Source organism: Liolophura sinensis, chromosome 12, assembly GCF_032854445.1.
Source record: "Liolophura sinensis isolate JHLJ2023 chromosome 12, CUHK_Ljap_v2, whole genome shotgun sequence".
Classification (NCBI taxonomy): Eukaryota; Metazoa; Mollusca; class Polyplacophora; order Chitonida; family Chitonidae; genus Liolophura; species Liolophura sinensis.
Genome location: NC_088306.1, coordinates 1,382,182 through 1,454,270, shown reverse-complemented (window position 1 = coordinate 1,454,270; position 72,089 = coordinate 1,382,182). Strand labels below are relative to the sequence as shown.

The window sequence follows — 72,089 nt, the reverse complement described above, 5'->3', positions numbered from 1 at the left end:
GATCATTTCAGCTGTTTTGCATGCCCTACAGAAATGCCATAAAACGTGACTGTTGTGTAAAACGGCGAATTCCGTGGCCTTGATTTGGCAATCAGTCTGTCTACACACAATGAGATCACCGGCCCGGATAGCACAGTTGGTAGAGCGTCCGCTTCGGGACCGGTAGATCCAGGATCAATCCTTGATCGAGTCACACCTTAGACTTTAAAAGAGGAAGTTGTAACTTCCTCGCTTGGTGTTCAGCATGAAGGGGATAGTGCAACGACTGGTTGACCCGTATCAGTATAATAGCTCGGGCGGGGCGGCTTACTTGCCTTCGGTAAGTCGTCTCAGTGAAGCAGCACTAAACAAAAGAGCGGTGGAAATCCATCCTCCTGCAACAAGGAGGCACATTACACGTACATGCACTCTAAGGATTCCTTCATCGTCATATGACTGAAAAATTGTTGAGTACGGCGTTAAACCCCAAGCACTCACTCACTCACAATGAGATCGACACTTGGATACATTCAGGCAGCGTGATATTGCAGAAACACGGAGCCTTGTATAGATGGTACCAGAATGACTTTACATTCTGGACAGAGTACCCAGAATCTCTGATCCTCTGCTTCATAGGACAGAATGTCTAATTCCGATTAACCCGGGCCTAGAGGCTTTATGTTCGACGTGTTAAATTAGATCTCCACTTTCGGTGTGTTATCAGTTGCCTCCAATGTGCATCTGACATGTCTGAGCTACGTATTTTCATTATACACAATTTATAAACTGGCTTACCTTATGGCTTATTCAACAGCATTATTGCCCTGGAACGTCCATTGTGGTTGACGGCACCAACGTCGGTACATTAATAAAACAGCTGTAACTTGAATCTGATAATTCTAAATAAGTAGATCTAATAATTGTTCTTATTCCTGATAATCTGGTCTTTTTATCTCAGATTAATGAACTGGACGGCGTACTCTGTTCACGGAAATCACAGACTCAATTTGTGTTGTTAAAAACTTTTTTAAGGGGAATGTGGAATTTCACAGATATCGATTTCGGCCTGCATCTCATTTACATACATACCAAAATAAACAAACCATCTAAAACCGCCCCGGCCGTACGTGGGAAGGTCTTCCAGCAAACCTGCGGATGGTCGAGGGTTTTCCCTTCCGCTCTGCCAGGTCCTCCCACCATAGTGCTGGCCGCCGTCGTATAAGTGAAATATTCTTGAGTGCGGCGTAAAACGCCAATCAAATAAATAAATGAATCTAAAACCGTTCAAAATAGCTAATATATGTAATTCGTTACCAATTATGTCACATTTATTAATAGAATGATGTCATTTTCATTTGTTCCGAACCTCTTGTACATTCTCTAATCAATGTCTATCCCCTAAGCATTTTCCAAATTTGCTCTAGGCCATTCACCAATTTGTGGAAAAACAAACATTTGTTCTCTATATCCTCAAACACCCATATACATACAATACGGAACAGATCATCGGGTTACCGTTTATACATTCATCATAATGAACAAAATGCACTTTTATCAATAACGTGATAACGCTATATTGTTTGTCTTCTCGATACCGTCAAGCCTCAAACAGGGCTATTGCTTTAAATGACACGGAACACGATATTTCTATTTCCCACAGAGAAGGAAGTGTCAAGAACCTGTTTGAGATCAAATCGGGCTGTCCTTGGAGAACACGGAAATTCACTTTCTAGTGTACTTATCATGCGTGGGTCTCCAATAGTTGGAAGAATGTGCCTTGGCTAGAAGCCATTGATATTGATTCAGGTGATGTTAGCAAACGAGAATTTAGGCTGGAATGGGGTTTAATGGCAGAAAGGGGTGGATCCGTGTTGGTTGGATTCATCTTGATAAGTATCTGACAGGCCCTATCAGACAAAGTGGCACATAAGGTATATGTGAACTCTTAACTCCACTGGTGAAAGCTTGCGATTTCATGAGCGAAAAGGACCAAAGCTTAGTTCTTCACAAGTTAAAAGTGCATACCACAGGACAGAACATAGCCAAAGTTTTGTGCTTCGTGAGCGAAAAGTGCATATGACAAACTAAAAAAAGAGAGCCAAAGCCTACCCCTTCGCGATCTAAAATTACGCATCACAGAATAGAGCAACCAGAACCGAAGCTTACCGCGTCGCTCTCTAAAAGTACGCATCGCAGAACAGAACAACCAGGACCGAAGCTTACCGCGTCGCGATCTAAAAGTACGCATCACAGAATAAAACAACCAGAACCGAAGCTTACCGCGTCGCGATCTAAAAGTACGCATCACAGAATAGAACAACCAGGACCGAAGCTTACCGCGTCGCGATCTAAAAGTACGCATCACAGAATAGAACAACCAGGACCGAAGCTTACCGCGTCGCGATCTAAAAGTACGCATCACAGAATAGAACAACCAGGACCGAAGCTTACCGCGTCGCGATCTAAAAGTACGCATCACAGAATAGAACAACCAGGACCGAAGCTTACCGCGTCGCGATCTAAAAGTACGCATCACAGAATAGAACAACCAGGACCGAAGCTTACCGCGTCGCCATCTAAAAGAACGCATCACAGAATAGAACAAAGATGACCGAAGCTTACCGCGTCGCGATCTAAAGGTACGCATCACAGAATAGAACAACCAGGACCGAAGCTTACCGCTTCGCGATCTAAAAGTGCATATTGCACAAGGACACAAAGAAGGAAAACAGCTGGGACAGCATTATAATGGAAATCTTTATTGTTGTAGCAAACATTTCAGCAGTAAAGCCATTGATCAACTAAATGATCGATCAGTTGATTAGATTGTGAAACCCCGAAAAAATATGCAACAGGACCCCCTGGATTTGTGATCAGCGTCTCAGCGCGGCGTAATGATCCAGGAGCCTCTCACCAAATGTGAGTTCAAGTCCAACTCATGCTGGCCTCGTCTCCGGTCGTACATGGGAGTGTCAGCCAACAATCAGATTTTAAGGGGACGAAGGATGTACATGAATCTAAACATACAAGTGAAAACAACGTTCAACACAAACCAAAAAAGAACTAAAAGAGTATATTAAGCACGACATTACGACGGACTCATGCAAAGAGAAGCAATCAACAGGTTTCAGTGATGTTGAAGCGTTCTAGTCGAATGGATGAAAACAGTATCCAAATCGTGTGTCATGATAGTTTATATGTTTTCGTAAAAATTTTGAGTTCAAGAATAGATCTATATTTACTCAAAACTGGAAATCAAATCTATACAAAACCAGCTTTGTGTGTTTAATATTTTAGCTTATTTATTTGATTACGTTATTGACTTAACCTCCAAGGGGTGACGAGCAGTGCTGGTAGAAGAGCGAGGTCGTTTCTTTGTCATCAAGGTCCAATGAAAAATGACAGGCGGCGACAGGCGACGTGTTCCTCGTGACCTGTACCTCGTGGTAAAATGTATGTAAGTAGACATGGGGTTTTCCGTTGTGCTTAACTTGTACGTGAAACAGCTATACGACAACCTTAGTCATATATGGTGTCTTCTTGTGGTAATGCGGGTCCATGCCGCCAAAATGCTGCCCCACTGAAGTGTCATGCCCAAGACACCAGACATGACACATCACCCGGTCACATTATACTGATACGCGGCCAACCAGTCCTACTTTTCCTTCTTTAACCTGTCAGTACTGAACGCCACGCGAGGCAGCAACAGGTGCCATTTTTTAATAGTATTTGGTATGAATCGACCAGGGTGTGATCCCAGGTCTTCCAACGTTGAAGCACATGCTTTAAGTCATTGGGCCACCGACGTTGGTTAGAAGTCGCACACCTTACTCACTTGGACAAGCTCTGCAAAGCATTCATTCATCGAACCCTTGCTTCCTTATTCTATCTGTACGACAAGACGGATTTGTCATTTCCGAGAGAAAAGGTTGCTGGGATACGAACTCGTCACTTTCAGCTGTCAGGGTTGCCATGCGGTCTATAATACGTGATAACTCTAATTAAAACCCGCCTATTAAACAGGACTTTAAGAAGAGAAAAAGCCGTGAATCAATCGAGCGGAAGTAGCCTAACGCAACTCTTCCGTTTTTCAGTAATCAATTCAGCCCGACAAAAAAATTCAGTCTTAAGTTTCCGAACAATGTTCTGCTAATGGCAAATGTCTCCGTGGAAAGTGACAACAAAGGAATTTGTGTTGTTTTTGAATATGTGGCTATAGCAAGAAGGCATTGAAAAAAGACTGAAACACAAGTTTTCACATTAAAGGGCAGAAACGTAAAAGTCGCTGCCATTGATTTTTGTCTCAGCCATATAGATACAACACATCTGGAGGTTGAAGTTTTCTCGAAACGATGACAGAATAATTAGATGGGTTTAAGGGGAATAATGTTGTGCATGCTAATTGTGATATTAAGAAAAAACTGTTGATCGCAGGGCTATTGAGATGTTAGTGCTGGCAGTATATCACTACTAAACTGTTGAGCGTAGGGCTATTGAGATGATAGTGCCGACAGTATATCACTACTAAACTGTTGAGCGTAGGGCTATTGAGTTGATAGTGCTGGCAGTATATCACTACTAAACTATTGATCGTAGGGCTATTGAGTTGATAATGCTGTCACTACTGAACTATTGATCGTAGGGCTTTTGAGATGATACTGCCGACAGTATATCACTACTAAACTGTTGAGCGTAGGGCTATTAAGTTGATAGTGCTGGCTGTATATCACTACTAAACTATTGATCGTAGGGCTATTACGTTGATAGTGCTGGCAGTATGTCACTACTAAACTGTTGATCGTAGGGCTATTGTGATGATAGTGCTGGCAGTATGTCACTACTAAACCGTTGACCGTAGGGCTATTGAGATGATAGTGCTGGCTGTATATCACTACTAAACTGTTGACCGTAGGGCTATTGAGATGATAGTGCTGGCAGTATATCACTGCTAAACTGTTGATCGTAGGGCTATTGAGATGATAGTGCTGGCAGTATATCACTACTAAGCTATTGATTGTAGGGCTATTGTGATGATAGTGCTGGCTGTATATCACTACTAAACTGTTGACCGTAGGGCTATTGAGATGATAGTGCTGGCAGTATAACACTACTAAACTATTGATCTTAGGGCTGTTGTGATGATAGTGCTGGTAGTATGTCACTACTAAACTATTGATCGTAGGGCTATTGAGATGATAGTGCTGGCTGTATATCACTACTAAACTGTTGACCGTAGGGCTATTAAGTTGATAGTGCTGGCAGTATATCACTACTAAACTGTTGACCGTAGGGCTATTGAGATGATAGTGCTGGCAGTATATCACTACTAAACTGCTGATCGTAGGGCTATTGAGATGACAGTGCTGGCAGTATGTCACTACTAAACTATTGATCGTAGGGCTATTGAGAGGATAGTGCTGGCTGTATATCACTACTAAACTGTTGACCGTAGTGCTATTGAGATGATAGTGCTGGTAGTATGTCACTACTAAACTGTTGACCGTAGGGCTATTGAGAGGATAGCGCGGGCAGTATATCACTACTAACCTGAAATAAATCAATAAATACACGATTGGTTTAATCCAAACACATTGTTACCCAGAATTCTTTCCCTCTGTTCCTATCGAGCAAACTACTTCCGTCGTGTGTTTTAAACCAATGCTTCAGTCACCATGTATAAGTCTGTTTTTTTTTTTTAATCTTCGTATTAGTACTTGCTGTGTATCACCTATTTTCTCTTAAAGCCGTGGAACAGCGCTCCAGGACCAGAGACAGATTGCCGCCACAAAAAGACCTCTATTTATGGCTCTACAGTTGGTAAAGCAAACATTCCGCTCGAGAGAACTGTTTGCTGAGGGAGATGATAAATTCTATCCCACCAGTGGCTTTGTCGTCTGTCTTCGGTTTTCTTTTCTATGCTAACAAATTTACGAGGAACTCTACCGTGAGAGTTAAATGAGCTGCTGGGTTTATTCTTTCCTTACGCTTGACTGTGTGGCAACGAACAAGCAATATTTCAATAGAATGGTGATAATCGTCAGAAAGCGGTTAAAGGAAGCTTCTCTCTTGGAGAAACTATTATTTGTGAGCTTTAACTTCAGCAGATTGTGAAGAACTGACCCAGATCATTGAAGCTGATTAAATGTGAAATACATCTTAAACAGGAAAGTGAAGCATTCTCAAAATCGTGCTGGTAAAGTGGATTTAGTTCTTGTAAATGTAAAACTATTTAATATTTAGTCAACACCATGTTTCTAGTCTGATTCATAGTTGTTGTAATAAGAAAGAATCCCCAGCGTATATTTTATTTCAAAGTGAAGATGCAGGCTCACCTGGTAAAGGTTAAAAAATCCATTCCCAAACAATTTTGCACTGATCAACAAAAGTTTTGATGACGCAACATGCGATGACTAATAGGAAGCAACTTAAACAGCAAACTGGATAGTTCTTAAACAAGAAAGACGAACCATTTGTCATAAAACTTTACTTTTTCTTTCGCTATGCAGACAAAAACATATCCTCCTAATATAAAGGGTCTAAATTGCCGAAATGTAGTAGGGATATTACTAAGGACGAAAGAAAAGCCATTTTAATTCGTGACCTTTTGACTTGACACTTTGCGGGAATAAACGCCAGAGCAATGACACACGAGCAGTGACAGTAGCAGCAGAGCGCCACATAACTTCCATTTGCAGCTGGTTTATTCTGAGAGGTCAGGTCAGTCGGGTATAATTACAAATAACTACCGTGTGTTACGGGCAGTTATACGGACGTCAGCTGAGCAGAAAATTGCCATCACCAGCCAGATTTATACGTCGTGGCATTCCACTTTACGTCCATTGTTGTTACATTTTACGTTCATGTACGGAACATTTTACGTCCTTGTTTACGTCAATGCCTCATTCTGCGACGGGTCATACCAGTTTATCATTGGTCAGCCGTTGACACGAGCAATTTAGCCAAAACACAACGCAAGGCGAATCTTCTAGTGTAAAAATTAAGATATTTTGCAACGTGGTAAATAGATAATACACTAAGAAAACGATGTTCTGTACTTTTCCCTGGTTTTCTCTGACTTCTCTCAGAAAACTTCATTCTATTAAGCCATAAAACAAACGTTTAAAGTAAAAAAAATTATACATAAGAATCCAAAGTTGTGGCACCATGAATATTTTGACCGCCCTTAACTTACTATATGCAAAGTGGTTAGGCGAGTTATTTTAACAGACCTGGGGTTATTTTATACTTTCTTCTAGCCATACTTTTCTGAGATCCATACATTAAAATGTTGATTAAATTTACAGGATCATTGCTAATTCCCTCGCATAAAGCGTTCTCCACGACGCACCTAAAAAACACCTAAAACCGCAGGTAAGCTGAATTCAACACGCGTTCTCGTTTTCAAGTGTAAATCTGCTGCAATGAGAGGCCTACGTTACCCGAAGAGGCAGCGAGACGCCTTATCTGCGAACTGTTTCTATTAGTCCGTATTAAAATTGATATATATTCCTTTGCAATACCAGACTGACGCTTTATTGCAATATCATAGCGAAATCCCAGCAGTCAAGAGATTACTCCATTGATACTGTTGAGTAAAACACGACTTTTACAAGTTATATTTCTGACTGTAGCTTAAAACTTTACTGTGAAAGTGTTATCGAATTTTGACAAGTCACATGCATGACATAATCTAAAAGAATAGCAGCCAGCATATATTGCCGTGGAGATGATAGCACAAGAAATAAGCCAGTGTGATAGATACGCCTCCCTGACACACTTACATCTCCGTTACGTTGGCTAAGTTAAGCTATAAAATACCTTAGAGAAGCTAATCCCAACAGAGCAGAGCTTAAGTCAGCGTTTTTACCACAAACACATTGCGAATTAATCTATGCATCAAAACAGACGCTCGTATACTAGTCGTTAACCAAGCCAGTTTCCCAAAAGAACTGAGAAAGTATAAAATATGAAATTAAGACGGAATTGGGCAAAGAGAAGCAGTCAACTGTCTTTAATGATATACAAATCCTTAGAAGGCAGGAATTATTCGCCCCCCAGGATTTCCCAGATATAGCCCACATAAGGTTAAGGGCCTTCTGACATTTTGTAAGAATCATTTAAATATGTTTTGACCATATAAGTCTCTTGTCAAACACAACTCTACCCGCCTTCTAGTAAACAAGACTGCTTCGGACTTAGCTGGAGAGAAGCGAAATCCCCGCAGTTTGCTCCATCTGGTAATTTCATTCAAGGCCTGCTGTATATACATGTTTATATTCTTACCTGAACCCAATAGCCTTATCGTCATCAAAGAGGAAGCAATTTATGTTTGGGTTGAGGACCGATGGTAAGTCGTTGATGGCTATATTGAACAGTGTTGGGGATAAAACACTTCCTTGTGGGGTACCATTTTCAACAGAAACCTGTCGTGAAAAGTCGGTACAAATGCGAACCTGCATTGTTCGGTGAGAGAGAAAGTTCTTCACCCAACCAAAAATCCTGCCTCCAATACCCAATCCCTTCATCTTAATTAACAGTCCACACCTCAAAAACTTATCATATGCCTTTTCGATATCGAGAAAGGCTACCAGGTTACATTCTTTACTCGCAAGTGACCTCTTAATGGATGTTTCAAGGGAGACAACATGGTCTGTAGTACTTCTACCTTTCCCAACACCACTCTGAAAGATAGAATTGACTTCGTTCTTATTTAGAAAACCATTCGAGTCTTGGCTTAATAATTGTATCCATGGTCTTACAGCGCGCTGATGTGGGAGCAGCCGGCCTCTATAATGAAGCTAGAGATGGATCTTTACCAGGTTTTGGCACTGGGATGACAACAGCATTTTTCCATGAAACCGGAAAGTTCATATTTGCCCATATGGTGTTAAAAAAACAAAAGTAACACATGTAGACTGCTTTCGGAGAGGTGCTTAACCATAGAGTAACTGATCCCATCTTCCCCTAGGGAGGAGTCCTTTGTGCCACTAAATACCTGCTTAAGCCCCATCAGGGGGAAATCTTCATTAATGGGCATATCGTCAAACATGATGTTATTAAAACCTTGTCTCTCTTCCACCTATTTCTTATGAGCTGGAGACAAATGAGAAGCTGTCAGCTAGCACATTACACTTATCTACATTCGTAACGTGTAAAACACCATTGGTCACAATACTTGGCACACACACAGATTTCTTCTTCCCGTTTATGGCTCTTACCTGCTGCCATACATTCTTTATAGGTGTGTTACGATTTATGCTGGAACAGAACCTAAGCCAGTGCTCCTTTTGTGCCCTTTTTTATAATCCTCTGGGCGTGGACTTTAGTCCTCTTAAACACAATGATATCCTTATACAACCTTGTATGCTGTGCTTTATTTTTAGCTTTTTTCCTTTCCTTGATAGCTTGCGAACATTCCTCTGTCCACCAGGGAACACGTACTTTTCCTGGAATGTTCCCAGAAGTTTTTGGAACAGCCTGACCAGCTGCTGCATTTAAAGCAGTAATAATGCTGTCTGTAAACTTATTCACATCACTGTCATACAAGTCCTGATTGAAGTACAAATCACAAGCTTTGCTATACTTGGCCCAGTCTGTTTTACTTAACCTCCACCTTGGCAATGAGCCAGTGTCGTCGGAGTGAGGATGAAAGCCAAAAGGTACTGATACTGGATAATGGTCACTCCCTCTTGGAGATAATCTATTGACCACTTGCATACAGAGCCTAGTCTTTTGGGTGATAATGTGAGGTCTATTGCTGAAAGTTTCCCTGAATATGCATCTAAACGAGTCCCAGAATCATCATTTAATACCACCAGTTCATAATCTTGGTTAAAATTCTACCATCTGTGTCTATACCCGTGCTGCCCCACACAGCGTGGTGCGCATTGAAGTCACCACAGATACTAACAGTATTCGGATCACAGTAATCCAATAAGATCCTAAAATCATTGCAGTGTAGCTTCTCACGTGGGTTATATAAGTTTACAACATTCACCGACCTGTTACTGTCCCTTGCTATCTGGAAACAGACATTCAATAACCTTGAGTGGGGGTAACTTTACTTCAGTAGATGAAAGGCCATTCTTGATAAACATAGCAAGTCCACCTCTGCTCCCACACAGTCTTCTCTAATGACAGCTTATCCAGGAAAAGTAAAATCATACTCACGCTTCAAAAATGTTTCCTGTAAACAAACTATGTCTGGTTTTGGATCAAGATTGGAAAGGAAAAATTTACATTCCTGACCATGGGCATACAAGGACGGGATGTTTTGTTGCGAGATGTCGAAGGATATTATAGTGAGTATACAACCCAAGATTCCACACAAGTATACATATTGGAACTTATCTATTATTTAATGGGCTTTATTCACCTCTTTAAGTTTTGGGCAACCCCGATATGCTGAGTTGTGGACATTTCCACAATTTACACACTTAGGGATGTTTTTTGTTAGGATAATCTTTGAACTCATGCCTTTCGCTGCATCGAGGGCACCTCAGATTACCACGGCATTCGGAAGCTACATGATTGAAACGTTGGCAACGGAAGCATAGAATAACAGGGGAAATATACTCTTTAACCTGGGATATCTCAAAACCCAAGGCCACCTCATCAGGGATATTAACATCATCAAAATATAGCAGCATACAGGACGTGGGGATTTTCTCCCAGCCTTTCGTCAGGCGTTCAACTTTTACACACTTAAAACTTTTCCTTTCCCCCAGGACTGCACTCTCAGTAACCTCTTCCCCAATACCATATGTTACACCCGGACAAAGCTTTTGCTTGAACCCTATCTGAACCCTGCACGCAACATCTCGCCCCATTATAGAATCTACCTTTAGCAATTTCTTCACTTGACTCTGGCTGTTACACGTGATGAGTAAGTCTCGAGACTGCAGCTTCTTCACAACTTTCACAACACCCACTGCCTGCTGGAGTGCAGTGCCAAACTTAACTGCGCTTAAGCTGACTACAGTGTGGCTACCCATGGCAGACATAACTACGTTACACGATTTCACCTGTCTCTCCTGTGTGCCGCCTGACGCTTTTGCCTTCTTCCCTTGGTCTCTGTCAGTACTGACAGATCGCCCTCTGCTGCGCTTTCCACGAGTCACTGTTGATGTCGCTGAGTCCATGTTGTCCTCTACAAAGTAACAGTATAAAACTATAATACACAAAGAGAATACAAACACACAATCCCATCGATCAAAGCATTAAGATAACTACAACAACACCCGGTTGCTTAATAGTAAACTGAAATACCAAACAAAATAGTTCAACCGGGCCGAAAATTCCCCTAGCAGAAAAGTACAGAAAATTAACGGAGCAATCACAACCTAATAAATGTACCATACAGGTCAGAAATACATTACATTCCTCGAGAAACCCACGAAATTTTCGGAGCAGAGAAAACTCACGTCCAACCTGACTGCTGTACCCAAGGAAATACCTATACACTGTTGGTTTCCCCGAATTTCACATGTATGTTATTAACGAGAAACTCAAGCAACTCGATGAATATGAAAACATCCCATGAATGGTAACCCTTATATGTATGTAGTTGAACTGAAGAAGGCTTTGCTGCCTTTGACGTTAAAGTAGCGGTGACCAGTTTTATTAAACACCGATACAATTAGTGCTGAAATTCCATAATCAAAATCTGTGTGAGGAACTGTAATATAGAGAGTGGAGAAATGTGACCGGTTACCAGATATCAGATTTTGCTCTCTATACTACATGCATAACAGAAAAGGTTTCCAGCATAAATCAGAGCACAAAATGCAGTGTGAAAGTTGGCAAATGGTTAGACGTAAACGGCGAAATCAGACATTATGCCAATTTACGTCATTGGTAGGGTTTTATTCTAACATAAATATTGGCAATTTATACGACCCACATAATTTAAGCAGAATTAGGTTAAGAATACAGTGATGCTAGTTGTAATTGATTACGCGTCACGTGTCCAGAAATACGCAAAATGATACATGTGCATTTACTTTACAATCACACTTATACTGAAAATGAATTATTAACCGTCCTGACGATGTATATCTCAGGGACAAACCGTTATCTTTTGCAACCACAGAGCTGTACATCAATGCCTTATACAGCTGTGCACAGTTTGCGGTTAGTGTGACGCTGACAATGTTTTTCGTCGATCATAACAATGGACCTGACAAACGTGCACCTGCAAGCTCATTATTATGTCAAGTTGTCAACTATATTAGTTATTTAGTTACTTACATTACAGTTGTTGACTGTTGCTTGACGCCATACGTTTATTTTTCTTTGCCGTATTTGTAATGAGAACAGGTATAGGTCAGCCAAACCTATACCCGTGGCTGAGGGCTGTATATTCATCGTGTTGATTTGCATTATAGGTTCACGTTGGATATATAAACAGTTGAAATCAAAGCGTAATGTGAGATACACATTTTCTTATGGACAACTGATATTCCAGCATGGTACATGACTTGAGTACTGATTTCACTCAGTTGCCGAGAACATACATTGCGTCTTTCCAACATGACTGAAAACTGTTGACATCTTCTCTTTGCATGAATCCGTCCTATTTTCGTAGTTTATATACGTCTTAGTTCTTTGGTGGTTGGTGTTAAGCGTCGGTTTGGAAATTGGCCTTGCAATTATTGACCTGGAACGTCCTTGTGGGTTGACTTCTGGTGTACGAATGTTTGTTCCGACGCATCTACTGTAATATATCTTGAGCATTACCAAGATTTGTAAAAACATTTTGTCTTTGACCGCATATGTCTCGGACAGTAATGAAATTAAAGAAGCGCTTTACGCATTATTTTCTTAACCTATGCTCTCTTACACCATTCTTCTACCTATCCCAAAATATTCGCCCCAGTCGACCTTTTATAAACCTTTCTCCAAAATCACGTCGCCACATGGCTATTTTCCGCTTCCATAGAGACAAGGCATACCTCACGTCAGTTCACATCAAGATGAACGTTTCAGAAAGCGATGTTCATTGCTTTCTTTTTTAAACCAAGCGGTGGTAATAACACCATAGTATCAGCAAAACTTTAATTTTGGACAGCTTGAATTAATTCTCATGCGAAAGAAATATCCCATTGCCTTTCGCCTAGATATCCCGACGTGTCTTATAAGCCGTGTTTTAAGAACTGTTTAGTTTTCCACTTCGGGTCAATACAAAAAAAGGCGACGTAGAAAGCCTGACATCTGGAATTGATGATTTCGTCCTTTTTCCCGGAAATGGCAGTATTATTGACTTCAAAAACATGTATCCGACTAAAGAAAGAGAGTGAAATAAATCTTCTTAATCGAGTCCCAAAAACAGAAGGCCTGGAATCTGGTATTTACGCTGCTGATTAACAATACAGTCTGATGATTACTTCAGTGCTCTTTGTTTCGAGTTTAATCTAGGCAATGTCCTGACTACATTTTTTGTATTTTCGTTAAAGAGTAATGTACTACATGCACTAAACACAAGACAGCCGTAAGAAGAAAACACGTTATGGAAGAAAAGAAAACAAATTTAGTATATATAAGAAGAAAAAGTAGCATTGTTTTCCATAAATATTCCATCGATACGAAAACTCGAAAAAGTAATGCCGACATTTGGAAGTAAATAGCCTTCTGTGTAGTCTACCCAAATCTGGCTAAACATTGACTATAGGAGGATGGCTTTCACATCTTGATTTTAACTTAGTCTGGGGAACGCGATAATCTTCTCCTAGACATAGTTGTGAACAAGTTCTGGTGGTATCTATAAAAAATATAATTAAAGACGTACAGCATAAAAAGTAAAAACAGAGCAGCGACGACAGTGTGTTAGCTGGCAAATGGTCACACGCAACCGGTGAAATACAGCCTCTTGTCAGTTTACCTCATTCAGGGTTTTATTCTGACTATTTGTTTTATTCTGGTGCAATATTTGAATACTGATACAATTTTCGAGCTAAGAATATTCCTTGTGGCACTCCGGTATTGTTAAAAAAATTTCTCTTTCCAATAACCAGTACTATTTTCTGACAGTATATACTTTCTTAGTTCTTTGATGGGTTTTTGGGCTCACAGGATTGTATAACAATTTAATATGTTTTTGCATTTACGTGATTTAAATTCGAGCACATTATCAGAATATTTTCTGGAAGTGCATATATTTGCTCACGAGTAGAACTAATATTTTACCAACAAAAATCAATATATATGTACTTGTGTCCTATATATATATATATATATATATATATATATATATATATATATATATATATATATATATAGGACTTGTGTCCTATATATATATATATATATATATATATATATATATATATATATATATATATATATATATATATATATATATATATATATATATATATATATAGGACACAAGTAAAATGTTATCTTGAAGAGACACACACCATGCCTGTTTGAGAATTCTGACGATTTAGCCCTTCGGGAATTGCGCATGGTGGCTTGGTGAACCTTTGACATGACTCCGGTAAAACGGAAAGAATCAACTCAGCTGCTCGTTTAACTCGTCCAGTAGAGTATCTCGTAAATTCGTTAGCTTAAGAGAGAAAATGGAAGACGAATGACGAAGCCATTGGTGAGGGGGAACTCTGGTAAAATTGATCATCTCCATGGGCAAACAGTTCTCTGGAGCGGAATGTTTGCTTTACCAACTGTAGAACCATAAATAGAGGTCTTTTTCTAGAGGCAATTTGTCTCTGCTCCTGGGGCGCAGTTCCAAGGCTTGTATATCGTGCTTCACCCAATCAGTATACTGTGTTCATGTATACAACACTGTTCACAAAACCTTGTTATTTTTGTTTGGGTTAGAACATCTTTCGTTTTATTTTTATCTGAAAAGATATCAAAGATATATATATATATATATATATATATATATATATATATATATATATATATATATATATATATATATATATATATATATATATATATATATATATATATATGCAGAGCAAAAGAAAGAGTTGTAGATGGCTTTTTTTCCAGAAAACTCGCTTGGTATTGGCTAAGAAATGCCCTTTTTCTGCTACGCGTGTAGTCAATAAGATGCACGAGGTTATTATTTTAGGTAGTAGACGGAGATGGTTAGAATGGTTATAGATCACTTGTTTTAAATTAGTATTTAACAATAGTTCATCTAGATTTGGTCAACATCAACGGTGTCTATTCTTTTTTTCAGTACCCAGTATTATTACATATATCCTGCCACAATATTAGCTTATCAATTCATGAAAACTGTACTGTCAAGATCTATTTATTTCCTGTGCAGAGCTTCCTTAAGAAAAGTAATTTTTCAGCGGTTTTTCCGTATTTCAGTCTTCACATCATCCCATGCATATTAAAAAACACACGAATTCATTTGTGCTGGTTTTTAAGCCGGACATTTTTCATTAGCAGAAGACATGTGAATTTTTTCCAGATTGAATTAATTACTAGGCAACGGAAAAATCTCGTTAAGCTACTTCCGCTCGATTAAAGCAAGACTTTTATTGTCTCAAGGTCGTGCTTAAATGGCGTGTATTAGGCATAGATTATCACGTACTTGGGCACATGCTAACCCTGACAGTTGGAATTGGGATTTACGTAACCTAGGAAGATTTCCCCCCGAAATTAAAATAATTCTATCCTGGAGCACGAAATAAAAGGAAAGGGATGAGTTGTAAAAAATGACTGCGTCCAAATTCAGCACAAACACTGATAACATTTATGTTTGTGTTTTATAGAAATAAAAGAAAGCTGTGTTGTTGTGGTATGAGTATGATTTCCAGTAAGGAGTAAAATCGTGAATTTTTACTCCAGTGCGTCTTGTACTCACGACTTAGGTACATGCCCTTGTGAAAATTGTTTACTGCTTTTCAAGGAGCATAGGGTTTTTGATAAACCTTTCAGCGAATGGTGTCATCTTTCTTCACCGTCCTTATACGGCCATGGAGTGTGTTGGTTTAAAAAAATACAACCTATCTTGACCTCGAATTCATGGGTTAGTTATGGGTGGAATGTAGCAATTGTTGACCGAACCAACCATCTCCCACGTACGAACGGTTTTTTTCCGTTACCAAAAAGCTGTGCATTGATGTCTTATCTTCTTTTTACATCTTTACATCACGCCCTGTGGGTCAGTGATAATGGGAAGGCCGGCCATGCTTGTTCCTGTAGTCAGAACTTTGGTTCAAATTAACCCCTTTTGCCTATATGAAACACTGACATTTTTAACTGAAGGTCGTTCCTTTTATCCACATTGTTTATTCCCTAACGGCTACTGTATCTTGAGCATGACCAATGTTAGCAAATTTTTTTTCTCGTCTGACCGTGTACACTTGTCCCAGCTCTACGTGACCTGTAATTATCATTGTTTCTCTCGGCTGAAAAATCACCAGCCAATATAAAAAATTTTCTATAGAAAAAAGGGTAGCTTTTGCCAGGATTGTGTCCCTTCGTGTAGCTTTTCTCAATGTTTCACACAGCGATTTCCTTTTTTCTTGTTTGATTCAGACATGTATTATTAGCACAATTTAAATCCAGGAAAGCGGAGGAAAGTACTTCTCTTGGGTAGGGAGTATTCCACTGAGCTGCGTCCGACTGAAATCCCCAAAAGTCGTTCATGTTTGCAAATCTGGTCTAAAATAGCTGTTTTTAATCAAAGGCTAAGGCAATAGAGGCTGACATCTGGAATTCGTTTCGCAGCAACTAGTGCTTTTTGGAGGGAGTACACGATCGCACTAAGGAAATGAAGGTGCGAAATGAATCCTCTTAATTTAAGCAGAAAAACATTTCAAAGTCTAATATTTGTACTGGAAACAAACGTCAAGTAATTTACACTGATGAAATGTAAGCACTGGTATACCTACATTTTTTAGTATTTTCCTAAAAAAGTGGTGTATTAATAAATAATCTGCAATGTTAACGACAAATAAAACTGGAGATTCCTTTCTCCTAAGTATTTTTTTCTGATTTACTATACGCCCAGAGTAAGCCATAATCCACAAAAAAGCAAAGTCGGAATTAGATAAAGCTGGATTTCTGTCGACCACGTTGAGTGATATCAACGCGTTATACCGAACAGCCAACTGTGGCCCCTTCCCTGGTCTTTTTTAAGCAATGAAAGCAAAATCAAAAGATTAACAAGTCGAATTTCAATCTGCTAACCTTTATTGATACTTTCTGCTTGACACCAAAGGGCTGCTACCTTGGACTAAAACTGACTAATATAATATTTCGACCATATTCAGATACATATACCGTACCTATATGCGAATTATGCAAGCGGAAATAGACATTTTCCGGTTTTTAAACTGTGGCCCAATAGACAATCATTATTCCGAAGGCGTAAGTTAAATGGCCCCAGCTCAATCGGTCCCTGTACGTCCGCTCAGCCAGATCAACAGTCGCTTTGTTCTCACAAATTGCTCAACATTCAGGAAGTGTTCAATTGCCCCGGCGCCGTTCTGTGACAGGATAATTACCTCCCTTCATTGAGTCGTTCGTATCCCGCTAGGATTCGTTCCAATCGCCTGGCTTCCAGTCCCAAATCGCCAGAATCCTTATTTCTTTTCGAACAGGGAGCCAATTGACTGATGTAGTTGCGTAATTTAAGCGTCAAGTCCGACATTCGTATACCACACGTAGACCATGAACGTGTATTCTAAGTCCGTTTTTAAAGGAATGTGGAAGAAATAATTTATCCAAAGTAAATGGTGTAAACCTCATAACATGGAAGAAGGGGGCAGTTGTTAGTTTTCAGTGAAATATGGAAGACAGTCGACATATCGAATTCGTGTCAAATAAATTACAAATTCAACTGGAAGATGATCTCTAAATAACTCTGTTTATTTTTTTTGTCTTATTTCTACACTGCAAGGCTACACGACAAATGTGTTTTTGTCAATCAACTCCTGTGTGAAAGCTTTTATGGGAGTCAGCTAAGTTGGAGATCTTGTCACACAATCCAGCTGACTTTTTGTGTGTGAAGTAAGTTGAAACTACGCCAGGATACTCATATACTCATATAGCACGTGTTTATGTAGAAGAGAAATATTGTTGGAGCATCGTCTGAGATTAATTATCGTCCCTGCGAGCTCCAAAACTACACTCTGTACGGAGCGAAACTCAACAAACAAAAATGGCAAAAATATTGTTTTATTATGTAGTAAAAAATCAGACAAAAGCATTGGCAGACGTTTAAAATACACTGAAAAGTAGTATTTTGTTTATTTATTTGATTGGTGTTTTACATCCTACTCAACAATATATCACTTATACAACGACAGCCAACATTATGGTAGAACCTTCTTACGTATGGCCGGAGAGGAAACAAGCTTGAGTTGGACTTGAACTCACAGGGACTGACGTTCTAACCCCTCAACCTGAACAGTTGTATTGGACCAAAATAAAATATCGCCCAAAGCTGTATTGGTTTTAATATTCAGTTCATCATTCAATAAAACCTCTGAGCACAACATGAACATTTCATCCATTATATAATGTATCGTCTTTACTACAAGAGTTGTCTCCCTTGAAAGGTTGCTAAATGATCGTAAGCCGCCTTTTATGTTTGTTTATATGTTTGTTGCTTAACGCCGACTTCGTCAGCTTTTCTGGGAAAAGGAAACCCGGCAGAGTCAAATCAATCCTCCGCCTCACCAAGCAAGTACGTACCCTCTCAGTTCCTCTGACTTAAAGGAAGAGGTTAACCAAAACAAGTCATGGATACAGTGCATCGGACGTATCAGAGAGAGCTTCGGGTCCTTTAGTGTCTGAATAACTTAATGACTGATATCAGGAAATCGCGGAATATTTTGAAACCATGCTGACGGGTTTCCACTAATACGGACGGGTACTGTTCAGTCCATAAAGAAGCCGCCTGCGGATGGTGGTGTGTTTTCACCCTGGCACAGCCAAGTTTCCTCCCACCATAATCCAGACTGCAATTGTATAAGTGAAATATTCGTGACTACTACCTAAAACACTAAAGAAATCAATAACAAAATCCTCGAAATCGATCACATAAAGAAATCAATAACATCTGTGAAAACTTTTTTTTTGTTGACATATTCACTTTTGTTTTATCTTTTTAACGGGAAAAGTGCATTCAAGTGTTTCAGTTCTGATATTCTAATATTTATTAATTTGATTGGTGTGTTACGCCGCACTCAACAATATTTCACTTCTACAACGGCGGCCAGCATTGTCACGGGAGGAAACCGGGCAGAGTCCACGAACATCCGCAGGTTGTTGGCAGAACTTCCCACGTACTAACGGAGAGGAAGCCAGATTGAGCTGGACCGGACCACACAGCGACCGCATTGGTGAGGGAAATCTGACCGGAACACACAGCGACCGCAATGGTGAGGGACCCCTGGGTCATTGCCTTACATTAGCGAACTAACCACCAGGCCACGGAAGACCCTTTTCAATTCTAAGGTGGATTTTAGGGAACGTATGGCTAAGTACCGATGATTAATCAGTCAACAATGGTGTATACACTAAGAATTATAATAAAAAAAATACACTATGGTTCACGAATCAAGATGCTAAAGCATGTTAAAAATATACCCGTATTTTGACAATGGTGGAGTAAAACAGTACCACCTGGTTACATGTGCCTTCTGTTAGCTAACAATGAAGCCTCACAGCCTCCCCACTTCTCCCCCAGGCACCTTTACAACCCTAGCCGTTCATCCCCACCCCACCTTCTCTCCCACACGTTTCTTTCTTATTCCATGGATTAGCTTTGCTGACATCTCAGAACAACACCTGTTATGCTTGTATAAGGGTTATCAGACAAGATTTGTCAGCGATAACTCAACTAATAAGTAATTTATGTATTGGCGCTCTCGAAATAAAATTCTAATCGGATCAGTTCTTTTAGCGTTCACGTTTGTCACAAGCCTTCGTGAGTGTTTATGGATAATACTTGGCTGTTTGATGTATACGTTCTTTGTAAGGCTTTCAACACAGAAAACAAAAGAATCAGTAAGATAATTCCCAAAAGTAATATGTAAGAGTTAAACTCTACCACACTGGCTTGTCTGATCGCATCATTAATAGGTCGGACGCGTCCGTACCAACATTTGTTTGCTCGAATTGACCAGATCGTTCCTACAGTACATGTTAGTTCTTCCCAGTGATAGTTATTTCCTTATAGACCTGACAATAGCATAACGAATGCCAAGCTGCATGACATCACGCCGGAAACAGGTGTATTCTCGGGTTATGGAATAAACTCGCCCCTGGTTGGTTAAAATTCATATCTTGGCGACGTTTTCGATGGTCACGATTAGTATGATTTTATAAAACATATGCTGCAAATAGGTAACGGCGTAAAACACCAATCAAATAAATAAATAAATCAAATCGGTAAAAGATTGACCGCTCATCCTATTTTGTGGTAGTACGATTCCAGCCAAGACTGAGCATCCAGCTTACAATATTTTGTTTGGTAAAGAAGATTTGGACACAGCCCAAAGTGTGAGAGACAGGTTCCATGAAATGAAGGCGTCTCGATTTGCACCTGTCCCTGTGGATGTGTATATGTCATATTGTATATTGTGCACACTATCTCACGATTGTTGGACATAACCTTCTTACAATTTAAACATTTTTTTAAACATTCGTCAAATCGACGCATCTTCCCGATCATATCTTGGCGACGTCCCACCCCTCAAAGTGTTGAGGGGTGCGATGGTATTTTATTTAGGTCGGTGATTAGCCAGATTAAAGGATTACTGTCAAGAAAATATCTGCTGTGGATTTTAGTCGTGGATAAAAAAAAATCGCCCAGCATGAATGGAGATCGGAACGGAAAGTCTGTCTAGTTAACAGACTTGTGTTGTGTTTATACATGCTCCAGTTTCAAAACCGAAGATCTGGACGTGTGATACAAGCTGCAGAACAGGCTCGATTTTTTACAACAGCTTGTGTTAAATTGATCTCAGCTTGATACCCAACGCCTCGAATCAACCTGCAATGTTTCTCTGACCTTTACCATGGTGTCATCCAGTGTCATTTCCGTAGTTTTACCATTAATGCCGCATAGTTTTAACATCTTCTCACAAGATATTGGTATGAAAATGTGCAAGTCGCACAGTCCATCAATCAGTCTAGCTTGACCCGGGTCTTCTTTCTAACATACCTACATGGTGTAAGATTGATCGATTTACTGATTGCACACGATACCATTTGGAGTATTATGGGATGGAGGTAAGTTGTATAGGTAGGGAAATATAGAGCGTGTGGAAAAAACCACTGCCATCTGACAAGTTACAACGCACGTGCCGGCTTGCAAGCCACATTGATGAGGGACAACTGGTCTTCGTCGAACGTAAGACAGGGCAATCGCTCAACGAGAGCCAGCGACGGCTTTTTGTCACGAAGTTGCCATGAACTGTGAGAGAACGGGAATCTGCAAATTCCCTGTGTAAGGCCTGGGTTATAATAACCCATCGTGTCTGGGTAGAACCTTGCCTTAATTACTGTCACTGTTGTTTAATCGCCACTTCTAAGGGTCAAGACATCTTGACCCAAGGGTTATAAGTGCTATTGTGGGTCATTAGCGAACTGAGCTGATCGTCGGGCCAAGTTTGTCTAGCTAATTCCCCACGGAATGACCACACGTAATTCTAAAACCAGAACAACCTGCCAACCTACGAAGCCTGTCTGCCCAGCATGGCGTAATACCCTAGGAGGCGCCAACGTCTTCACCTCGCTAAGTGCATTACAAGCGTAAACAGTGGGGGTCTTTGAATAAACTCTACGGAGCTGATAACTCAGTGTCCTCCAGACGAAATCCGCAGACGTCCAGATGCTTCAGTCTTTCTTCCCAAGGTCGTTTCCAATTCTGCTTTGCTGACACTAGACAGTAAACACCAGTGCAGCCCACAAGAAACACACAGATCGGAAACGTCCGATTTTAAGTGCTTAGATTTCCCAAAGGGCAGCGATAAATCGATGCGGTAAGTAAACTAGTTACGAATGTTGTTTCTGATCTGACCACTTTGCTGTCTGAACCAGGGATTAAACTTTACCGCGGCCAACCAGCATTCCCAAGTGAGGCTTCAAAAACAATTATAGGTCTACGTCCCTATGAAACCTTAACCCGGATGTATTGTTTGTTCATACCACACGAGAGTTTGAAAGATTCTCTGGCATTCTATACATTCAGTACACAATACTATACAATGGTTATTTAGTCAGGCATTTAATTTCAGACCAATGATGAACATGATAAAAACAAAAGAGATTTTATGTAAGGTGTCCTAGTTTTACAATTACATATATATTGATTCCGTGTTGCAACTCCTTTTCTTTGCTTGTTCGTTCTTGTTGTTTTACCGAGGCATATGACTAGTTTCACAAGGGGATATAGTCTTCCACACGTGCGAGAAACCGACTCCTCAATAGTGAATATGTAATACACAGGAAGGTCAAAGCTTAAATGCTTTGTTTTATTGCATTTCAGTACAATTTGACAGAAACTCAGATTGAGTTGAATCTGCCAAGAAATAATTAATCACAGGTAAAAAGTTGAACGTTCTGATGTGGAGAACAGGCATAAGTAATAAAAAAAGCTAGGTAACCTTCTCAAATTTTTACATCGTTGTATTACAACTGAAGTTTCGAGCTTCCATTCTCATCACGGATACGGTTTCAGCATACATCACTGTTGATTTCGAACTTTCGTTCTCACCAGGTTTCAGCATACATCGATGTTGGTTTCGAACTTCCGTTCTCACCGGGGATACGGTTTCAGCATACATCAATGTTGGTTTCGAACTTTCGTTCTCACCAGGGATACGGTTTCAGCATACATCAATGTTGGTTTCGAACTTTCGTTCTCACTAGTGATACGGTTTCAGCATACATCAATGTTGGTTTCGAACTTTCGTTCTCACCAGGTTTCAGCATACATCAATGTTAGTTTCGAACCTTCGTTCTCACCAGGGGTACGGTTTCAGCATACATCACTGTTGATTTCGAACTTTCGTTCTCACTAGTGATACGGTTTCAGCATACATCAATGTTGGTTTCGAACTTTCGTTCTCACCAGGGATACGGTTTCAGCATAGATCACTGTTGGTTTCGAACTTCCGTTCTCACCAGGGATACGGTTTCAGCATACAACACTGTTTGTTTTAACTTCCGTTCTCACCAGGGATACGACATTCTTGAGTACGGTGTAAAACACCAATCAAATAAATAAATAAATCACCAGGGATACGGTTTCAGCATACATCACTGTTGTTTCTATTTTATCTTGTAACATTGCCTTACAAAACTTTTTCGTCCCTGTTTTTGACTGCAGACATTATATCACATTTAATGCGCAGCATTCTCGATATTTGACTCGAAACAAGGCTCAACGGTATCGGGTCATACAACAAACAGCGCTAAGGCGGTGTTAAACCCTTAAACACTCTTAGAAAGTCCATAATCATCAGGCCGCTGGTTCGAAACCATCGCCTGCAGGCTCGGTTTATTTTGATCTTTTTTGTCTGGCTGTATATACAACATATTCCGGAAGTAACAGTACAGCACCGTACACACCACCGCACATCGCCAGTTTCCAGACATAAAGCCGCAGCCATGCTCTACGGTTTTTTTTTAAACACGCGACAACATTTACCACACAATGCAAAAAGGGGATACCGTGTGTTCAAAAATCCCAGTTTCTTTGTGAAGGCCTCGTGATCGAGACTGAAGGTTATACAAACGCTGGAACTTGATCCAGGATTTGTCTGCGGACTGAAGGGTAACGAGGTCACTGATTGGATAACACTGCCTTAGAAAAGTAAAAAGTTGCTGAAGCACTGTACATTTCTCAGCTGCTATTTTCTACCTAGTTAAAATATATCAGAACTAAAAACTGTTTGCCCACTGTTACTACCCACTAACCTGGAGGTTAAAAAGATGACAAGATGTTATGACTTCAATTTCAGCTATAAGAACTAGAAAATGTCTTTGTGCTTGGTTAATCTTTCATATGCTGTATGGAAAAATGTGAACTGCTCAAGGTGGTATGAGCTGTAACACGCAAACGTTATAGGGGATATATATTTCTGGGGATGTAGTCGGCAAAAATTTACTACAAAAATAGTAAAGAAAATCAGTGTGCTTGCTTGGCCTGAAGTGCGTAGTACACGTGACTTGGCGTTTAGCCAAAACATATCAAATGCCAGCGCCGACAACATGTTGCTGGGGTCACAGTGTAATCGCACTGGTTCTGTAGGATTATGCACAAAGAAAGTCCACCCAGGTGTGGAAATCTAGTTAAGGACAAGCCCCTTAGCTTGTTAAGGCAGTTGATGTATTAAGACGCTGAAGAGCAGGTTCAAATATAACTATACCAGACCATATAACGATTGTTACTGCAAAGTGTTTATTTGACTCGTGTTTCACACCATACTCAATGATTTGTCTTTGTCTATATGTATGTATATACGTATACCTGGTGAGACTTTGGGTAGAAGAAGCAGCGAGCATTTAGCGGGCGATCCTATTTGCCATATTTTCGACGATTGACTTGATATAAATGATACCCAAAGGGTAACACGTGATCCTTTGATCTATTATTGATTATAAGCGTATAATCACCACTCAGCGTCAAGAAAAGCACACAATTCCACTCAGCCCTAGGGGCTGTGTTATTGCGTGTTATATATTCATGGTGCCATTACGTCTGTGCTGGTTTACACGTGGCATAATAGAGTCTGACTTGATTTATAGACTCTTTTTAGCTTAATGTGGCCCGCAGTGGCAATGTACCATTACGAAGGTGTCGGCGAACTTGGCTCCACGAAACGGTCTGTAGAAACATTATTTAGATGAATTTTTTTAAGCTATATAAAAAAAAGATTCATTTCAACCACGGACGTGAAGCTCGTGAATGAGGCAAGTGTATGGGGACCCACTGAGAATACCACATCTTCCAAGATATGACTTTCAGAACGTCCGCCTCAAAGCGAACCAGCGAAAACTGGATTCGAACTCACGACCCCATTAATCATGAATTAATCGTCTTTCGTGACAGTGGGTTTCCCTTGGGCTTTGCCCGGCTTGTTCTCAAAACAAGGCTGGCAACAATCGTATAGGTGAAATATTCTTGAGTACGGCGTAAGACACCAATCAAATCAATAAATAAATAAACTAGACGTCTTTGCCAGCGAGCGTCGTCATGGTTTTGTATTATTCAAATTTCCGCATAGTCACTTTCAGAATTAGTATCTTCTTGAAGATAAGTTATAAGTCTAGCTTCCGGTTTTACGATTCACATGGTTCTTGTGTACTGGAAAACGTCCTTTAGATCTGTTGTGTTTCATTACCTGAATTAGCCATTACTTCCATGGTATTTATACTCATATTCGTTACACTAAGTATTGTTCCTTTAATTGTTTGGAGAGGCTGACAAGAGTTCATTGTAAGTGTGTAGAATTAAACTTTGCCTTCTTTTCTATATATATCGATTATATTTTTTTAGCTAAACATTTGATTTCTTGTTTCTACCTAAATGTATGGTTGGCTACGACAATGCCACGACCATTTCTTGCAAACAAATTGTGTTTTAATGTGGAAAAGTTATAAAATAATGACCGTTTTTTTATATAAGTGAAATATTCTTGAATACGACATTCATCCTTAATCGAGTAAATATATGAAAAGAATTGTGCTCATAAACCCGTTAAACACTTGGCATGTATGTAACCTGTCCTTCATTCTCTGATTTGAGAACGGTAACTCGTAGACACGTGTCGAACTCATCACCTTAAGGCGAACCTTAACATGACCTCAGAACTCCGATGCTGTCTGCTTTCATACCTAGCCTGGGATTGATCCAATTGAAGATATGTTTATTACAAGTGAGTACTCCATCTAAGCTATCAAATATGTAATCTAGTTTCAAATTAGGGGCCATTGTTCAGTCTGTGAAAAGAAAGAATGAGGTCAACAAATGCTATCTTGAATCGCCATGCACGAGGGTCGCGAACTCCAGCAAAATTTACGGCAGTACTTATCGGGCATTCTGCCAAAAAGTTAAACAGTGGCTTTTATACAGGAAACGTTTTCTCCGAAGAAAACTACAGAAGCTGAACAGGAAAAAGAATGTTCCAAATATTCATGTTTGTTGTATTTATTTGTTCAAAAAGCGCAGTATATAAGCTTATATTAAAGGAAATAAAGTTATATGATATAAAAATTCGTAGAGGAAGAGAAACTATTCCAGACACACAAAAAATAATCAAGCACTTGCTTATCCTTGAGAATCGTAAACACCCCGAAAACTGATTAATTTCATTGATTGTTTCCCGTGAGGCATCGCTGGTATAAGTTCACTTCATTCCAGTGAGGTATCGCTGGTATAAGCACACTTCATTCCCATAAGGCATCGCTGGTATAAGCACACTTCATTCCAGTGAGGCATCGCTGGTATAAGCACACTTCATTCCAGTGAGGCATCGCTGGTATAAGCACACTTCATTCCCGTGAGGTATCGCTGGTATAAGCACACTTCATTCCAGTGAGGCATCGCTGGTATAAGCACACTTCATTCCAGTGAGGTATCGCTGGTATAAACACACTTCATTCCCTTGAGGCATCGCTGTTATAAGCACACTTCATTCCCGTGAGGCATCGCTGGTATAAGCTCACTTCATTCCCGTGAGGCATCGCTGGTATAAGCACACTTCATTCCAGTGAGGCATCGCTGGTATAAGCACACTTCATTCCAGTGAGGCATCGCTTGTATAAGCACACTTCATGTCTCATTGCTGTCTTAGGGAAGGAGTCTTTCGAGTTGTTGATACAAAATCTCCTACAGAACAGTTTACGTTGTGCATGACAACTGCGAAATTTTAGCGGCTTCCAAAAATTGCACGTTATGCAGACCAAATTACAAATAAATAGCGCGTTTACACCCACATTTTCTCAGCACGCGCCGGCATGAATAATCACTGACGTAATTATACTGTAGGACTATTGAATCAGTAGTAATGGATAGGTGCATTCAAAAAGACTTATTGAGCTTAAATTCCCAGTTTTGTCCTGTGTATTATACTATTGGGGCATTGTCTGTGCTAAAGCACTGATCTGTTGTTTACCGTCATACTGTTTCCCTCAAGCGATAGCACTCAGTTTTACAGGAGACGAATACCGGAGTGCCCGACGTAAACCAACGACGTAATTATACTGTAGGACTATTGAATTAGTAGTAATGGATAGGTGCATTCAAAAAGACTTATCGAGCTTAAATGCCCAGTTTTGTCCTGTGTATTATACTATTGGAGCATTGTCTGTGCTAAAGCACTGATCTGTTGTTTACCGTCATACTGTTTCCCTCAAGCGATAGCACTCAGTTTCACAGGAGACGAATACCGGAGTGCCCGACGTAAACCAACGACTTTTAGCAAGTTATAGACGAACTTTTCCACACATGACGTACAGATATGCACCCAGTGTTGGTGGAAAACACGTCGTTTTCAACGAACGTTAGACGGTGCTAACGTCCACACGAGCATCGTAGACCGCTGACTGTCACCAAGGCTACACAAGCAGCTGGAGTAAGGGAGAAGATCATAAAATGCACAGGCTATCGGATTGTAATTATATTCTCTCAAGCCCTGTAGGGCGTAACATAGTTTTTAAATAACACGTGGACACGCACATCATCGCCCGGGGCGGACAGTGAGAATTCTGTCCTCTTTTTATAACCGTCTGTATTTTGCTATTTATTAAATTAATATTATTTTTAATGTACTACTATTTTTGTCGAGCGTACTTTTAAATGAAACTTGCTTTCAAGGTTTTAAAACATCGGTACTTATCTTTTGTCATAGTTACTTAAACTCCACCAGAAGGCAAAGACAATATCGTTAAAATGAAGTATATGTGAGATAAAAGGATAGTTAACACTGTCCAGGAGAATAGTTACGTTTATTATTTTTTGTTTTGTTTTTTTCTTTTTGACATTTTTACAAATCAGTAAAATGATTTTAAAACATCTCGTTTTACCTTAGTTTGTTATCAAGTATCGATGATATCAGATTCATATGTTATGGTTAAAACAGCTCGATGGTTTCATAGCTCTATTTGTACGTAATGCATTTTGCATGTGTATTACGTGGCAAAAAAAAAACGTTGTGACGTCACAGATCAGAGTATGGCCCGAAAAGGCAACAAGTCAGAACGTTGTGACGTCACTGGTCACAGAATGGCCCTCAAAACGTTCCAAATGCATGTGGAAAAATTCAGAAAAGCCTGAAATTTGACAGTGTTGCATGGTCTCTCATTTAACATATACTTCGTGATAGTGTTGTCTTTGATTTTTAAACAGGTCGGACTCAGAAACCTCTCAATGCGGTCGCTTTGAGATCATGTTCGGCTCATGTCGGCTGCGAGTTAAGGTCTTTCCGAAACATACGGATGATCGCGAGTTCGCCCAAATTCCTTCCACCATAATGTTGGCATGAGTGAAAATATTCATGAGTAATGCGCAAAACGTCAATTAAATAAATAAATTTGAAGGACACATCAGTACTTGCAAGCTGGGGTTCAACTCCAGTTCCTATCCATTTTTCTCCAACAGTAGAGAAACCCGCTAATCCATGACTGGATGGAATACGCAGGTATATATATTTATATGCCGTCCGTGTGTGTACTGCGTATATAGGATCGGGTGCCCTACATACATGCATCCAAACACACACTGGTCATCTGATGCTCCGAGGGACGCATGAATGAATATCTGAATCTTGTCCAGATCTATTCTATTTTTATAGCCACGTTCAAAATGACTAATGCTTGACCCTTAAGGGGACTGAGTGACCAGAGGCGAGTCAAACGAATTACTGGGTTTTTTTTAACTCGCAGATATACCGCTCACTATAAAATATACATTTTGAATTATATATATGTATACCACACTCAGAGCAGCTGGATATAAGTCCAGGAGAAATCAAGCGGTATGACGGATTTTCTTGTTTCTTATTTGTGAATTTTGCAAAGCAACACGTCGATTTATTACTGTACGCGAAGACCGGAGTATTTACCGGTATATTAACTATATGTATTTCACATAACCTTAAGGTAAAGGTTTGTATCTATCGTACTTGTCTTACCGATTTGGCAGCAGTTGCAGTTAGACGTGCTGCTTTTTTTCATTTGTTATTTTTTTGTCACACGTATGTTGTGACCGAGTTGAACAGTGTGGAGTGCTTAGTTTGTTCCCTATACTACAGTTTTCCTAACTGTAGATCTAGATCACCAAGCTATGAAAAGTGGGGTCGCATGTTCAAATCCAGGAGTTATAAGTTCGCCACTAAGCTTAACTAAATGATAATATTTTTTTTATCATTTCATGACGTTTTCTTCTCATGACTTTTAGGAGGCAATGGTGCTATGTCTTCGTGGCATTGTTATTACAGTAACGTACTCTACTTTATAGACAACAGACTTGACATCAAATAGACATATAATATGTCACTATAAGTATTGACGTCATGGGTACTGTCTGTCCCAAGGCCTTTTTTCTGTCTTTCATTAAAATTCCTGTCTTCATCAAGACAGAAACTTATCTGGAGACAAATAACTCTTTGCCTACCTGCATAAACGTAAAGTAACAAAAAGATTTTGTACAAAAAAAGGTCGGAAAATACGGGATTCGATCTCTAAAACATAGTGTGAATTATATCAGAAAGAATGCATTTACATGTACTGGCATAAACCCAAGAGAACGCTATTTAAGTTTCGGTGATAAATGTACGAGTTATTAATACTGGCTTATTGACATTATGTACGAGACTTTTCACGTCATAATTAGGGCGAGATAAGCCATGCCATAAATCACAGAGAATTTCATTACATGATGTTAGCTTATGTTCAGTTCATCTTTTCGAGATATGTGATAAACTAATAGCTCCTCTACCCCGCGCTTTCCTCTTTATAGGGAGCGGTATATTATGACTTACATGTATGTCGGAGATTGTATAAATTACTCTGTTTATTTTCACATCAAACAGAAAGATTTTGCACTGACTACGTTGTATGGCTTATGGAAAGCAAGTATGGTATGGTGTCGACTACATTTTATAATTATTTCTTTGTCATGTTTCAGGATTTAATCCTGTATAACCTGTGGGCATTGTACTCTGTAAACATATCAGGTAAGTCAACCCGTCCACATTCATATCCGCACAAATGGGAAATTGTTGATCAGTTATGTTTTAAAGGGATCGTAACGGAACGCCAGATATGCTTCACATTTCCGCTCTTCTTTCTATTCACATTGTTATTAACCGTCACGGGTGATGGTGACGTCACTGCGGAAGATATTCGTGAAAGTCTGATTGGGCTCAGATGAGCCATGTAACAAGAGCACTTAGTGCGAGTTATGTGTTCTGCCTAACCTTGAATACACTAAGTCCATTTTCGTTTGTCAAATTTACATTCCAATATGTGTACGAAACTTCAGTATCATAGAAATATTTGGTTCCGGATTCTAAAGAATCAGACAGGCCCAAACTGAATCAAAATATAACACTATAAAAAGGGTCTCGCTTGAAGTGAAATATCTATAGCGTTTAATCTCGTGAACAGAAGGCATCAGGAAGACCACGGCATCTCCAAGTTGTACTCATTGACCTCGGCAGGCACGTGATTTGGCATTCGGTAATGTAGCCTGTAATATTCAAGATTAAAAGGAAAGAAATATCAGATTTTTTAAAAGTTTAATCGTCCATTTCTTGTTTAGAAAGAGCAGCAAAGGAAATACAAGTACATCAAGCGTTTCTTTCCAATTTGATGACGTTATTTTTTTGTTTTTGTTATTTATGTTTTTTTCATTGGTGTTTTGCGCCGTGATAAATTATATTTCATGCACCTCACATTCGCCAGCTATATAGGCTGTCTCGCTGGCTCAGATGATTAAAGCATTGGGTGTGGGCAGTTACCATCCCTGACCACTGAGGTCAGCTTTCGAATCCAGTTCTCGCTTTTTTCCCCTTTGGTTTTATCTCAAGTGCTTTGTAGGGTACCTGCGGAAGAATGTGGTTCACTCTGTATACCCCAGTGGATGTATCCAACAAATTCGATGTGCGATCAACCCCGTCTCGTGACAACATTAGTTTTCGTTCCATTCCCGGTAAAAGCAGTTGTGGCGTCCTGACGTCAAAGAAAGATTGAACATTTGTAACCAATGTGTGGGACATCCAGTTGATCTATTTGCATCAGTACTTATGATTTTACTTATGATTGGTCAAATGTGTGTTTTTGATTGACAGTTCCGAAAGTTCTTTTTCCTCTACCCATAAACTAGACCACCTTCATATGAATGAAATTTATTGAACAGAGCGTTAACCACCGAACTATCAGTCTTATCAGTTAATCTGAACAGTTTTGCATCTATAGCTCAGAGAGAGTGGCATTTTATCGCTCTACCTTGCGTGGTTCATTTGTTGGGCAGATATTCCAGTTACTGGCGTGCGCCAACTTCAAGAGCTGCTATTTGTGCCACTTCGTTCATCCGTTGCTTCTAAGGCTGGTGTAAAGACCGTGTACATTGAATAAGACTCGCTACAGCCTTCAAAAACTTCTAGATCTCCTTTCGCGCTCATTGTTAGCGGACCGTGTCCAAGTCATAGATGACTGACCCGGGTGTGCGTACTTAATGCTTTTGTAACCAGACAATCATCCACAGGCGCTTCTGCACCTCTGGTAAAGTGTGCTGATTTATTTCGTTGTCATTTTCAACACTGTTTTTCATTCTTTACAGACCAGGCAAACAGGTCTTGTCAATACAATACACAGCAAGACGCACACTGGGATTTGAATACTGAACAAAGAACTTTTTAAACAGTATCACATACACGGTCAATTCGGGATTTTCTCTGTTGGACAAAACCCGGCCCTCAAATCCAAACACTGTTCACAAAACAAACAGCGAGAGATACGGCGTGGATTGGCTTTGAAAGAAAGCAGACAACAGACTCGAAGATCAAAAGATTAAGGATTCCGTCAGTTTTGTATGAGAGTCGGCCAGACTCAGCTTTTGAAAGGGATGTCAACACTTCGCCCAATAAATCTTTTGTCCATCTTGGTTCATCTTTTATTATCACAGGTAAGCCATTTCTAGTCTGCATGATTTGCAACGTAAAGCATGAGGTGTGTGACTGGTTTGTGAGAACATACTATACCTCTTTAAAGTTGTATGTAAATTTTATATGAAGTTTTCATTATAAAACATGACACAGCATAACGGTGTGAAAACACATACGACAGTAAATTATATAAGTTCTCATGTAGTAGCTGTAATATTAGCCAAAAATAGTGCAAAAAAGGAGAGATATTGGCGTTAGTGACAAACTTTCCAGTAGTTTTTTTTGTCCTAAGTTAGCATCATCAGTTTTGGCAGTGTACTCTGAGTTCCTAGTGTTGAGGAATCCAAAAATCTGAGAACCCTTTGTTTCGTTTTTTCAATAAACAAGAAATCCTTAATTTGTATCTGAGGTCTCGGAAGCCTTTTTAGACCGATATATAGGAATATAGCTGATACTTAAGCTTCAATGTGAAACATGTTGCGGGGCCTCCCTGGCCTCTGTGGCAATCGCGGTCGCTGTGTGAGTTCAGCTCCTGCTGGTTTCCCGTCCTGCCGCACGTTAGAAGGCCTGGAGCAGCCCGCGAATGGTCGTGGGTTCCCCTGGGTCTGCCCAATTTCCTGCCACCACTATCCTGGCCACCGTCGTATAAGTAAAACATTCTTCACTATAGCGTAATATACCATTTAAATAAATAAAGAAAATTAGAATTGAAATACTTGAATGCATTTTATTCCGATAAAAACTTAAAACAAAAATGAATATATCACAGAGAAAAGTTTTCACTGGTACGACTGATTTTTTTATGTGATCATTCCGAGGAAAATCTCAGCTCATTGTTATGATTTTTTGGATGTTTTACTCGGTAAATATCAAATAAAATAAAACATTTTGTCGGTAATTGAGAATCCAAAACTTTTACAGTATTAGGTTTGACCGCTGTAAAGTGTTTAGAGATTAAACACTTTACAAAAAAGACCATTCCGCCTTATTAATGTTACAATTCGTGTTGTCTAAGATTCTGTTACATCCTAAAAACAATCATTTACGTTGTGTAACATTAATAGGTTTTGATATGTTTAGCACTTCCATTTTATAGCAATTAACATGGTGTATCATTTAAACATGATTTATCATTTAAACATGTTTCATCACACTTATAAAACTTTGACATTTTAACATTTGCGTTTTAATAGAGTATATTTGTGCCGGTGTGTACATGTGTAAAGCATATATAATTATTTTGTTATTTTTTTCAGACATCGGCATTTTATACCTCTGACACTCTTCCTCTAGAACTAAGTAGGCATGCGCGCCAAACAGGCCTTCTTGAAGGTATTTGTTTTGCCAACTATAGATTGTATTTAAATGTGTCAAATGTTCTGTCCACTCTCATTCTTTCTCGATATGCAAAAGTCGTATTCTGAATACTTTTATACATTTCTTCAGTGGCTATTTAAGTGCACAGCTATTTACCAGTATCATCCGAGCTTCGTAAATGTGTTCAGCTATGATCGATGTGATAACGGAAATATAAGCTATGACAAGCGACTTTTGGGCATTTCTCTTTTAATTTGTCTTTATTCTTTGCGCTTGCTTACTCTCTGGTGTGAAGGCCTATCAACAACCTGCTGATGATCGTGGGCTTCCCTCGGGCTCTAACGGTTCCCTCCCACCATAATTCAGGCCACCATAATTATCGTCGCCGTCGTATTTATAAGTGAAATATTTTTGAGCAGGACTTAAAACACCAATCAAACAAATAAATAAATCTTTATTCATTTCAGATAGTTTTGACGAATTCGATGTCACAACACTCGTTCACAACAGTCAGTTAAAGAGGTAAGCGATGTATATTATGTTAAAATTTTCGACCTAATAATTAATTTCAATAAAATTTGCCAGTGCTTTATGGTTGTGGTAAGTAAATTACAAGTTTTAAGAAATTTACGTGAACTAATTGTTACCAGTAAGCCGTGAATGTCATTTACATTTTAAGGGTTTTCTAGTTTGATTATTTGGAGCTTCTTGTTTTTCTGCACATTTCAGGGAAAGGCATAAGCGAAATAGCCGTTTCCAACACAACAGTCGTGTGGAAATTGCAGCTTTCGGGGAAATCTTCGTTTTGCGCTTGCGTAAAACAAGTAGTGTGCTTCATCCAAGTGCCACTGTACAGTTCAGCAGTGAAGATGAGGTGACGTCACTTCCTCATGTACCACGTGACTGTGAGTGGGTAGCGGAAGTGCTTTCACATGAGGGCTCGGCCGTTTTTTCAACATGTGGCCAGAATGGTCGTGTGGTATGTCATCAACTCACACTTCTATATTACAGTTTGCTGCCCTAGAATAAAGTCTTAAAATTGTCTAAAAACCTCATATGTTTAAACGAAAGCTGTTTAAGGCACAAAGAGCATTTGAGATTTCCACTTGGTTTAATGCGCACAGAGCAATAGAGATTACCACGTGGTTTCAAGATTCAAGACACTTGAGCAGGTTATTATATCAAAATCCAAAAAGTGTTCCACGTGTTGGGTTTTAGTCATTTTTGGTAGTTGTAGATCAGGGAGGTGTAATAAATTGCAATGAACATCAATGCATTTTTTTTACCTAATTTTACTTGAGTCGTAGTGTTAGGGAGTTTCAGCTACTATTATTTAGTAATAAATTCCTTACAGAGGTAAATTGACAAGAGGCCGTATTACTGCGGTTATGTGTGACCATTTGCCAGCTATTACACTGTCGTTGTTACTCTGGTTTTACTCTCTATGCTGTACGTCTTAATTATATTACTATTTCTTCCCAAAGTCCTGTTTCAAACTTGTGCCTTCGAGTATCAAAGATTTGATACTTGGATCGTTGGAAATTCAGAGGTTTCAACTGTGGACTGTTAACTCGATCGGAAAATAATCTATTATGACCCATTCGTCACCAGCACAAATCTTAGCCACAAATTCTCCCACGCTTAATTACAGTCAGGTCAGTCCGCTGTGATCTGTTCCTTCTCTTCCTTTTCAGGTCGGTAATATAGTGACTGGAGAGCACCAGTATCATGTTCAATCTATACCATCACATGACCGACAGAAGCGATCGTCTGCCATCTTTAGCGGATATGACATTATTGTGGCTCGGAAGCCACTCGAAGGCATACCATTGCATGATGAAGGTCAGTTTTTAGTTGTTCACAGCTTGCATTACTTGTCACAAAATTCTTGTTCCCAAAACTCTCATTGTATAATTGATTTATGATAGAATGTAACTCAGATTTGTTTACTCTTGAGCTTGCATAGAAACGAAACAAAACAGAGGGAAGAAATTAAATATACATTTTTATTCGTTTTCTTTACAGACGCAGAAATTGAGCAGCACATACGAATGCGTCGCCAAGCGGCAGGAGAAAAACCAAGGGAGATAACCATTGAAGTCGCCGTCTACCTGGACGAAGACTTCACGTCTACGCTGAAGTCACGTGGAATTACGTCGCCGCAGCAAAAGCTGGATTTCGTTATTTTGAAATGGAATTGGGTAAGCATGGACGCATTGCTGGTTACTGTGGTTAAATGACAGTAGTGTTCCCCTCATAACCTCTGAGACCAAAGTAGTTTTTTGTCTTAACTTTTTCTACTATCGTTATATTCTGAGTAAAGATATGACCGTTGGCGTGGAAGGACTGATCCAACAGGTTAGGTTATAGAATTACTACCAAGGATGAAATCTGCCCGATAAAGTATAGTTCATTATAACGTATCATCATCATCATTTTGTCAGGTGCGGTATAACTGGAACCGACCGGAACTTGGCTACAACGTTGACATCCAAATTAAACTGGTACATTTCTACGAGACAAATCCGGTAAGATATCTTCAGTTTAAATTAGGAGGAGGCCATTCACCTGTATCAGTGAACGTATGTTATACGTCAAGCATTTTGACGGCATTGTCGCACAAACAGCTCTTGTGAGAGACATACTGAGTAAACTTCCTGCTTTTTTTGCAGGACAACACAAACTAAAGGCGATTAGCTATACGGCTTTTGTGATGATTGACAAGCCGAAAGTTTGTATACACATGAGACCGTCTGCACAAATTTTAGACACCGTATCAGCTATCCACATTATATTGCTTTTAAAGGGATACAGAAGCGACGCTGATTGGCCGACAGGGGAGAGAGGGTTTCCTGGGTTAAGCTTCCAGCTTCAAGGTCAAGCTTGTATGAATATGCTATGCCTAAATTCCGCTTATGCTGGACATAGCCTAGACTGGTTTATCTGCCACACCAGTCAATCAGAAACGATTCTATATCCCCTTGAGTTCAGCTCAAAAAATGTACCACAAAAGTTGATACAGTGATCAGCAAACATTGACGCCTCGTTTTCTTGCCTTTCTAGGTCTGGTATGAACGAAGTCAAATCATCAACAAGATGTTGCAAAGTTTCTGCAAGAATCAAAGAAGTGGTCTACCATATGACGTCGTCTTCATACAAACAGGGTATGGCTATGTTGTTTGGGGGCTTCCCCAAGTTTTCGACATTTTTGCATGCGCATGCGCACAAAAAATATGTGGTATATGTATCCACATTATTGAATTTCGGAGAATAAATTTCGGGAATGTTCTTAAATATTTTGAAATCGCCATTTAAAAAAAAATTAATTGCCAACACCAAAAATCCTTTTAAAATATCAAAAAACGTTGAACTTGCGCGAAAAAATGTCGAAGACTACATGATTTATTGTAAGGACATAAATAGGCCTCTATACATACATACATACATACATACATACAGCTTTGGTCCCACTCCGGTCGTACGAAGGAAGGTCTGTCAGAAGCCTGCGGATAGCCTGGTTTCCGCGGTTTTCTCCAACCATAATGCTGGCCGCCGTCGAATAAGTTAAATATTCTTGAGGACGGTGTAACACTCAAATCAAATAAATAAGTAAATCAAAGCTTTAGTCTGTTTTTTTTTTAATTTGTGGACCATATTCAGGTGTCAGGTATCATACACATTACTAAAATTATTAAAATTGCATATAATTGATGACACATAACACCACCAGCTCTACACACTGATATGTTGGGCGTCCATGTTATTGTAAGACAAAATCCAGTTAAAATCCCTTTTTCTAATTCATATTGTAGAGTTCCTTTCTTGAACTTGTTTTTTTATTCAATAAAACAATAGATATTTATAGTTCCATTCATTTGCTTGCCGGGAGTTATCTCCACCTACACACCCGATGGCCGTCATATAAGAGGAAAAGTCCTGAGCACGGCGGTAAACAAACAATATATAAACAAGCATTAACTTTTATTTCCGCAGGGTAAGTCAGCCTGACGTGGGTGGCAGGGCAGCTATAGCCGGGGCCTGCAATCAGAACAGACGCTGTGGGATCACCGCCGATCCCAACTGGGGGGCTGCTTTTCTACTCTCCCACGAGCTCGGCCATTTGTGAGTAGATCATAACCCTGTAGCAAAATGAGGTCTTATAAATGGCACGGGGGCCTCCGTGGCCGCGGGGGATAGCACGCCAGCGTGGTAAAATGGCCCAGGAGCATCTCACCATTGCTGTCGTTGTGAGTTTAAGTCAGATCTGTCCAGATCATGATGGCTTCCTCTCCGGCCATTCGTGGGACGGTCTGCCATCAAATTGCAGACGGTCGTGAGTTTCCTCCCATCATAACACTGGCCTCCGTCGTATAAGTGAAATATTCTTGAGTAAACACCAGTCAAATAAATAAATATAAATAGTACTGTTTGATATAAAATGTCCATAGTATAGCTCTTTGAGCGAAATTCTGCCATTCTCATTGGCCAGCAACTTCCAGCGAGTTGGAGGTACATGTATATACTTAGAGGAAAACGCTACAGAAATTTGAAATCTCAAAGGTAATTAATTTATCCCTTGGGAAGGAATGAGGGTAACCAGATACAGCATTGTATGATATCCAACAACAATACATCGGAACGAGTATTGGGAATGTAGTATCAAAGGTGGAGTCAGAGGTGCATTTTGCGTGATATTTGCCTCTGCGGTGGGACAGAATGTTTGGTCCTTTCACGGCACAACATTTTCTCGTTGTTTTTATCACTTTGCGTGGACCACCTATACAATTAAACTGTTATTCATTTTTCAGATTCAGTATGAAACACACGGACAAGACGCCATGTTTGGCCAATAGATCGGAAGTTGGGGGAATTATGGGAGGTCCAAATCCCGGGTGGTCGCCATGTTCCGTGGCCAGCGCTCACGAGTTCATTCAGTAGGTTATGTCCCTTTAAAATACTAAAGAGCTTTTAGTCAGTTGAAACATACAGCCTTTATCGGTCATGTTAATCATGACCACTGGCAAAGCACTAGATGCTCAACGTTTTCATTTAAACATGTATCAAGATCGGTTTCGAAGGGAAAAAATCACAACACAAACTCAATATAAGCAGCCACGAAATTATGGAGAACAGTCTACCGAAGTTACGAGAGAAGGCCAGCCAGCAATCTGCGGATGCTAGTGGGTTTCCCACGGGCTCTGCTCGGTTCCTCCCACATTATGCTGGTCGCCGTCGTATTAGTGTAATATTATTGAGTACGGCGTAAAACACCAATTAAACAAACAAATAAATAAATAAATAAATCTACCGAAGTGCGCGCAAATGTTTCAAATGAACAGAACACGTTGGAGTATCGCTGTAATCACCTCAACAATGTTTCTTAATCACTTTTTAATTTATTTTACCTCAGTGCGTGATCTATAGCGGGTCACTAGATATTTGCAACCATTTCTGTTTTTGCTCAGATCCGATGGCGGACAGTGCCTGTATGAGGTGAACGTGCCCGTCCTTGAGCCCGGTCAGGAGGTCACAGTTCTAGGCGGACTCCTGCCAGGTATGTTAGGTCACATGGCTGTTATCGCCTGCTGTAAATAGCGCCTCCCCGGTAAAGCAGGTCGTTGAAAAGTGAGGTTGATTGTTCGAATCCATCTCTCTCTGCATCGACTGAAGCTTTAAGTCAGGATGTATCTCATTTGACGAGGGGCGTTGATTTACTCAACTCACCGCCGTCATAAAAAAAAGACTTCCTGAGGTCAGCGTTAACACCAGTTAAAGAGGTAAATAGTAAACTTCCACATATATTTCTTCATTGGAAGACCTGCTGGTAAAAGTTTTCTGGGTTTTTAAGGTCGCGTGAAAGTGAGTGATTCAACAGGATGCCGGAAGTACGCACTGTGAAATCAATCTGAAAATTCAACGTTTCAACAATTAAAACCAGAGTAGAGTGATAGTTGCCAAATGGTCACAAGTAACGGGTGAAATACTGGTTCTTGTGAGTTTAAGATTTTATTCTGTTATGTAAATGTGAATGATTAAATAGTGGCAAAGCAGAATTAGGTAAAAAAAAATTCAGCATTAATGTTAAACGTAATTAACCGCACAACACGTGGGTCGCATACTCTTACGTGGAATCGCTATAGATTCCCGTCCTTCTACGGTTTTCGGAGTCCTGTTGGCAATAAGTGGACGATAGGGTTCCCTTGTGTGGTCTTGCATGAAATCAGCGCTCCACAACCAACAACAGTGTTATGACAGACCTAGAGGAGTCCGTCAGTGGTTTATGATAAAAATGTCCCCCCCTCGCCCCTCATGCATACAAGCAAAAAATTCTCGAGAACGACCTTAAACATCAATATATATATATATATATATATATATATATATATATATATATATATATATATATATATATACTGTTTTCATTTCCAGGAATGTACGAGACGAAAGACGAATCATGTGAAGGACAAGTTGGTGCTGGCTTCCGGTTCTGGGTGTTCCCTCATTTGGCTTCGTTGGTGAGCTTTTAGCCTCTAATTCACCTGCTGTGTGTTCTTAAATACGTGACTTTTATGTCAAAATAGTTTTTAGAATACCAAAAGAACATTTTTTTATCTGATGATAAATTAAAATCAACAGAATGCATATTAAGTATACATGCTATGATGTTTCTTGCATTCACTTTACTGAGTTCGGTCACAGAATGCTACACATTATGAGTGAACAACTGCCATTGGGTTTGGACAAACGTAATCTATGGCTCTTTAAATATCGTCTAGTCTAAAACATCCCTTGAAAGAATAACACGGAGATGTTTGTTCCTCTCATTTACAGGACAGCTGTACCTATCATGTGTGCCTGAACACCAACATAGGTCCACGCTACGGCGAGATGGTGATCCGGCGGAACAACATCCAGGGGATGTACTGTGGCCCCGGCAAGGTCAGTCACCTTCATACGCGAAACAGATTGATGCAGGACATAGCAGGCCGTGAAGCTTCCATAGTTACCTTCTCAGTAGACAGCTGTCTAAAACAAGATTTAGCTTATAACTAGCTTCATAATTCAAATATTAATAAACTATTTTCTTTTCTTTTCTAACAAAAACGACTCTTCGTAGAGGGTATAACGTTCTCAACCAAATAGTATTGATATCCGGACTTCTTCTGTACAAAGGTACCTAATCATTGACGATGGTTTACTCCGGGTCTTCCGGTTTTCTCCTCCAGTAAAATCCATTTCCGCCACATGTGTGATAAATCTTCTTGAATAATTTGTTAATAACCCTTCAGATAAATAAGCACACTCTTCTACAGAGAGATATATGCCATAACCCATTCTTACGAAATTCCTCATTTTTTGTCTGTTTTATTGTCGGGATGGTGCCGACATGGATGATTCACATTCAAAATAAAAGAATGTTTCGCCTACAAGTTTGCTTTTGGAAGAGTGAAAGTCATTATGCATTCTGTTCCCATTGTCTGCAGGCTTGTCTGCGCAGCGCAGGCGGATGCCTGACTTACGAGGAGCTGCACCTTGCCGCTGACCGAGTTCCGATCCAGCAAGGTGGATGGTCCGAGTTTGAGCCGTTCGTGCCTGCCAGTCGCTCGTGTGGAACAGGTGCCAAAGTCTCACGCAGAAAATGTGACAACCCCAAGTGAGTCTACACTGAACCTGCCTATCGCTTGTTTGAGTCGTCAAAATTGATCTACATGGTGCATGTCTAATGCTGGCATTTAATTAATTAACTGTTCGACGTACTCAAGAATGTATCTTAGTGTATGTATATGACGGTGGCCAGGTATATCGGTGGAGAAATCTAGGTCAACCACCTCCCTTTTCCATGTGCCTGACAAACGCCGTGACATAGAGCTGGGGCTGAAGCGGCTAGAGCTGGATTCGACCACACGACCTCTTTGGCAAAGGGCCTGACAGTGGCAGTGTTCCAGCGCTGAACCCCTTTGAGCCATCCAGCGTCCTCTTGACATTTATTATTTGTGTACAGCTTCACTGTTTCGATAGGGGTTCTCGCTGGCAAATTTCGCTAAGGCGTCGGTCTCGCCACGGCCATTTGGTCCATGGGCAATGATGTCGCAGGTTCGAATCCATCTCCCGTAGGTTCAGCTGCGACTTTACGTCTGGAGATTTGTCACGTGGTCCTACCTGCCAACAGGAGGTGGTTTGGTCCTGGATCTACCAATGTCCTCGATCCATGAGCCCGACAGCTTTCTTCTAGTAATAATATTGATGAATGGGACGTTCAGCAATAATGGTCATAAATGCTACCTGGCCTCTTTTTAGCTGACAGTTTGGTTTCTTTACTCACAGACCACTGAATAGCCCAGACTGTGAGGGTGAAGAGTACAGAGCAGAGCTCGCCAACACTCAGGTACGGAAGGCTAGAGTGAAAAAAAAACATCAGTGCCAAAAATATGATGATGTCAGCGAGCGAACAAAGAAGTACTTAAGAACAAGATATATATGAATACTTATACACACTTAATCTGCATTTTTCAGGTCTCTCGTTCCTGTCGTTTCTGAAAAATTAAAACGTCTGAAATTAATTGCGAACATTGTGACAGTAAAAGCACCGTACCGTAGTTCTAGAGCAGCTATAAAGTCCGATATTGCTCTGACTTTAGGTTTGGTAAAAGTTTGTTCGGGCAAGAAGGGCCTCAAACTAACTTCAGAGAATGCTCTAAATACCTGATGCAGTTACCTGCGCTTATCAAATATGTCTAGGCTGTAAGTACAGAGGGGCACTTTGAGAATCACCACGGAATGTCGGGCCCAATCGCTGGAGATAAATCGACAGACGAAAAGATAACGAACACAGGTATCTGCAAACTTCGGGACATGGGGATGTATTTGATGTGTAGATTTTTTGTGACAAACTTCCACACCGACAATGTAAGGCTTTTAAATGAAGCGCTCTTTTAAGTTGGTTTGGAGCCATACCTTATCGAACAAAATTTTTGCCAAACCTAACGTCAGAGCATGTTTGGACAATAAAGGGTCTAGCTATGTATCCCTGTAAAATGCAGAGTTTCTGTCGTTGAAAAGGAATGCTAAATATTGTGAACAACATTTCATGCATATTTTCATGTTTACTTGCATGCAGGACTGTCCAGGTGACGTCAACGACGTCGCCATTCTTAGGAAGCTTCGGGCTGGAGAAGTTTGTCGGAAGTTGTTACGTAACGGGGTCCTGGACAGCAGCATGTTTGCCCCGACAGGGTCCAGTTATCGTGACATTGGTGAGTGACATATCCGTTTGGAAGAAGTTGGAGGGTGTGTGGGTCGTCAGCTTTAGTCTGAAACTTAGTATATTTAGCATCAATTTCTAAAAAAAGCAATGTGATTATTTTTAGCTATTGTTTTCCCTTGTCTTGCATATCCTTCGTCAAAAAATAATAATAGGCCTATCATGTAGTGTGGGTTACGTAACACATTGCAGTTTGAAGAAGGCTAAAGAGAGGAGATGTAGTGGTGTGCTGCTGGCACACTATTAGTACACTTGTAGCAGGGGACAAGCATTCCTGTACTATTCACCTAGCCTTCATTTGCTTAGTGTGCAGACTTACAGCTGTGGTAAGACGTTAAGTGAGCAAAATCCTCTGACACCAGCCACATGCATACCACTTATAAACCCCTGGCGCACTAGAGGCTGTCTCTTGGCTTGCTTGTATTGAACTTTTACCACACGTATAGTATTATAATTACTAAACAGAGCAGTTTTTGTTGGCAGAAATCGAAGTTGGAAGAAGCGCGGGAATGTCAAGGGAATGTTTTTTTTTAAAAGTTGTTGAAAGCTAAATTTAATATCAGTAGGAAGTCTAATTGTCTTTTTACAAAGAGAATATTATTTTTTGTCGTTGTGAATCATAAAATTGACCTCTCCCTCAGGAATCGGTCAGTGCGAGATAAAGTGTGATCGTATAGACGGCGGAAGTAACGGACTCTACACGAAGTGGGGGCTTTACGACGACGGGGTGCCCTGTGATCTGAATATAGAGAGATCTGACTGGCCCAGAGCTGCCGGGCTCAAGGGTCACTGTGTCAGAGGTCATTGTAAGGTAGGTAACTCTGTTTTGTTCAATGACCGAATAATGAACCTAGTTTTAGAGATGTCAAAGAGATGTTGCAAGTTACATTACAACTATTAACAAACTTCTGAAAAAAGTTTCTCAAATTCCCGATTTTGCAGTTCATGCTCATCTATATACTCGTTCAAAATTACTGTTGAATTATATTTTAAGGCTTTTGGTTGTGACGGTAAACTTCCCGGGAAAACATTTGACAGATGCGGAGTTTGTGGCGGGGATGGTTTCAGCTGTGACGCTGTATCCGGAGTGGATGTGCGCTCAGACCCAGGTACGAATGTCTGTTTTTTTTTCTATTTCAAATCAACATCTTGTGTTTGTGGTAGTTAACCACCAATGCGATCGCATCCAGCTTATATTGGTTTCCTCTCCGGTCGTATGTGGGACGCTCTTCCCGATTTACCTTCCATCATATAAACTTGACAGCCATTGTGTTTCCATATTTAATACAAATCATCTGAATAAATTAAATATTTCACTGCTACAGGAAAACGTATAACTGTGATCGACCTTCCTGCCGGATCGTACGACATCGAGATCGCGATGAAGCGACAGAAGGCTCGGGCCCCTAGAATGTACCTGGGTAAGTCATGAATAGAAATCGTGATTGGGGCGTCATGTCTAGTGTGTTCGGCATGGCTTTGCACCAAGAATCATTGGGGTGGAACAGTGAAAATGAGACATGGTCTTGGTATATCCATGACCGAAATGAAAGTTGAAATTGCCATTAAATCTCAATAGAACAAACGACCGGCCCTGATAGTTGGTAGAGCGTCCGCTTCGGGAGCGGTAGATCCAAGCTCAATCCTGGGTCGCGTCACACCTAAGACTTTAGCATGAAGAGGTTAGTGCAACGAATGGTTGACCCATATCAGTATAATGGCTCGGGCGGGGCTGCTCACTTACCTTCAGTAAGTCGTCTCAGTGAAGCAGCACTAGATAAAAGAGCGGTGGAAATCCGTCCTGCAACAAGGAGGTACATTACATACACCCTAAGGATTCCTTCGTCGTCATATGACTGAAAAATTGTTGAGCGTGACGTTAAACCCCAACACTCATTCAATAGAACAAAACAAATCTAACAACGTGACGGGGCTTACCAGTTGGGGATTTGAACCAACGATCTCTGTCTTTAAGCTACCCAAACAACCAGTCATCTCCGAAAGCAGTGTATTCTTTGATTAGGAAAGAAAAGGCTCAAATCGCGCTTGAAATCTCTTTCCATTTTGTCTTAAAGCACGTGAAAATATACCTTAGCAATGTTCGATTATGCCCATAGAACTTTGGACGAAGGATGGCGTAGCGATTTTGGCACAAAGATCAGGGAGTAGCGGCGTGGCGGACACGCTAACGTCAGAGGTCAGTTTTGGCGGCACTGCGTGGCGATACGACAGCCGAGAATATCTGCTGGCCAAAGGACCAATAGACCAGCCTCTCATTGTAAAGGTAGGCGGCATTTGAAATAGTACGACAATTCCGATTGGCTAAGATTTCTTGTGGAAAAAGAGTTTAGCAACGATGTTAGTTTTTACATCGAAACGTCGTCAGCGAATAGATATGAGGATTTATCAATAAAAATCTCTCCCTTTACGTCATTCCCAACTCTTAAATGCCACGGCAAGAATCAGGATCCTGAACAGTATTACGGAGAATCTGACGAGTTGCTTCAGAATTCTCAAGTGTTTAATTATTAATGGTTATATCTTCTGCCGTGAAGTTTTCTCCCCCTTTTCCTCAATTGTGGGTCATTTTTCAGTCTTACGTGCTATTTTCTCTACCGAAAAAGCGATGAATTCAAAATAAATAAAGTAAATATTTTTTTATTTTTTTTAAGGTTTATACTTGTATCACATTTGAACTACACCTCATTTTAGATATTATCAAATTTTATACTCTGTCTGCAGCAAATACTGTGCCTTGTATGAAATTGTTGACATGTCCATGCGCACTGAATGTATGTGGGATTATAAAGCGGTGCCCTTTTGTTTCAGGTTTACCAGACAACAGGTGCAGTCAACAATGGAATAGAGTTTGATTTCTCCATGCCACTTAGCAGTAAGTCCCAAAATTACTACGAACCTGTGGATGGTCGAGCGTTTCCCAGGGGCAAATTAAATGATTAAATTTAAGGGTTTAGAGCATTCCTGGTGTGTTTTAATGGACAACTGTTCAATGCCCGCCATACATGATGTCATTCTAATTTGTTATACACTTTCTTGTATATCTTTGCTGGTTTGTATATATAAAAGTGGTCTTTTTTTCAGATCGCCATTGTAATGGAACTTGTCAAAACGGTGGCACGTGGTGGAACTGCGGATGTCAGTGTCCTCCCGGATTTGGGGGTATGTACCTGCTGATTACAGCGTTTTTGTTAATTACATATCTGGGTCCGTGACTTTTTCCCAGCACAACCTGGTTTTCATCGTTTTGTATTTGTATTATCACCTCCTTGGTCACTTTAATGAGATGTCAGTTTTGGAATTCTTCCCTAAAGATATGGGACGACTTTCACAAAGCATTTGTCATAAGCCTACGATATTTTATACGTCGCTATTAACTTACCATTGTCCTATATGTGCGATATCGTACAAGTATGCACCTTTGTGAAAGTGGCCTCTGGAAAAGAAATCCACTTCTTATTTCTTGTTTTATATTTTGGAGTGTCCTATGGAACCTAATTTCCCTACACTCCATTCAAACACAAAAAACACATAATCTGAATTATCATACAATTTAGAAATAAATATCGCAATTGTTATATTAACGTCACTTAAAACTCTGTTATTTACGTTTCCAATCTGTTGTCCTATACTACGTTTATACGATGAGGAAGGCAAAAACGAATGGAATGTTCTGTCATTTGTGGACAGAGGGTTAAATTTATTTAATTATGAAGAAGTCAGTGTATTACATTGTAAAGTTTAAAAGTTACATGAGACTGTCCAGCTCATGCTGGCTTCCTCTCCAATCCTACGTGATAATGACCTTGACACCCCACCAGGCTGTGCCCAGCTTCCTCTTATCATAATGCTGGCTGCCATTTGAAACTGGATATGGTTTGTTCTTTCAGGTTCTGATTGTAGCTTGACAAGCAGAAAAGTTTGTTTTAATGGGGAATTTATGGACCCAGTAACGGACACATGTCAGTGTAACAACGAACGGGAATTTGGCGACAATTGTAGGTGTCGTCTGCCATTCAAGGGAGATAAATGCCAAACGTGTAAGATAAGCGCCTGTCACAACTGCGGTACTCTGAACACATCCACGTGTCGGTGTGAATGTCCAATTGGATACGGTGGACTACAGTGTGAAAGTAAGTCAGATGCTTTTTGTGAGACGGGTTTTCTCGCAAAAAAAGGAAAGAAAATCACGAGAAATCATATAGTAATGGATATGTATTTCCTGTGCATTTTAATACATTTAAGAGCCGATCATCTGTTTCATTCATTCGAGCACTGCACAAGTATTCAAAATTACCAAATTGTTGAACAATTATTCAGAAGAAACTGTTGAAACTTATCATAAAAATAACCATGACATAACTCTTTAGTTATGACTTATAAATGTGACTCATTAATGGTGACTGTTTAGTTATGACTTATAAATGTGACTCATTAATGGTGACTGTTTAGTTGTGACTCATTAGTTGTGTTTTTTCCCAGGCCTATGTAAGGACAAACTTGCGAACTGTGCAACAAAGAAAGCGAACGGGAAGTGTGAGAGTGATGCGGCCAACATGGAACTTAACTGCGCCAAAAGCTGTGGCTACTGCCGTAAGATTAAAGGGGTCTTAAAGAAAGTCTTAAGTAAATACGGTTTCCTTGAAATCTCTTTGCTGTGCGCATGACTGCATGCCACCAAAAACAGACCTTCTTTCTGTTCAACCCCATTTTGTTACGTCTCCAAACATTGCCTTTTTCCTGTAACAGTCTTCCTTTTGTTGTTGTTCCCCTTTGAACTTGAAGGCTTTCTTGCCTGCGACAGTTAATTCACCAGGCTGATGACCTGTCCTCAAACCTCTAGTTGACACCTTGTCTAGATGGCCATACGGATTTAGGCTACAAAGTAAATTAGAAACACTATTTAATGTATCACACACATGGTTGTCATGGTATTACACTCACATTTTGGATACCTTTAAGTTTTTTAACTATTAAGTTGTATTGTATATTTAAGCATTTAAGTATTTAAATTGACATTATATTAACTCGCTTACTTTTGAAATACCACGTGCAACATCTTCAGGAGAAATGTGTTCCATTTCGTTTACAGAAGCAAGCCCCACTGGCAGCACTCCGCCCGTTCAGTGTAACTCACAAAACATTTCATTGGCTGAGGTAAAACCTTATGTTTCAGTATTGACTTTCAATTGGCCTTCATTCTACTGTTAACTGTATCATATATAACATCGCTTTACGATTCCTTTACATTTTACCTTCACATTCCGGTAGGTGGCATTCTCAACAAACATATGCAACATATGTAAAAGATAAACTGCAACTTTAAGTTTTTGATTTAACGTAAATACAAGATGATAATTGTGTTACATTTGTCAGTTATTTTTTCTGTTTGGGTTTTTCACTTGGACACAAAACTGCTACATTTAGTGACTATGTGACACCACATTTTTGACATTCTAAAAACACTGACAGAAAATGTTATAAAGTTAGTTCACTCTCTGGTTTCCTCCATCACAAACCTTACTGCTGTCATATACGTGAAATGTCGAAATATACAAGCCCATCTTGAAAATTTGTCTTTAACACGAACTCTAACCTTGTCTTCCCACAGTGCACACCTTCAGAGTTCACGTGCGATGACGGCTCGTGTGTCGATCTCCGACTGGTTGATAACGGAGTCGATGACTGCGCAGACGGAAGTGACGAACCCTTCCCAACAACACTTGCGCCGAGCCTCCCCAACCAATCATCAGGTACTGATTTATATTACTTTCTCTCACTTGAGCCTCATGCTGTATTAGGTTCCATTATGATAGAAATATGCGTCTATCATTCGTTTGCTTTGATGTGCGCATGTGAAGGCTTTTCATTTGTCAGTGTTTCAAAAAGCACATGCCGTTTGTAACTTGTTACTATTTACTAATTGTTCTCACCTTTTTTGTTGTCGTGGTTTATTGGCTTGACGAAAATGTTCTTCAAATCGCAAGTGAGATCAAATAGCTTACAACCTTAGGTTATCTGTATCATTTTATACCGTTACTCTATATGATGCAAAAAAAAAAACCTTTTTCTGTTTACATCGGTGCGTATATGCCTCTTAGAATCTAATTATGTATATAGTTTATTAGAATGGAGAATTCTGCTTATGCCCCGGTGTTAGGGAAGTTTAAGTTCCTATTACTTTCAAAATTTACACCCTAACTGAGGTATATTGAGAAAGGGCCGAATTTCACCGGTTAAGTGTTACCATGCATATGCCAATGTTTCAACTATCACGCTGTCGTCACTGCTCTGTTTTTACTCTCAGTGCTGTACAGTCTTTATGTTGTCGTCAGTATCACAAAAGTCGGATCTAATCAGGTCTAGTAACCACTCTCAAAACTGACTTGTCCCTGCCAAGATCTGAGAAAAAGCAAGAATTCGTATACAGCTCGTTTGATGAGCCATCTTTTGGTTGGGGAGGTCAAACCTCAGTACCAGTCAGAATCCTCCTATCAATACACAAATGAATGAAACAGCCGACTTCACTTTCTTTAAGTACAGAAGAAATCTTTTCATTGCACAGACACTGAAAATAGAATTTTTTCAGATCTTGTTAGCGACTAGTTGTTATAGAGAGTGACTACAACAACAGACCTCGGTGAGATAGGCGAAATGGAATCCAGCTCTCACTCGTCCGGCTTCGGCTTGAAGTCAGTAGGTTTGTCAGATACTTGTCGAAGGTCCGTGGTTTACTCCGAACACGCCGGTTCACCCATATTCCTGGCTGCCGTTGTATCTTCAGTACGGCGTTCGACACCAATCAGTAAATAAATAAATATCTGCATCGTGTTCCTATAGGTTGTCTGTCTTAAAATTTGGGAGAGTACAGTACTCTCTGAATCAAAGCGTAAGTACCCGGATGAGGAGCATTCGCTTATTCAAGCAAGTAGTAGGATAGACGCGAATTAACTGCCGTAATATGGTGACGACTTGGGAGTTAAAACCACATGCTTATTGCACTAACACCTTCAATAGATTCAAAATTAAAAAGGTAATTTTGGATCATCTTGTAGCTGAAATAAAATTACGTAAAAATTCAAATTGATTTGGTCAGTGTTCAGTAGGTTGCCCCGTATGTATTTAGGCTTTGCGCTGCAAACGTTGATTTGCTTTTGACACTGTACTGCTGTCAAAGCTGGCAAAGGACACTGGCTGAATAAGGATGTCAAACTTAATATATAAATGCGACAGGAGTAAATGTTGACTTTAAAATTTGTGTCATTTTGGTCACGTCTGTGGTGTTACTTTTAAAGTAAAAGTTTCTATGACTTAGCTTACCACAAATCCATTGTCTATGATTGGAAATGGTTAAAATTTGCATAAGCATGCTTTTTGCTTTATATGGGATAATGTGTTTTCTACATGCTTTGCAAAAATTATGTATTTGCTTTATGCTTCATTATCTGGGGATGCTTTCGCTTGTTGCACAAAACCGTGGCTTTTTGCATGGTTTTTAATTTGTATCGGTCTTTGTCGCAAACAACAAAGACATCTGAATCACCCCTTCATAACCGGGACTAGGCCAGCACTGATGTCATATGAGTCAAATGACTAATATAGTGATCTAGTATGAGCCTCTATCACCTTGTCATTTGACTCAGTATGGCCTCATCACATAAAACCTTAACACTGCACAAAGAAGATTTCTTTAGTATACACTTCGTGTTTCATCACGGTACTGATGTCAGCATGATATGAATACGAATTAACAAAGTTATTCTGTCTATCACAAATCACGAACCTTGGGGGAGGTGGGGGGGGGGGGGGAGTTCTCAGGTAAAAGTGCAATGTCACGTCTGTATTACAAATAACTGTCCTTGCATTGTTGCACATCAGCATAATATAGCTCACCCAGACAAACCAATCAATGTATTTTCCACCATGAAGTCTTGTGCTCTAATCCAGCTCTCACCAATACGGTCGCTGTGAGTTCAAGTCCAGCTCATGTTGGCTTCCTCTCCGGCCGTAAGTGGGAAAGTCTGTCAGCAACCTGCGGATGGTCGTGGGTTTCCCACGGGCTCTGCCCGGTTTCCTTCCATCAAAATGCTGGCCGCCGTCGTATAAGTGAAATATTCTTGAGCACGGCGTAAAACACCAAACAAATAAATAAATAAATAAATCTAATCCAGCTCTCGCAGCTACGACTGCAGCTTTAAGTAAATAGATTTGTCAAGTACCAATAGTGAAGTTCGATTGTTTTCACTCGGGCACTCCGATTTCGTCCGGGCACTCCGGTATCCTCCGGGCTTTTCGATTTCCTCTACACATAAACCTCATCACCGTTACATGAGTAATAATTTGTTGATTACAGCGTTTAATACCAATAAATAAATAAAATCCACCTTTCGAGTGAACAATATTTCTGATCTTCACATTTTCACGTCTTTACATTGGTTTTAAGTTATGAAGAGGTTCTCGTTGGCCAAATCGCTTAAAGTAGGCCTAGGTGTATTCTTCTCGCCGATCGATTCGGCCTTGACCAGTGAGGTCGCAGGTTCGAATCCAGGGACCGTTAGCTCTGCTGCATCGCGACGTTTGTCATATACTTGCCCAAGGATGGTAGCTCACTTAGGACTATTCAGTGTACACCCCCGTTACAGTTCTCAGCCGTCAGAAATGTTCTTGAGTTCTGAGGAAACTGAAGATCTTCGTTCTATACCGTTCAAGTTAGATAAATAATATGACAGTTGGTTTTGGCTTTCAGTTGTATAGATTCACTCCAATCAATTGAAAACGTGGCATAAATTTACACCAGTCAAAACATGTTTAATTGCACTACATCTGTTTGTGTCTTAGACTGGAACTTCTCTCGTCAAAAGGACTTTAAGGGGAAGTTGTTCAGTTTAAGGTGTTTCTGGTGGCATTATGTGCTTTGTGTTTATTTATTTATTTATTCCTTTGTTAATTTAACAGTTTTATTATGCCATTCTACACGACTCCTATATACATGTATTTTGGTGGGCTAGATGAGAAATCACTTTAAAAAGAGTCTTTTTATTTAAATTTTGATCATTGCATATAAATACTTATCGCATGTCTATGTCCCCTTTCCCAGGCTCAGGATCGACGGATTTTGGATGGGCAGCCCGTTTCGGAACGATATCCAGTCTTTACTTCTTCCATTGGTTCTGGAGGCTTGATCGTGGTGGCGAAAATCTCCCCACAATCCCTGCAGTGAGAATGAATAAACCGGAATCGAGCAGTCAAGAAGATTAAAAACGGTGACAGTCGGAGGGGAGATAACTTTTCCATTTGTGCCTGACGTTTAGGATGTACGCGTAGCTTTAACATATGGAACTAGATAGCTCAAACGGGAGTCATCCTATCTTCACTGTGCTCAGTAGTTCGAAATTGTCTGAAACGAGGAAAACTGAAGTGAAATCATAAAGTTTTCTCAATCGTGTTTTCTCAGTAATGTTTTGGGGGGGAAATAGTGCCATGAGATACGTTCTTCTTCATTTTTATATTTCACATGAAATAAGGTTGAAAATTGAAAAAGGCTCACCAGACTGACATCTGAAAATTATGCGGTACAAAAAAACCTTAGTTTATTTTGTCCGACTTTTTAAAGAGTGCTAAACGCATTTAAATGTTTGAATTCTATGATGCCCGTTACAAACAGCTTGGCTTACAGGCGAAAATAAATAAAATCTAAGGCGAATTTAAATATTTGAATGCATGTGTGTTTAAAATGCCTAAAATGTGACTAAAACTACTCCTACATATAATTTTTAACTGTATGCCTAGCGATGCTTACTTCAACTTTAAGCTCTCTTTTCATTTAAGTACGACATCTTGAATCATGCATCCGTATCCTTCACCCGGCTTAATGTCATCGACTTACCATAACCGTGACATAGTCTCTTTGGTAACTTTATAAAATGGGCCGGAATCAGTATGGTAAAATATGCTCAAACTCACGTCCAAAACTTGCTTCAATAACGTTTTTATATATGATTTTGTGTTTGTATTTTTTTTTTAATTTTCTACTTTTGCAAATAAATGTTTAATAAATGTTACCCGTGTGTGTTAGATTTCCTTTACACTCCTCGATACCTGATTTTTCCATTGTCATTTGGGTTTAAAGTTCACATGCATGCAGTCTCGTACAATCTCATCTGTCCTGCGTTTTCTCGTGTTGAGCGGACATCGTTGTACCGAAACCCTTAACAAAGCTCCAATCACAACAACGATAATCAACGGTTCAAAATGATGACGTAAGTGCACTCTGATTGGTTTATTAATTCCCAGTGCGCCATATTGATTACACTGGAAATGCGTCTCAGCGCATGTCACGCTGTTAATCTATGCGAAACATGTCTGCTCTGTGGAAGGGCGGTCCACTGGACGTCACTTAACATGAGAACATTACGAGGTTTTGTGGAACTAAAAGTGACTGGTAAGAGACAGTTTTGCGCGGACGAAACCTCTGGACACCAACAGGTATCTGACAAAACGTTTAACGTGAAAGCTTGGAGGGAACTACACGCTGTCAACAATTGTTTGAGTAGTCCCTTGACGTAAAGCCTGGAGGAAACCACGTGTTCTCAATAATTCTTTGACTAGTTCTGTGACGCCAAGCCTGCAGGAAACGACGTGTTCTTAACAGTTCTTTGAATAATCCCGTGACGTAAAGCCAGGAGAAAACCAAGGGTTCTCAACAGTTCTTTGACTGGTCCTGTGACATTAAGTTTGGAGGAAACCAAGGGTTCTCAACAGTTCTTTGACTGGTCCTGTGACATTAAGTTTGGAGGAAACCAAGTGTTTTCAACAGTTCTTTGACTATTTCCGTGACGTAAAGCCTGGAGGAAACCACGTGTTCTTAACAGTTCTTTGATTAGTTCTGGGACGTAATGTCTGGAGGAAACCACGTGTTCTCAACAGTTCCTTGACTTCTCCCGTAATATAAAGCCCAGAGAAAGTCACGTGTTCTCAACAGTTCTTTGACAAGTCCCGTGACATAAAGCATGGAGGAAACCCTGTGTTCTCAACAGTTCTTTGACTAGTCCCGAGACGTAAAGCCTGGAGAAAGCCACGTGTTTTGAACAGTTCTTTGACTAGTCCCGTGAAATAAAGCCTGGAGGAAACCACGTTTTCCCAACAGTTCTTTGACTAGTCTCTTGACATAAAGCCTGGAGAAAATCATGTGTTGACAAACGTTGACAAACAAAGCACATATTGTTCATTTGTGACGGGCACAAAAACAATAACCGGCGCAATGTAACTGGAGTATTCTGGTGACGGTGTGAAACAAAAGTAAATCAGTCAAAAAGAAAATAAATGAATAATTTGTTTTTATAATTTAATAAATCATTATGGGCTATGGCGTAATTGGAATCAATATTACAGTTGGACTAGGTTTGTAGGCGATAAATGTTTATCTGGATTGAGTATGGCTTGATTTACACATGTAAATAACCTCTGTGCTTGTATATAGTGTGTTACCTGATGTTCAAGGGTAACCGTTTTGTTGTTTTATCAGTGTATTGTCTAACATTACTCATCCCATATCCATGTACTCAGTTTAAACTTAACAATGTTGTATGTTTCTCATTTAGTTGCTTTATCCTTTCTGCAATGCTGTTCATTCTATCTGGAAGTCTGGTACTTTCGCTCTTGGGCTAAGAGTCATTTGACGTCTCTACAATGAGAAAAAAAAGGCAGCACTGATAATTTTACAATGGCTACATTCTACATGTTTAATACGACTTGCTTTTGTGATGTAACGAAGTTACATTACGGCAGGGTGGGATAAATCATTGTAGGTTAGCATGCTTAGAGGCAAAGAACACCCAAAAATAAAGTATATGTCAGATGAAAAATCATTAAAAAATGTCCGACAAAATAGTTCGATTTATTTTTTAGAGTGTTTCCAACTCAGTAAAATGGTTTTAAAACATCAGATTCTAGGGTGGTCTGTAGTGAATCAGACGGTAACAATGACGTCATATCCATACAGTGACGTCACATCCATATGTTTTGCTTGAAATAGCTCGTTTAAAGGTCCACTTGGCGAATGATCCGTGTGTATGTGCATACTGAATGATGAAATGTAGCGGGCTTGGTGTGTTAAGCGTCAAAAATCTCATGTGACATCACTGATCCCAATATTGTCAGAAAAGGATAGCGTAGAATTCAAACTTTCAAATGCATTTCACTAGTTGAAAAAATAAAAAAAAATAAATAGAACTATTTTTATCGTCAGCGTTTGGTTGTCTTTCATCTGACATATACTTCGCGTTAGTGTGTTCTTTGCCTTTAAGTCAAAAAGCATGATGCCCATAAAGGGAGAAATATGATCTCAAGGTCAAAGGAGGAAGTACCAAGGTCACATAACAAGTACCAAGGTTACATGATCAAGTGACGAGATCAAACGATGACCTACAATAGTCATACGATGAACTAATTACCAAGTAAATACTGTCTTCCAAGACAAGTCTGCAAATGATTCTTTCTGAACACATGGGTGAACTGAGTATAGCTTAAAATGTTCGGTTTAAATGTTGGATTGTGGCGTAACCAAACGATGACCATATATATAAGTAAGTAAGTATATGTTTAAACACGAATCACTGGTAAAGCTGAAGCCGACTAGACCAATATGGATCATTTATATAGTTGAAGCCGGCTAGACCAATATGGACACATTTGTAGCTTTACTTTTGGTAGTTTGTGTCCCACATATGATTGGCATAGGGTGTGAGTTCAAACCCGGCCTCGGACAAAGAATTTGTAGATTCTCTCGCTCTCATTGATTCTGAAGCATTGGTGACAATGAGCCTGAATAAGCTCCAGTTCTGAAATAGGGGGATGTCATTTAAATTCTTCTAGACTCAAAATCGAATCTGTTCGTTTTAACAGAAATTCTGTTGTCTGGGTGATGTTAGAATGTGTTCTTCTTTTGCAGCAGGTTGTTCTGTTAAATATAACCAACACATTCTATTAATTCAACATAAAGATTCCAGCAGACGAACAGAATATTAGGCTGAATATGACAGAATATTGTGTTGAAATAACAGAATACATTCTATAGCATCACTCAGACAACAGTCATTCTGTTAAACCTAACAGATTGATGTTTGAGAGTAGAGAGAAAACTATTAACCGTAGTTCAAATACATGCAAATGCCACGGGAAGCACATACCTAGCGATACTATATTACAAAAAGTTAAAAGAACAAACTTCAAAATGCTGACATAATATCCGTGTTATTCTTGCTGTCAAATTTCAAAGCTGCTGCCATTTGCAATTTTCTAGACAACGACAAAAACCACTGTCAGCAAACAATAATTGTGTTATTCCCTGCAAGAACCACCTGTTTCCGGCGTTCGACTTGGAAGCCTAATAAGAATTGTCTTACCACTGGACTCTTCTGGCTCGCACCAGCGCCGTGGGGAGGGGCAGTAACAGTGATCATGTTCAGGCCCGTCCAATGGAGGCACACAGCACACCCTGTCCAGTCCCTGTTTGAAAGACCTCTCACACTGCACCTCCACAGCGGATTCCGGTGGTGTCACGATGAACTTTTTGGTCTGCGCGTTGTACACCTTGTTGCAGCGGTGAGCGTTGACCATGGCATGACAACAGAGCTTCTCAAAGCAACAGTAGTAGCCGGCACCCAGGGACAGGAACTCACAGTCGTCACTGGTTACGCTAGCCCACAGAGACGTGGGCAGGGCGCAGACAATGAGCAGCACGGCGAGGCCGGTCAGCTTTGGAGACATGGTGGCGTCTGTAACAGTCAACAGTTTCACTTTGATGGAGTGAATTTATTGATTTAATTGTTTGCTTGCTTTAGTTGATTTCTTGATTGATTGAATGTTTGATGATTGATTTATGGATTGTTTTTGCTGATTAATTGTTTGGTTTAGTGATTGATTCATTAATCCGTTCATTGAGCTAGTCAGCCAATTTGCCACTCAGTCATTCAGTTATTTATTGCTTAATTTATTCATTCAATCTGTCGTATACTTTTAACACACGGGTTGTTACTTAAGCTTAGCTGACCTCTTCCTCCACATTGAAAACACCCGAAATCTTTAACTTTATGCGAATATTCTGTCCAGCCATAGCTGAGACAGTAGGTCAAAGGAAATTCAAGTTTGCCCCTTTGTTGGTGTCCAGTAGGTTCTACCCTGTTACATTCACCCCATTAGACCTGTCCATTACACCACAAGGATTCCACGTAAATAAAATGTCCACTTCGTAACACTTCTCATCGGAATACATTTTCCCTCAAAATATTAGCGTTTACCGATATCACTTTTACTCTCTTTGGAACGTCTATTTTGACTGACGGCTGGTATAAGTATGTCTGTTCTTTTTACGCCTATGTATTTATGCTGTGGCCTTTTTATATTATTTCTTTATCCGTTTTATGTAAACCATTATAATATAATTACCATTATTGTGTGAATTGTGTATTTAGATAAGAAAATGAGAGATAAGGAAAGATTTTTAAAATCAATCAAAGGACACTGACAAGCGCTTATTTACCTTCTTTGCTTTAAACGTCGTAAGTCATGCCTTTGAATAAAATTTTGTTTAACGTGATCATTTAACATCTTGATGTGACAATTAACCTGCTACAACAAATGAAAACACTCACCTTTGGTTGAAAAAGTCTCCCCAACTGCCTAGCTAATGAGTCCAGGTAGACTGTTCGACATGGAGTGACTTGGTTACAGCTGCCGAGAAAACTTCACTTGAGCATGCGCACAAGTTCTTCCCAGTTGCAATCACCAATAGCAGCCAACGTGGATAGCACTCCAAATTACACGACTCCCAAACGCCCCCCGCCCCCAAGGAAGATGTTAATAAATAAATAAATACAAAAACTAAATTCAGCAACATTGCATGGCAAATATTTTAATCGTATTTTATTTTTCTTTCTGTAAAGTTCGTCTTTCCATAAACAGAACCACCGCAGTATTTAGCAAAATCTTTGAGTCAGTCGCAAAACATTGACCAAATAAATAGATAAATAAATAAATTACTTTATGTTAAGGGGAATCAGAAGAAAGTTCACAAGAAAATGTTGGATATTTCACACGATAATATGTTATTACAAGTATAATATGACATTTGTTATTACGAGTGTAATATCGCGTGTGAAGTTACAGCGTTGTATCAGCTATTATACCAGGAGTTAGTAAATTAGATTTGGTCATTGGTAAACAATATGTATTTGTTAAATTAGTTATTTCTTAAATTGGTTACTTATTAAATGATTCTGAGAGTTCTCGGCCACTCCCACTCCTTCCCAACCGCGCCTTCTTTTGTTGAGAATATATATAGCTGTGTTCAACAAGACTGTTGAAGAACTCATCTCCAGCAAATGGTGAGATGCATTAAGGGTGTCTAATAGGTGTATAGTCGCCTTTATATAGAATCATTATGAGTTCTAACTTTATTTAGTTGCATTATTCTTTCGTTCAGTTTAGAAACTCAATCGTGTTCAGATTTGTGAAAGTGTCAGTTTCTGAATTTAGCAGTTCATGAAATTAGAATAAAAAACATATAGAACATGGCAACCGGAATAAACTTTTGAACTTCTCCTAAATACTGGTTCATTTTTAGTCGACAATTAAATGACATTCTGACAGATAATCGGTAATAAATGACCAAAGTTAACAGCATCTGTGGTAGTCTGCACAATACATCAGTATTGACAGAAGTTTTGGGCAGGCATAATCTCTCAGCGTGAACGGTTTGTTTACAATGACTCCGTGTTTACAAGTATGTATTACACATGCCGTCACAGCGTTATCCCAGTAACAGGTGCGCGCGGATTATCGCCCTTTGGTTATACCAGACAAGAGGGCCTGCAGCGATGGTATTGGTAACAGATTATGTAGAGGATAAACTGAGTGATCAGTTACCTGTTACTGTTTAATTATTTTCACAAATAAACCTACATAGATATGTACGATGCCAATTGATCAGGATTTGAAACTATATGGCAAATATATGTGTATAGCGCAGATAGAGTTTAAAGGGTTTATTCATACTGGTTTTGTGTACCCATTAAAACTTAAAACTGAACGCAAGCGTATAAATGAAATACTCGTGAAGTGTTAAACAACCATGGAAATAAATGACACCGAGTTAGCAAATACTGAAATCATCATCATCATCGTCGTCGTCGTCGTCGTCGTCATCATCATCATCATCATCATTGTTATTATTATTATTAACCATGCATCACTCCTAAATAATAACAATCCGACACATTCACAAAAAATATCCCAATGCTGGTAACTTTTCTATTGTGTTTATTTTTGCATGTTTACATGACGTTGGGATTCATCTGCTTTATTTATGTGGAATACAAAATATTATAGCATCTATAATGACAAAAGTACAACGGGCAACAGAATTAAAATTTACACAGCGACAGAAATTCCGAAATTCGTATTTAAAATTTATTCTTTAAACACAAGTCATTTAAACTGAAGGAATACAAGAGAACATAGAAATCAAATTTACATGGAGGATGGAATTCTGAAATTTGTATTAAAATTTATCTTTTAAACACACAGCTGTGGATTTGATAAGAGATGAACATGGTATCGACGTAATCCAAATAAAATTTACATTTCACCCTGGGTTATGGAATGGTACGTGGTCGGTGGCTAACCGTAGAATTATTTATAATTAGTCTGATTAAACAAGTAAACCAGGGGACCAGTCGTCTTATTTGTGCGTGACAGATGTTGAAGAATAAACACCCTGATTGGTCAATAAAGCAGCTTGGACGATGGAGTCAGTCACGTGACTGTTTCTAGCCAGGCGACAATTTACTTCCATTAGTGGCAGACCTGTGCTGATCACCCTAACCTCGTGAGTTTATCATCTTTTACCGTTTATTAATTTAGTGCTTTCTGTTGTTTGTGTTTTTATTTTGTACGAGCATTTCTTTAGTTTGTTTTATTTATTTATTCGATTGGTGTTTAACACTGTACTCAAGACTATTTCACTTATACGATGGCAACCAGCAATATACTGGAAGAAACTGGACAAAGCCGGGGGAAATCCACGACCATCCACAGGTTGCTGCAGAGCATTTATTTTTTTTACAATCAAGTAATTTAAATTCGAAACGTGTTTAACACTTGTAATTATCCATGCATAAGTATATCTTTCATTGTCCAGGTGTTTTGAACTTTACCAAGGTTTAAACGGTATTTCACAAATTTGATATCGGTCGAACATTATTTGTCTGGATCTAAATTCATTTTGAAGCAAACTGAATGACAAACGTTGAGTATGGAGACTTTTGCTGACTGCTGAGGGCTTGAGCCTAACTACGAAAAATATCGCTTAGTACCGGTACCGGAATTTAGGTTGTATAGCTTTTGGCTGGCCTCTACATATTTACCTTTTACAGCTTTTTGCACAGTGAAGTAGTTTGTCAAAGGTAGGTTGTTTATACCGGGTACCCCGTTTTCCTCCATCCGTGAAACTGACCACCTCCATAAAACTAACCTCCATCAGTGAAACTGACCACCCCTATCAAACTAACCTCCATCTGTGAAACTAACCACCTCCATCAAACTAACCTCCATCAGTGAAACTGACCACCTCCAAAAAACTAACCTCCATCCGTGAATCTGACCACCTCCATCAAACTAACCTCCGTCTGTGAAACTGGCTACCTTCATCAAACTAACCTCCATCCGTGAAACTGACCACCTCAATAAAACTAACCTCCATTCGTGAAACTGACCATTTCCATAAAACTAACCTCCATCCGTGAAACAGACCACCTCCATAAAATTAACCTCCATCCGTGAAACTGACCACCTCCATAAAACTAACCTCCATCTGTGAAACTGACCACCTCCATCAAACTAACCTCCATCCGTGAAACAGACCACCTCAATAAAACTAACCTCCATTCGTGAAACTGACCATTTCCATAAAACTAACCTCCATCTGTGAATCTGACCACCTCCATCAAACTAACCTCCATCCGTGAAACTGATCACCTCCATCAAACTAACCTCCATCCGTGAAACTGACCACCTCCATCAAACTAACCTCCATCCGTGAAACTGACCACCTCCATCAAACTAACCTCCATCCGTGAAACAGACCACCTCAATAAAACTAACCTCCATTCGTGAAACTGACCATTTCCATAAAACTAACCTCCATCTGTGAATCTGACCACCTTCATCAAACTAACCTCCATCTGTGAATCTGACCACCTCCATCAAACTAACCTCCATCCGTGAATCTGACCACCTCTATCAAACTAACCTCCATCTGTGAAACTGACCACCTTCATCAAACTAACCTCCATCTGTGAATCTGACCACCTCCATCAAACTAACCTCCATCCGTGAAACTGACCATCTCCATAAAACTAACCTCCATCCGTGAATCTAACCATCTTCATAAATCTAACCTCCATCCGTGAAACTAACCACCTCCATAAAACTAACCTCCATCCGTGAATCTGACCACCTCCATCAAACTAACCTCCATCCGTGAATCTGACCATCTCCATAAAACTAACCTCCATCTGTGAAACTGACCACCTCCATCAAACTAACCTCCATCCGTGAATCTAACCATCTTCATAAATCTAACCTCCATCCGTGAAACTAGCCACCTCCATCAAACTAACCTCCATCCGTGAATCTGACCACCTCCATCAAACTAACCTCCATCCGTGAATCTGACCACCTCCATCAAACTAACCTCCATCCGTGAAACTGACCACCTCCATCAAACTAACCTCCATCCGTGAATCTGACCACCTCCATCAAACTAACCTCCATCCGTGAATCTGACCACCTCCATCAAACTAACCTCCATCCGTGAAACTGACCATCTCCATAAAACTAACCTCCATCCGTGAATCTGACCACCTCCATCAAACTAACCTCCATCCGTGAAACTGACCATCTCCATAAAACTAACCTCCATCCGTGAATCTAACCATCTTCATAAAACTAACCTCCATCCGTGAAACTAACCACCTCCATAAAACTAACCTCCATCCGTGAATCTGACCACCTCCATCCGTGAATCTGACCACCTCCATCAAACTAACCTCCATCAGTGAATCTGACCATCTCCATAAAACTAACCTCCATCCGTGAATCTGACCATCTCCATAAAACTAACCTCCATCCGTGAATCTGACCAACTCCATCAAACTAACCTCCATCCGTGAATCTGACCATCTTCATAAAACTAACCTCCATCCGTGAATCTGACCACCTCCATCAAACTAACCTCCATCCGTGAATCTGACCATCTTCATAAATCTAACCCCCATCCGTGAAACTAACCACCTCCATAAAACTAACCTCCATCCGTGAATCTGACCACCTCCATCAAACTAACCTCCATTCGTGAAACAGACCACCTCAATAAAACTAACCTCCATTCGTGAAACAGACCACCTCAATAAAACTAACCTCCATCCGTGAATCTGACCATCTCCATAAATCTAACCTCCATCCGTGAATCTGACCATCTCCATAAATCTAACCTCCATCCGTGAATCTGACCATCTCCATAAATCTAACCTCCATCCGTGAAACTGACCATCTTCATAAATCTAACCTCCATCCGTTAAAACTAGCCACCATCATAAAATTAACCTGTATGAAATTATTGAGTATGTACTTACACAACAATCATTTCGTCAATCAATCATCTTTCAAAGCGCATGATCAAAGACTTGTTCAGGTGCTCGGGGATGCACGCGCATGCTGTCGGATAGACAAAGTCAATCACGGCAAAGCAGCGATAAGTGATGTTTGATACCCAATAATTTCTTACCCAGCATTTGAGCTATTCTAGCCGAGTAACATTTTGTATTCAATCAAAATGCTTGAATTATTTTGACCTAATTCTCTGTAAGCCATGGCAATGGTCCACCTCCTTAATGTATTTGTCATAAACCCCAGGTTACCGAAGCCAGTCAATGGTTACGTACGTCAGTCAGTGGTTACGAAAGCCAGTGAGTGTTTACTGAAGTCAGTCAGTGGTTACGTAAGTCAGTCAGTGATTACGAAAGCCAGTGAGTGGTTACGGAAACCAGTCAGTGATTACGTAAGTCAGTCAGTTGTTACGGAAGCCAGTCAGTCGTTAATGGAGGCCAGTCAGTGATTACGTAAGTCAGTCAGTGGTTTCGAAAGCCAGTCAGTGGTAAAGTAAGTCAGTAAGTGGTTACGAAAGTTAGTCAGTGGTTAAGAAAGCGGGTCAGTGGTTACGTAAGTCAGTCAGTGGTTACGAAAGCCAGTCAGTGATTACGTAAGTCAGTCAGTGGTTACAAAAGCCAGTCAGTGGTTACGTAAGTAAGTCAGTGGTTACGAAAGTCAGTCAGTGGTGAAGTAAGTCAGTCAGTGGTTAGGAAAGGCAGTCAGTCGTTACGGAAACCAGTCTGTGGTGGCGAAAGCCATTGAGGGCCAAACATCAAATATTTTCTTACCAATAACTGTTGTAATTACATGATAGTTTTCTCGTAATGGCCAACCTGTGCACGCAATGTGTTCAGTTCAGTCTCTACGATCGATGACCGTGTAAAATCTTAGAGTTGCCCTGTGATGGGTTCGGTGCATTCTTTCTTACGATGCTATTTCTTGTGTATTTAACAACTACTTTTCCCACATATATTATGTAGTCCCATTTATATTTTTTAAATAACCCGAAAGGCTTTATAAAATTAAAAACTTGGCATTATTAATAGTTCTTATTCATAAATAATTTCAAACACTGCTGATAAGTATTTAAAATGCAACATGTTTTCTTGCAGGATGTGTAAGTATATGAAAATGTGTGAAGCTTCTGTTCCCGTTTTTACCACTTCAGGTGTCTATTTCATTTTTGTCTGGAGGCATTAGCCGTCATGAAGACCAGCCACGTCATCGCTGTTACATGTGCCGTGCTCGTTGCCATGACAACCTTCGTGTCGGCGAGAAACATGTGTGAACATCTGACGATGAATATTCACGGGAAAAAAATCTTTTGCTGCTTCAACGAAATATGTTGTCATGACTACGAGACCATGTGTAGAAAGGTATGACACATTCATTACATCTGGTAACAATAATTTTGTTATTTATTTAGTCATTTATTTGATTGTTATTTTAAGCCATACACGCTTTTTCCGCTTCCACGGTTTTGACTGCGCATGACAAATCCGTGTCTGAGAGGGTGATAGCAAACAATACACAACTCCGCAAAGTTTGCGCGTTTTATGTTGATCTTCTGACACAAACTATACTGTGCGGTCTCCATCGTAATTTCAATCAAAAACTTAAAAAAAATACACACAGGAAACTAGAATTGAACTGAATCCTGGCTGGACTGTTACCAAAGTCTTCAACGTTGTAACATGTGCTTAAATCGCCATGTGCTTTTATCTGTCCGTTGTATGAGCTGTTCTGCTCATGCGTGGTCGTACTGAAGTGCACCGGTCGAAACTGCTTCCTGGCATATTATAACACTTATATTTATCGTTTTGATTACCTTTCTAAAAAAGATTTCTTAGCCAAAAGTTATATTTTTCATTACTTTATACTAAAATCTTCTTCAAAGCCTATAATTTACCTGAGTTAAGTTCGCTTCGTTTGGACCCCAGTTCTCTAGTCACGTGACCAAAGAGTGTGCTGATGATTCGCTCAGAGCAGCTACGACATCACAAACATGTGATCCCATTTGTAAAAAACAAGATGTCTTCCCCGACACAGGTCGGTCCACCAGCACAGGTTCCCACATTTTATATGCATGTATATTAATCTTTACATGGGCCTTTAAAATTTTCACTTTTGACCCAGCAAGTTATCCTTCGTGGATAGCATATTCCACCTTGTAGCATTTGTTCATCCTGTGTATTTCAATCCACGTTGAAATCATAGCGTAGCTGAGGTACATATTTTGATTATCGCCATCTTATAAACTGAACTATTGTACACATATTGAATACTGATTTCACTCATAATCCTGGAACATACCTTACGTCTTTCCAACGTCACTGAAAACTGTTCACTGCTTCTCTTTGTGTGAATCCGTATTTATTTCGAACCTCATATGCATCCTAAGCTCTTCTGTGGTTTGTGTTGAATGTTGTTTTGGAAATTGGCGTTACGATTATTGACCTTGGACGGCTTTTATACGAATGTCCCTTTTGATCCCTGCATTTCCCCTGTTGTCTCGTTAGGTGGAGATGAGTGAAGGCCGTTTTGAAATCGTTCCCGTAGAAGCCTCCTTCGTGGCCTGTGCCATTGTGCAAAAGAAGGATCACGTGTGCTGTGACAACCTGAGCAGTTCCTGTGATTGCCCGGATGGTTACACCATGTGTCAAGAAGAAATGTAAAGGATGAGTTTTGGAAGGTAAGATTGGTGACCCTCAACACTATAAATCAACACGATATTTTGTTTTTTCGTTAATATAAGTAATATTATCTTTTATCAGTTGTATTTTTCTATTTTTGTTCTTTTTCCTCTAATCTTAATGCTGTTGTTATAGTATCATTATAGCTCAGAGGGCAAAAGACTTAGCTTGCTGTGACTGTCAGACAACTGATCAGAGAGTTCGTAAGTTAAACCACTGGCTTGATGTGACTATCAGACAACTGATCAGTGAGTTCGTTGGTTAAAGCACTGGCTTGATGTGACTATCAGACAACTGATCAGTGAGTTCGCCATCTAAAGCCCTGGCTCGCTGTAACTATCAGACAACTGATCAGTGAGTTCACCAGCTAAAGTCCTGGCTTGATGTGACTATCAGACAACTGATCAGTGAGTTCGTAAGTTAAAGCACTGCCTTGATGTGACTATCAGACAACTGATCAGAGAGTTCGTTGGTTAAAGCCCTGGCTTGATGTAACTATCAGACAACTGACCAGTGAGTTCGCCAGCTAAAGTCCTGGCTTGATGTGACTATCAGACAACTGATCGGAGAGTTCACCAGCTAAAGTCCTGGCTTGATGTGACTATCAGACAACTGATCAGAGAGTTCGTTGGCTAAAGCCCTGGCTTGATGTAACTATCAGACAACTGATCAGTGAGTTCACCAGCTAAAGCCCTGGCTCGCTGTAACTATCAGACAACTGATCAGTGAGTTCACCAGCTAAAGTCTTGGCTTGATGTGACTATCAGACAACTGATCAGAGAGTTCGTTGGTTAAAGTCCTGGCTTGATGTAACTATCAGACAACTGATCAGTGAGTTCGCCAGCTAAAGTCCTGGCTTGATGTGATTATCAGACAACTGATCAGTGAGTTGGCGGGCAAAAGCCCTAGTTCGCTGTAATTATCAGACAGCTGACCAATGAATTCGCTGGTAAAAGTTGTGGCTTGCTGTGATTATCAGACAACTGATCACTGAGTTCGTTGGTTAAAGCCCTGGATTGATGTAACTATCAGACAACTGATCAGTGAGTTCGCCATCTAAAGCCCTGACTTGATGTGACTATCAGACAACTGATCAGTGAGTTCACCAACTAAAGCCCTGGCTCGCTGTAACTATCAGGCAACTGACCAATGAATTCGCTGGTTAAAGTTGTGGCTTGCTGTGATTATCAGACAACTGATCACTGAGTTCACCAGCTAAAGCCTTGGCTTGCTGTGACTGTCAGACAACTGATCAGAGAGTTCACCAGCTAAAGCCCTGGCTCGCTGTAACTATCAGACAACTGATCAGTGAGTTCACCAGCTAAAGCCCTGGCTTGCTGTGACTATCAGACAACTGACCAATGTGTTCGCTGGTTAAAGTTGAGGCTTGTTGTGACTATCAGAACAACTGACCAGTGAGTTCACCAGCTAATGCCCTAGCTCGCTGTAACTATCAGACAACTGACCAATGTGTTCACTGGTTAAGGTTGTGGCTTGCTGTGATTATCAGACAACTGATCAGTGAGTTCACCAGCTAAAGCCCTGGCTTGAAGTAACTATCAGACAACTGATCAGTGAGTTCACCAGCTAAAGCCCTGGCTTGCTCTGACTGTCAGACAACTGATCAGTGAGTTCACCAGCTAAAGCCCTGGCTTGCTGTGACTGTCAGACAACTGACCAATGTGTTCGCCATCTAAAGCCCTGGCTTGATGTGACTATCAGACAACTGATCAGTGAGTTCACCAGCTAAAGCTCTAGCTCGGTGTAACTATCAGACAACTGACCAATGTATTCACTGGTTAAGGTTGTGGCTTGCTGTGATTATCAGACAACTGATCAGTGAGTTCACCGGCTAAAGCCCTGGCTCGGTGTAACTATCAGACAACTGACCAATGTGTTTGCTGGTTAAAACTGTGGCTTGCTGTGACTTTCAAACAACTGGTCAGTGAGTTCGACGGCTAAAGCTCTAGCTCGGTGTAACTATCAGACGTGACCAGTGAGTTCGCTGGTTAAAGTTGTGGCTTGCTGTGATTATCAGACAACTGACAAGTGAGTTGGCCAGCTAAAGCTCTGGCTTGCTGTGACTATCAGACAACTGACCAGTGAGTTCGCCAGCTAAAGCCCTGGCTTGCTGTGACTGTCAGACAACTTATTAGTGACATTGCGAGCAGAAGGCCTGGCTTGCTATGACTATCATACAACTGATAGAAGTGGAAATTCTTGAGCACACGTTTAAACACGAATCAAATCGAATCAATGATATTAGTATTTCCATTTTGCTTGTTGTTGTCGTTTCAGGTCCAAGTCGACAAATGAACAGCGAACTTTCCCCAAATCCAGCAGTATTTTCTGTTACAAAATCTCACATGACGCACATGCTGTGACAGCATTATTTATAACTTGTGCAATGCTGAATGACCATATGTACCAGTCATAGGACAAAATAATACTCCGTTGACGAATAAAACAATCCGTAAGGGGTCATTTTTTTTGACTTTTTTTGTTCATTTATTTTTTCATTGATGTTTTACGCCATACTCATGAATATTTCACTTAGACGATGGTGGCCAGCATTATGGTGGAGGGAAACGGGGCAGAGCCCGGGAGAAACCTACGACCATCACCAGGTTGTTTAAAGGGGAAGAGAATTTAAATATAAATCAAATACCATTGAAAAGAGTATGCTTTTCCTCGCAGGTGCATGCAATAAAAAATTCTAATATGTACCTCATGTTGATAAATTATAAATAAAGTCAGCGCCAAAATCCGCTGTGAGCGACTCCATTTTCCTTAAGAACTAGTCCTGAAGTCTTCTGTGTTAGGAGGAGAATTGCCGTCGGAAACCGCCGAGGTACAGTTCGTATATTTCCGGTAGAACTCTTCTTCCCAGAAGGTAACGAACAGTACCGTTCGTTTTCCACTTGATCATCGGGAAACCGGAATGTTGGACGTAGGTTCCAAGTTTACACGAACAAGCCAGCAGTTTTAACGACTCTCGTTGGCTGAGAGGCAACACACACCCAGCATAAATTACAGGGTGTTAAAGGTGTAGGACGCGATAGATTCAGGGATTTATGCCAGCTTCGCTGTTTTCAGGCTTTACGTATATGGCGAGGAAAAATCGCAAAATTTTGCAGCAGATAGAAAAAAATGTGCTCTTTTCAGCCTATAGTGTTATGTTTTTAAGTTTTCTTCTTCATTAAGACCTTCGGACGTACCGCCGCAGAGAAAGCTAACATGAACTGAACTGAACTCACAGCGACCGCTTAGGTAAGAGGCTTCTGGGTCATTGTGCCACGCTGGATTGCTAACACCTCGGTCACAGAGGCCCCCTGTTTTGTCTTTGTCTTAGACTAAGTTATACTGTATTTTTGCTACACAGTTTGAACCGTGTGTTTCTCAGTTCCATCATAAGTGTATAAATGTTAAAATCTCCTTTAACTTCGATCAACCACACGCTCAACCATTGCACACATACATGTGTCTCTAGTAACGTTATTTATGAACAAATCCTTTACCTAAAATGTTGGACATTGACTTGCTGATGCTGAAATAAAGATAGGATCGACATTTCATCTTCCTACACTAAAAACGTTTTAACAGAAAGAATTATTCTGTTATTACAACATAATATTGTATTATATTCAACACATTATCCTATTCTCAGTTGGTTAGCGCGCTAGCGCAGCCTAATGACCCTGGAGTCTCTCACCAATGCGGTCGCTGTGAGTTCAAGTCCTGCTCATGCTGGCTTCCTCTCCGGCCGTATGTGTCGTATAAGTGAACTATTCTTGAGTACGGCGCAAAACACCAATCAAATAAATAAATAAACATTATCCCATTTCTATAATACAATCTATATGTTGAGTTAATGTAATGTGAGTGCTATATTTAACAGAATAATCTTGCACAATAACAGAATACTCCTCCACAATAACAGAATACTCCTCCATAGTAACAGAATTCTCTTCCACAAAATCAGAATAATCTACCACAATAAAACAATACTTTCTAGTATCACTCAAACAACACTTTCCGTTAAATTTAACGGTTTATTTTTTTTGAGTGTTGATCTATTTTCACCCGCAAAACTGTTGATTGGTATAGCCTTCACACCCACTCACCCGACCATCCATGGACGGCCAGACAAACAATTTCTAAAAGAAGAAGATTCAATCACAAGATTGTATGTTGAAGGAAAATCAACACGAACTGGACTATGACAGAATATTAAAGACTTACAGCACAGAAAGTAAAACAGCTCAAGTACGGCCTCTTATCTATTTACCTCAGTTAGGGTTTTTATTCTGTCTTGTAAATGCATAAATAGTAGCAATTTACCCGCCCATGACATGCAGAATTAGGTAAAAATATTCCTTGATGTTAGTCGCAATTTATTAGACCTTAGGGGGTCAAAATTACTCAAAAGTCAAACTATTTTAAAGGTAAACTCGTGTGGCGTGCCACTGGCGTCTAATCTTTCTCTCTCAACCACGCTCTATTAACCACAAAACAACAGCACGGGTAATTTTGTATGCTCCATCGAGTCAAGCGTAACTAATCTAAATTTATGACATTAAGGAGAAAAAATCATGTATCTTTTTCAACGAGGTCGTTTCTAACTAGGCCTCTAGAGCTTAGAGTGTACAACAGACTTCACCGGGAGCGGACTGCAGAGATTGCAGTGTAGTATCGCTCTCAAACAGGTAGACAGGTAAGTGTATGGACATACGTGCATTCAGCTTACTTGCACAGACCTGACAGTCTGTTGTTCGAGTGATGCTAGAAGTTATTCGGTTATTGCAGCAGATTGTTCTGTTAAATACGGCACATACATTATGTTATAATAACAGAATACATTCTAGTACCACTCAGACAACATACTTTCTGTTAAATTAAACACATCATTTTTTAATGAATGCATGACTTACTAAGGACGGAGCAGTCTTCTTTTATTGAAGCTACACTATACTTTTCTTCTGTAATAATCTAGTGGCGGGGGTAGTTAGCCTGCCAGTGACCCAGGAGCCTCTCTCCAATGTGATCGCAGTGAGTTCAAGTCCAGATCATGCTGGAACGCGGAAATGTCTGACAGCGACGTGCGGGTGGTCGTGGGTTTCTCCCACAACGGCGAGTGCGGCCAAAAATACTAATCAAATAAACAATTACATAATAAATAAATTAACACCATTGGTTATATTGTAACACTGAACACACCGCTTTAACACCATTGTTTGAATTGTAGCACTGAACAGATCGCTTAACACCATTGTGTGAATTGTAGCACTGAACAGGTCGCTTAACACCATTGTGTGAACTGTAGCACTGAACAGGTCGCTTAACACCATTGTTTGAATTGTAGCACTGAAAAGATCCCTTAACACCATTGCTTGAATTGTAGCACTGAACAGATAGCTTAACACCATTGTTTGAATTGTAGCACTGAAAAGATCCCTTAAGACCATTGTTTGAATTGTAGCACCGAACAGACCGCTTAACACCATTGTGTGAATTGTAGCACTGAAAAGATCGCTTAACACCATTGTGTGAATTGTAGCACTGAAAAGATCGCTTAACACCATTGTGTGAACTGTAGCACTTCACAGATCGCTTAACACCACTGTTTGAATTGTAGCACTGAACAGACCGCTTAACTTCATTGTGTGAATTGTAGCACTGGACAGATCGCTTAACACCATTGCGTGAATCGTTTCTGAATTAAACTACCATGTTCATTCATTTTTAAGTAGTCCACAAGTAGTATTACAGAGTTGCACAGTCGCTTCCAAAACGAACGGATGGAGTTTTTCTTTCCGTCTATGAACAAATATATTAACTCTAGCGGTTGAACTTATGAACTCTCGGCGAGACAAAGAATTAAGATGCGTGTCTGTTAGATAAACTGTGCGTATACTCAAATGGACTTCACTCAGCCGTGACCGATGAATGACATAAATCGGATGTTTATTTCACCTGAGGGTATGGGAACATTGGTAACAGTGCATAGGCTATAGTACGCAGGTTACCGTAGACAGCCTACATTGGATACAGTCCATCATGGGGGCGTGGTGTGCGTCTAGCCTACATTGGATACAGTCCATCATGGGTCAAGGGGCGTGATGTGCGTCTAGCCTACATTGGATACAGTCCATCATGGGTCAGGGGGCGTCATGTGCGTCTATTTTCACTATTAGTCATGTTCCATGAGGCAGTCATCTTATAAACTCGATGTTAAAGTCTATACTCACCTGTCAACCGCCGGGTAACTTTGAAGTTACGGTCAAGTGTTCACCCCACCCCTTACGAACACCGGCCCACCCCCCACCCTGCCCCTTGTTTTCCTCTACTCTCAATACAACAATCTCTTAAATTTAACGGTAAGTCTGTTGACTGAGGGATGTTAAAATATACTGTAAATGCCTTTGTATTCGCGTGGAACTAACATTCGCCGATTTCGCGACAAACGCATTTCCGCGAAAATAAGTGCCGTCGAATATAAACCCATGTAATTTATTAATGTAGCATGCGTCACAGTTATAAATTTGCTATCAAGCACTACAGTTCTAATATTTTTTCAAAAACCTTTGTAAGGAGGCTTAGCTCTGTCTAAGTATCGCCACAATGCGACATTGTTGTTGATTCACTGCCGGGGTTAGAGACATACAAATCGATAATGTGTACTGGGCGTGTGTACGTGATATACATACGATGAGAGAGACTGCCTTCCGCACGGGTGTTTCCGCACTTCAAACTTCCTTTTCACAATGATGATTTCTGAGAAATTTACTCAAATCTGTCACAGTTTACTTAAAGTTTCACTCACACACTGCTGGTACATGAAAACTAAACAGTGGGATTTGTTTTTAATGCATTTAATCCTTCGTCGTCTCCCGGAGTGAGTGACACGAATATTTGCTCATACAGTAGGTAATGGCATCGTCTTATAAAGATTAACAGTCTTCAAAAGATTAAAAGCTTAGGAGTATTGACTTTCTTTGT

The 72,089-nt window shown here is 40.0% G+C and overlaps 1 protein-coding gene and 1 long non-coding RNA gene across 2 annotated transcripts; both read left to right on the top strand.

Annotated features, from left to right (window-relative positions):
- Positions 1-32,152: 32,152 nt before the first annotated feature.
- On the top strand, positions 32,153-47,357 carry LOC135479314 (A disintegrin and metalloproteinase with thrombospondin motifs 1-like). The gene is made up of 21 exons (XM_064759136.1): positions 32,153-32,157; positions 34,140-34,284; positions 35,105-35,252; positions 35,436-35,611; positions 35,855-35,938; positions 37,864-37,919; positions 38,219-38,344; positions 38,876-38,964; positions 39,840-39,925; positions 40,242-40,349; positions 40,895-41,064; positions 41,736-41,796; positions 42,529-42,664; positions 43,314-43,483; positions 43,667-43,781; positions 43,998-44,093; positions 44,790-44,956; positions 45,502-45,565; positions 45,775-45,852; positions 46,581-46,823; positions 47,173-47,357. Exons 1-21 carry the CDS (start codon positions 32,153-32,155, stop codon positions 47,355-47,357), a joined length of 2,508 nt encoding a protein of 835 aa, XP_064615206.1.
- A 963-nt stretch (positions 47,358-48,320) lies between these two features.
- On the top strand, positions 48,321-52,551 carry LOC135479887 (uncharacterized). The gene is made up of 3 exons (XR_010445884.1): positions 48,321-48,443; positions 49,531-49,579; positions 51,788-52,551. It is a non-coding gene; the product is annotated as an uncharacterized LOC135479887 (long non-coding RNA).
- The last annotated feature ends 19,538 nt before the right edge of the window (positions 52,552-72,089 follow it).

Coding starts and splice junctions, on each gene's coding strand:
- LOC135479314 (XM_064759136.1), top strand. Junction 35,612..35,854: donor TTATTTTGAAATGGAATTGG/GTAAGCATGGAC, acceptor TCATTTTGTCAG/GTGCGGTATAACTGGAACCG. Junction 35,939..37,863: donor ATTTCTACGAGACAAATCCG/GTAAGATATCTT, acceptor TCCATAGTATAG/CTCTTTGAGCGAAATTCTGC.